This window comes from Motacilla alba, chromosome 2, assembly GCF_015832195.1.
Source record: "Motacilla alba alba isolate MOTALB_02 chromosome 2, Motacilla_alba_V1.0_pri, whole genome shotgun sequence".
In the NCBI taxonomy this organism is placed as follows: domain Eukaryota; kingdom Metazoa; phylum Chordata; class Aves; order Passeriformes; family Motacillidae; genus Motacilla; species Motacilla alba.
In genome coordinates this window covers 125041132-125113220 of record NC_052017.1, presented here as the reverse complement: position 1 = coordinate 125113220, position 72089 = coordinate 125041132, and the positions used below count along the sequence as shown (strand labels likewise).

The 72089-nt window shown below is 39.7% G+C and overlaps 1 protein-coding gene across 1 annotated transcript; it reads right to left on the bottom strand.

The window, feature by feature from the left end:
• Nucleotides 1-37021: 37021 nt before the first annotated feature.
• On the bottom strand, nucleotides 37022-54202 carry LOC119697223 (carbonic anhydrase 2). The gene is made up of 7 exons (XM_038127703.1): nucleotides 53958-54202; nucleotides 53256-53453; nucleotides 43752-43870; nucleotides 42190-42282; nucleotides 41354-41416; nucleotides 40181-40336; nucleotides 37022-37880 (listed from the first exon to the last, which is right to left on the bottom strand). The coding sequence occupies exons 1-7, from the start codon at nucleotides 53989-53991 to the stop codon at nucleotides 37761-37763; spliced, it is 783 nt and encodes a 260-aa protein (XP_037983631.1). The 5' UTR covers nucleotides 53992-54202; the 3' UTR covers nucleotides 37022-37760.
• Nucleotides 54203-72089: the final 17887 nt, after the last annotated feature.

Sequence of the window (72089 nt, the reverse complement as noted above, 5' to 3'; positions counted from 1 at the left end):
CAAAAAGCTTTCAAAATAGGATCTACACAGCTGCAAGTCCTCTTCCAGCAGATAGCAGCTAAATTGCTCATGCTGTATCACTGTCAAAAAAGCCCCAAAAATGGAAGTGTAATGCTATGTCAAGTAGAAATCTGATTCAGCCCCCGAACAAGAAAAGAAGCCAAAACAGTGGTGGCTTTTTGAGTAGTAGCTGTGCAAAATATGATTCAGGTAGTGAATGCTTTAACCACTAGTTTACATAACACAATTTGTACAACTTCGCAGCAGCTGAGGAAGCAACTCTCAGCCTTACCTTAAGCACACACACTGACAAATTTGCACGTATTGCTGACATGCATTTATACATGCCTGTATACCTGTATATATGTACATACATGTGTCTGTTCATACATGAGGTACACGTGTAGAAATACATATAAAGAAATACAGTCTGAGAGTAGATTCTTGTGATGTTAAGCTTTGTAGAATATCTGGAAATGGCAAGCTGAATTCCTTCTTTTGCACCAAATAATTCCCTTTTACCACATTCCTGGAAAATCAAATTTTCTGAAATTTTAGAGTCTCATAAATACACATCATAGTCTTCTGGCAGGTTAAAAATTAACCTTAGCAGGAATTGTCTACTCACAGCACAAGCCAAATGTGGGAATGCCTCTTGATGTTAGAACATGTAGACCTCTAGCCTGTGAATAATGTCCTGCATGTGAGTGAGTTTAATTACATCACTCTCCCTGTTAAAAATGTGCAATTTGGCTGTATGGTGAACTCATTTCAGTTTCCCATCACTGACTGTGCTTTGGGCATTTTTGCATTGTAAACAGTATGCATCCTAAGCCTCATTAATTTTGTTATTAGCCCTGCTGCTTTTATGGATTTAAAACTCCTGAGTGGGAGTGAAAAGACAGTTTTTGAGGAGGCTGTGCAACTCTCCCCCATTTTACAGCTAGAAGTGTGTCTGATCCGCAAGGAAGCCTGCTGCCTTTCTTTTGACATGGTCTGTGGAGCACGATAGGCATTCAAAACTCTTAAAAATTAAAATTATCTTTAGGAGTCCTTTGGTCTCTGATATCTTGCCTGCTCTTTTTCTGGGAATAGAGAATGGGATCTCCAGGAAAATATTTCTACCAAGGTTTTACAAATAATGTCTGATTTGTTGCATTTTCCCCTGCACTTACATTTTGAACCACCGGGCTTTTTTATTTTTACTTGCATATCTTCAGTTTGCTTACAGAACTTTTGCTGCATATTCACAACTTCGTGTTCTACATTTTTAAAAAAAATCAAATTGTGATTAATGTTTTCTAGTGGCAGCCTGCAATGAAGTATAGAGTAACAAACTACAGCATATACAGCACTCAGGCCCCCAGTACACATTTAGATTATGCTACTTTCAAGCTAATGCTCTGAAATATGAATGTGCCATCATAACAGTATCTTTTTGCTGGAATGGCCAAGAAACAAAACTCACTTCTGAACTGCAGGCACACAGAAATGTCACACGAGATCCTGAGCTACCTCAGTCCACCCAGTACAGGTGCTCAGCCTGCAACTCCCTGCTGAGAAAACCTTTCTCTTGCTTTCTGCCAACATTTTGCATGCACAGTCTGTTTCCAGTTTAACAGACGAACTAATACTACACTCAGCCAGTATTCAGTGGGGAAAAAACCCTCTCTTTCAGCTCAGTCCAAGAACAGATGACCTTTGATGGTCTGTACAAAATGAGTTTCTATTTTGATTTATCCATAGCCACTGGGCTGTTTCCCTGCTTGGTGGAACACCACTGTGCAGGACGGGAATGCTTTCTTTTAATATATTGGTATCTGTACCTCAAAGTGCATCTGTCAGCAACCCTGGTGGACTCTCCCCTAGTTTCACAAACCCTATGAGTCTCATGAGTTTTCTGCAAAAGGCTAAGCAAAGATGAGGTGGAGCAGAAAGGGAGAGGCTGTCAAAGTTTAAGGAACAGTAGGTGTGATCTCTGCAAAGTTTAGCAGAAACTTCCATGAAGTTTGCACAAAGCTGATAGTGCTCCCACAGCAAGAGCTCATCACTAGGTATGGCTGATGACTTCAGAACAGCTGCAGTGGAGGAAATTAAAGGAAGAGTTTCCTTTCATCTGGATCCAAGAATCTGTGATTATTGCTTGTCTTTGCACTGGGGGAAAAAAAAAAAGAAAAAGAAAAAGGAAGATACTAAACACTTGCATATTAGTGAAATTCTGGAGTATTGCAGAATCAGGAAGAAAATTAAAATATTCAGCTGAGTAACACACGATTTATCATCAGCAACAATGAAATAGATGGTGAATTTCCAGATGGTTATAAAGTATGTGCCATAAAGTATATGCCATAAACTAATTACCTAGCATAGAGAGCAGATGCTGTTTCCTTTTTTCCCAAGACAGCTTTTGAGATCAGGAAGAGCCCAGAAGGAACTGCAGGCTATGAGACTTGTCCCAGCATGGGATGGGGAAGGTACCTGGGTGTTTGGATGAGCTTTCAGTAGCACCAGTTCAAGGGTTCATAGTATTAGTTCAAGCTAAGAATTCTCTAAAGCTAATCAGCTGAAGCCCTCAGGGAACAGTCTTCAGTGAAGCAGCTTGCTGAGAGTTCATCAGAAAACACAGATCTGGCTGCTGGTAAGGTGTTGCTATGACTGGATCCTGTTTTCTGGATCCTTCTACTGTGACCAGTACACCAGTACACAGTTCAGAGTATCATTAAGAGAGAAAAGGCTTTTATTTGTTGCTTACTAAAGTCCAGTAATAAAGTTAAGATGAAATTTGTTCATAGGGTTTCCACAAAAATGCAACCAATTATTACTGAATTGAGTCAGATTATTGGATGGAACAAATACAGACTGGAACAACAATGAAAGAAACCACTTTCCTGGGAAATAGTCTCTGTTGTGATCATGCATGTCATCATGAGAAAGGTTTTGCTGCAGTACTGACAAGCAAAGAGAAGTTTTCATAAAGCTGTAATAATAAACCTGTTATTGTCAGATTGCTAAAGTTGCCTATGAAACTATTCTTTTATAGTGATGAAACTGTTAATCACTCAGTGATGAAATACTTGAGACATTAGTTTCAGTTGAATATGAGTTGTTTCTGAGCCTCTTTCCAGTCCTCAGTGTTCCTAGGGTTCAGTGAGCTGTGCACATTATTTGCACTCTCATTTTAATGTAGCCCAACCCATTAAAACTCTGGCATTGCATTTATTCAGTCAGCAAGTCCTGACTCCTTGCAGAGTGTATCACACGTAGGACTTCAATGCCATAGCTAACCATCTGCACAGCTGTAAGTAGGTAATGTACAAATGTCTTGGTAGAGACCACTAACCTGTTCTACGAGTATGTATGTGTATGTTTCTTCTCCTGGGCTGCCAGTGACTCTTGCCCCTCCACAGCTAAGTCAGCAAGAACATCTCAAAGATATAGAATTAACCCCTAATACTTACCAGGGCAGATGAAAATCAGCTTTGATATAGCTTGTTTTGATTTGAGACTTTATCTTGTAGTGATGCAATATTATCTCCTAGTATTTTTAGCCTGGTTTCCTAGAAAGCATCTATAACTACTAGAACAAGGCTAGAATTCTTTTTGCATTAGAAGCATGTAGGGTTCATGCAAACAGGATTGTTATCACTACAAAACTTTGAGGCACCTCCCAGTGACTTGGATGTGCCTTCCAACACATAGCCAGAGGAAATTAGGCTTTTTAAGTTGCTGGTTTTTTGTACTCAGGGCCTTTCTCTTAATCTTCAAAGGCCTTAATTAATTCAATCTCAACTTCATAAAGAACACCTCTCCCCTGTCTCTGTTACTCTTTGTAACAGTTCTATTCTCTAGGAATGCCAAACTCACTGACCTTAAGCATAAAACATGTGAAAGCAGAAAACAAAATTTTCTCAGCTACCTCCTCACATCTCTTCAGTAGAGGGAAATCAAAATGCCCACAAGCCTGTACACTCTGAGATTAAAATGTCAATTACATTTTTGCAGCTGTTTATATATGTAACCACAAGGGGAAAAAAGAGTGATAAATACATACAGGAAATGTTTGAGGGGAGGTAGGCAATAGATAGTGTTGGCAGAGAAAGGGAGGACTGGAGGAAAAGGGCTACAGCTGCTTCAAAAGGCAAGCATTAGTCCCACATGTGCTTCTGAGTGCTCCCTTGACCAGTATGAGAACCCAGCATGAGAAATGAACTGAACTCCCCAGCTTCTTGCAGTTGTGAGATTGATTCAAAGTGCTGGCAGAGAGGATGAAGACTGTAATATAAGCAAGAAAAATAAAACTACAGCTTTTTATGAGGTTGTATGAAAAATGGCTGTTTTACAAAACACTTTTTTTCTAAAGGGAGTTGAGTGGTTATTTCTTGTGCCTTCAAGCTCTTTCTACCATTTAAAATAGCTAAAAATAGAGCCTAATAATAATAGAGCCTGAAGTTGATACCTATAGGTGTCCAATTTAGACACGGCACAAACTGAGAAACCAGATAAGTATTTGCATGTGTGGAGTTTCAATGTTATAGATATTTGTATGTGTCTCCTCACCCTGTGTTTATACATATTGTAAATGCAAGATTCTTCAATTTGTAGGAAATTAAATGAAATTAAATGACGTGCAAAGTTAATGTTTAAAAAAAACTGAGCAAAAGAATGTAATGAGATATGCTGGACACCTACACTTCATTTGCATTATGCATGAGTTGCTATCATACCATCTCTGCCATAAGAGTACTATATGTACAGTTAATAAAACAAACCAAAATTACTTGTATAGTGTAAGTTTTTACAGATTTATTAGAGGCATGGTAGCATGGATAATGCTGTAAATTCTTCTATTTTTTTTTCCTTCTGTCTTCTTACAACTTGAATATTTTTGACTTGTGTCTGCCTGTAAAGCAATCACTTTTGTCTGGTAGGTGTGCTAGTACATCTCTTCTGTCATCAGATAACATGCTAATGCTACTCTGTTATCCATTTGAAATGTGAAACCAAGGGAAGACTGGTGAAAAAGATCCTACTTACAGGGGAACAAGTACACTGAAAGCTTGCTAGCTAAAATAAGACCTAATGTTCAGAAAAACCAGCAAAGTCACACAAATAGCTTAGTTTACAACTGAGGAAGACTCATTCCCCTTCCACAGTGCTGCATGTATCTCATGACAATGCTGAGCGATATCCTGGCCTGTATCAGGAACAGTGTGGCCAGCAGGAGCAGGGAGGTCATTTTTCCCCTGTACTCAGCACTAGTGAGGCCACACCTTGAGTGCTGTGTCCAGTTCTGGGCCCCTCAGTTTGGAAGGACATTGAGATGCTTGAGAGCATCCAGAGAAGAGTGACAAGGCTGGTGAGGGGCTTGGAACACAAGCCCTGTGAGGAACGTCTGAGGGAGTAGGGGTAATTTAGCCTGAAGAAAAGGAGACTCAGAGGCGACCTTATCACTCTCTACAATTTCCTGGAAGGTGATTGTAATCTGGTGGGGGTTGGTTTTTTCTCCAGGCAGCAACTGACAGAACAAGAGGACACAGTCGTAAGTTATGCCAAGGGAAATTTATGTTGGATGCTAGGAAATATTTTTTATGGAAAGGATGATAAAGTTCTGGAATGGTCTGCCCAGGCAGGTGGCGGAGTCGCCATTCCTGGATGTGTTTAAAAAAAGACTGGATGTGGCACTTGGTGCCATGGTTTAGTTGAGGTCTTCGGGCATGGGCTGGACTCGATGATCTCAAAGGTCTCTCCAACCTAGTGATTCTGTGATTTTGTGATGTCCAAGGCACACTCACCTGCTGCTTTTTGCCTCCTAAATGTCATCTTTACTTCACTGCCTCCAGTTATTTCTGCACTCTATGGACTCTGCTTTAAAGTACAGTGGGCGAGTAAAGTTCCTTTTCCAAGGGAATCAACAGTCAGTTCAAGTGCCATCCAGCCTCATATGAGAAGCATGAGTTATAGAAGCAGAGGCCACAGCAAGGACCTCTTCCCACAGGGGATGTCAGCCAAGACCACACCGCACCAGGAAAGGTTTGCATTGCTCCCCAGCCACAGCATGGGTAGCAGGTCCCTCGTTTCCCCTGCTCCTGCAAGTGATGTGTTCTTGCTTTTCAAACAAGGTTTTCAAGAGACATTAAACTAATATCCAGCTCTCCAGCTGAGATAATTAAAATGTGTCTTTCTATACCCCCCACCCCCCACCAAAAATCTGAGTACAGACTGACTGTTCTCTTCTTTGTACTTCCACTAGGTTTCATATATTTTCAAGCAGCCTTTTTGAAAAACCTATATGCAAGCACTTGCTTTCCTCACTACAAGGCATGCCAGGCCTTCTGCTTTAGATAGGGCAGGCTGATTTTTTTTTCATTCTTCAGTCTGAGAAGGAGGCAGCAGCTTTGCTTTAACCCTCAAATCAAGACAATTTAATTTCGTTTCTAAACACAGAGCAGAGCAAAGTAACTTATACAGAAATTGAGCTGGTTTTGTATTAAATTTGGTGCTTTCATCAGAAAAATTAACAAGTACGGCTTTGAACAAAGGCGAGACCATTGCACGATGGTATACCCAGAATGTTTTTAAGGTGAGAGCGGCATAATGCAATGCTTCAGAAAATCAATACCTATATTTATACAGTTCTAAAAGTATCCTGTTTACTTTTGCAGTGATAACACAATTTTGTCTGGAAAATAAACCTGATACTGAACATTAAAGTTTAATGGATAAGCCAACCCAGATTTTTCCCCTGCTTTGTCCTTTACTGTTTTTCAAGTAGTTAAAAGGCATCAGACCGTATAGCTTAAAATGCACCTATTTTGTTTTATGTGACAAAGTAAAGCATTTCATCTGAGAGCTAAATCTGAAAACTGCAGTGAATGTATTTAAGACAGAACAAAAAAGAAAGGATATGTGTAAAAAAGATTGGGTGAAACCTTAACTCCACTGAATCTTACAGCAAAATCCCTATTGACTTCATAAAGCCAAGATTTTACCTTTCAATCATAGCATGAACACAGCTTATGCTGCACAACTTTTAGAGGACAAGAGATTAAAAGCTCAATATTCAAGATAGAGTCAAGTTTAGATTCAGTTGAACTCTGAGCTGACATCCAGCACATGGTTTATTCAGCAGAGGAAAATTATAGACATGCAAGAATTTTAAGTGTGGTGTGAAGAACAGTAAAATGTAGCCTCTTTTTAAATCAAAATGCCAGTCTTTAATTTGGTGTACAAAAAAAACTTCTCTATAATTTTCACAGGCTATAATTGTTTAAGGGTGACCTTCTAGTCTGGTCAGCTGTAATCTTCTGAAAGACTTGCCATGCCATAAGGATAGCAACAATGGGAATGGGAGAAAAGTGATAGAAAGGGCAAAATAGTGTGCATGTTCAAGCAAAAAGCAGTAAGGAAGACCAGAGTTAATTTTGGACAATCCTAGAGTTTTCTTCCATAATGCTAAAATTCTTAACGTTACAGTTTTCAATATGACAGAAATAACAGAAAAAATAGGTGTCTTACATGCCTTCTACAAAACAGATTATAGAAGAAAGTAAATTCTTTTGATGAAAAGTGGCCTGGACATATTATGGAGCTTAAAGGGTAAGGAAGGATGCAAATTCTTAAGAGCAGCAACTTTACAGTTCTAGCTGATATAAATGACAAAGGTCTGCTGACTTCAGTATAGTAGTCTGCAGTCTTGAATAAGTAACTGTCTTCTGAGGGAGATCTGATGGCATCTGGAATAGCAGCCCCTTCTCCTCTGCAGAACACTGACTTTTTTAGTATTCTGGTAATGAAAAGGAGAAAGCTGTCTAGATACTGATGAACATGATGTAGAAGATTGCTTTCTTAAATTAATAATGGCTTCCCACTGAAAAGAAGTTTTGTGCAGAAATGAGGCTTTGGTTAAGGTTTTTTTTTATTTATACCCTTTATTTCATGGCACAATTTCTACTACTTACACCTCTCCAAGAGAACACTGCGATTTAAAATAAGACATTTAAAAATGATTCTGTGAGAGAAGATGATACTTTTCTATAGATAAATCACAAAAAGTAGTGAAAGTTGGTATATTTGGAACTCAGTAGAATAGAAATAATTCTGTGGTTTCAGCTCCCAGTAAGTGCAAAATCACAGGCCAGTGAGGGCATGTTCACTGAGGCCTGATCCTCGTGACTTAATAATACACCTATTAACTGCAAGCACATAACAACTTTCAGTGCAATCGCAGTTAAAATCAAACCTGCACCTCGCTGCTTGGTGTACAAGAGCCTGAGGCAAACCAGATCATCAGCACAGCTTTTGAAATGTTCTTGGAGGAGCCTTCGAAGTGAGCAGCGGTGGGGAGCAGAGGAGCCTGAATGTCAGACAAGGTCTTGGAGCAGGAAGGAAGATGCTGGCTGGATTCCAGCACAAAGGGAAAAAAAAAAATCATGCCACTTAGCCACTTACCTGAGAGCAAGGGACTGGGGCAGGGAGTAGGAATTAGATGGACTTGTACATAATGCAGGAGCAAGAAACAGCAAAGAGATTTCTTCAGAGTGTTGGAATTAACCTTCAGGTTTAATGTGCCTGGGTTTTGAAATCACCCTGAACTTGATGTGTTTAAATAAAATGTTGCCCTAAAAAAATGTAGTTCTGACAAAAGAAATAGTATTTTCCCTATCTTTTCTGTAAAATTGACAGCACTATTTTAAAGCACTTATTAAATACCAGTAAAAGCAAGTGAAAATCTATACTGGGTACAGATGGGTATCTGTGAGTATGAATGCTTGTGGTGTTGGGTACTTAACAGATGCCAACAGAAAACTACGCCGAGGGGAAGTTCAGATCTAATTCTGTGAGGGTGGTGAGCATTTCATAGGATGTTTCCAAGACTGACTTTTGAAGCAATTTCCAGGAGTCGACTCTTCTGTTCCTTTCTATTTTTCTTAAACGCAATGGGCTAGCCTTCTCTTTCAACACTCTAATTATCATTAGCCTCAGAAATCACTTTGCAATTCATGAAAGTCTGAATTCCTTATGTTGACTAAGCAAACCCTTAATAAAAACAAACACTTATTGCAAACTCATTCCATGGTAATTAATAGCCTAATTATATTTGTTTAATATCTGACATGCATCTGAAACAGGCAAGGTTCTGTTCTCAGTGTTCTCTTCCTATTGCTCAAACTTGCATGTTAGAAACTCAACAGTCAGCACGTATATACAGTAAATCAAAAGCAATCTGCAGTAACTATTTTACAGCCTTCTGTCTGAAGCACCCAAAAGCAATAGATATGTTCTTTCTTTAGATTTTGGACAGATAGAAAGCTCACTAGGTTTCTCAGAGCATTTACATTTCAGAAGATCAAAACGTTAAAGCAGAAGAGGAGGAGTATCTTCCTGCTAGAACACAGTTCAGAGAGTTTGCCTGCAGCAGCAGCAAAATATTCAGTAGGTGTTTTCATGAATGGTCATGAAAAGGGAGGGACAATTATCCTACAGTTTCCCCTGAGTAACTGAATAATCCTCCAAGGATGCCATGTCTCAGTAATCCTGCAGTGCATGAGTCAGCATCAGTGCGTGGGAGAGTTGTTTTCTTTTTTACAGCTCACGGTAGAATTAGAATATTTGGAAATTTGTAACATTTTCAGATTTACAAATGTAAACTTCTGTAGGATTTTTTTAAAGTTTTCCATCACTACTGATGGACCCTTTTGCAGTAGTTAGAGGCTTAAAAGGATATACATACTGTAAATATGAACATGACATTATAACTTCTGCTGTGCATTGGGAATGGAAAGGGGAAATGTAATTTACTGCATCCATTCTGTACTGGAGGGCAGAAAAAATGAATTTGTAGACTGCAATGCAGTCTACTTAGCTTCTACAGCTTTCCTCACGCATATGGTGTAAACACAGTCCCTGAAAGCACTCCCAGGTTAAAGAGCAAAGTAGCATGGATGGAACTGACCTTCCAACTCCTTGTCTTTTCTCTGGTGCTCTAGGCATGCACAGAGTCATGAATCATTGTGCCTAAGGGACCCAATAGGGTGTTTTACCCACAGCAATGCTGTCCTAAGTTTGCATGTGAAGAAAATGGAACATAAAATAGCTATCTAAACTATCCTCCATACACCAGCTAATCTGTGGCAGATCTGGACCTTAAATTTTGACCTTCTGAATCCTCATCCTCTGCTTATCAACCAAGGCAGTTTCCATCTAACCTGTCCTCTGGTGCATGGTATTTGCTAACTGCTCATCTGTACCAGAGGAACTACAGGAAATGCTCCAGGAACCATGACAAAGTAATACATTTGTTGTCTGATTATTTATCCTGATGACTAGTTACAATTTCAGGAGGATATGTATCTTCAGCTCCTTAAGTTTGCATCCTCAGCCATATTTCATTAGTGTGTAATGGCATTTCTGCATTAAGACATTCTGTCCATCACTGAATTATGCATGCTGTCAGCAGCTCTTCTGATAGCTATACACAGATATGGGCTGACTTACAATGGAAAGATGCCTCTGTATATATAGTTAGGGATGACTTTATTACTTCTATGCACTGACAAAGAAAGGACTTTCAGAAGGAAGCTGATTTTTTTTCTGGAAAATGTAATTATATGAAATTGGAATGAGTGCTGTGAAAAGCCATGAGAAATTATCTAGAAAGCTATTCCACTCTCTGTCTATCACTTCACCTCTGGTCTATCTTTTATAGGACTCCAACATGTGAACCACTTAAGACTTACAAATAGTATATCCTCACATTAAGCAGATTAGCTCACACTCTTCCCAGCTCTTCAAAAATTTATTTTAATGGATCTTGCAAAACTTTCTTCTCTGTAAAAGCAGTATTTTAGATTTTGAAGACATGTTGATCCACGTGTTTGTGTCAGATCAAGAATTCTATGAAGCAATAGCTGGCAAAGCTTGAGGTTTTGTTGGTGTCAGAGCCAAATAAGAGTTATACGTACTTTTTCCTTATGAGGCCTATAGAACCTTTCCTGCATTCTGTGCTGTTTGCCTCTGTCATGATTTGAAATATACCAAAGGAATACACCATACTCAGGCCAAGTATTAAATGAAAACCATATACTATACCAGTGTCACTGAGAATGACAGCTTGGAAAGAAACTAAATCTGTAAATTTCTAAATATGTTTATGCTGTTGAGGCAGCAGCATGGCAGTGCATCTCCTGCATGGTTAAGGTTTTTGACTATAATTTTTGAAAATTGGATTCTGGTGAAAATGAAAAATGTCCTATGGGAATAATATTCTTAACAGCAATAGTAAAGATTCTATAGGCAATTCTAAGCTTTCATCCTTAAACCTTCCCCCTAACTTTCTCCTTGCCACCTTTGGTTTTTCAAAGCAGCAATGGAATTCTAAGATAATATACTGAAAACAAGTGAAAGGCAGATTTCTTACTGAGAAGGGAATGCAGTAAATATTACTATATTTCAAATTTTCCCCATTTGTTGATCAGAACTGAAAGAAATGCAGGCTATCAAAAACATCCCATGGGCACAAACTGAGACTTCTACAAGCTATATTCTCTCTTTGGGCTAGAGCAATCTGACTGAGGCTAGACATGAGTCAAGTGCTCAGCATATCAGCAGCATATCAGCTGCTGAACTAGGTCAGATCATTAGGTACTGATCCCAGGAGTTTCACTGAAGATAATGTTGTTTACTAGAATTTCTTAAAGCTCAGTGTTCTGTGTGTGGAATATCATGTTTAATGATACTCAGGGTTCATAACATTTTTACTCGCGTGGGTAATCCTTTATCTTTTCTTTAGCAGTTGAGGAATCAGGAAGTTGCATAAAGGTAAAACATTATTGCAATATAAATCATAATATATAATGGGCTTCCATAAAACATTTAATCTATCAGCCATTGCATGTGGCTGCTGTCATGTAGTCCATAGGTTCTACAACACAACAACACAACTCAGTATCTTTTCACTGGATTTGTTCCCTCATTCCAGAACACTTAACTTTTCCTGCTTTGAGCCTGAGATCAAAACATAATCCATTTCATATTTTGGGTTTCAGTCTGGCATCCATGCTTGCATTTCTACCTCCCTGTTTGCCCATGTATCACACATGTTGCCATCCAGACAAAGATATAAATGATCACCTGGGTAGAGACAAATGTCTTTCTGGCACAATCACTGAATTCAAGTTTGTGGACTAGATTTAATATTTCTTTCTCCCTTCTTCTGCTGAGATCCGCTTGGAGCAGGAGTGGTAAAAGCAGTGCAGGCCAGTCAGGGAACAACATGCAAAGTTCTAATTCTCCTTAACAGAACAGTTAATAAACCTTTCACTTTTTCCCTTTCACTTTTTCCTTTAAGTGATCTGTTCATTAACATCCTGGACCGTGTTTATTACAAGCTTGGTTTGGTTTGGTTTTTTTTCTTGATTAATTTTAGTCTGTGAAGGTAACGAGCGGGTACCACCCAGGTCCATGTGTTATACCAGGAGCCACAGAGGACAGACCATTTTTCACACAACAGCAAGATATTTTTTGGGCCTTCCTAAGCTTTATTTTCAATTCTGTTTTTTCGTTTCTGTAACAACATGACTATATTGTGATGAGGAATGCCACAGGGGTATATCAAGAAGACTTTTATTAAATCATAGTGATGTATATGCACAAAACAAAATTCTGCCAGAAGGTAAATCCCATTTTTAAAGCCTACAGTACATTATTAGACTTGCACTACACATGAGCTAGGGAAAATCTACCAAACCATGTTAAAAGATCTTGCAGAACAAAATTGCAAAACATTCCTTCTACTTTCAGGAAGAAATTTTAATGGTTGACTTTTAACTGAATAATGTGTTTGATTTTAAAATACATCACATTCATTAGTTAGCAGTAAGGGGGCCTCATGAACCCTAGAGCCTGGCTCTTAACAATAAGTAAAAAATAACAATAGGATTTCTGTGTACTATACTTTTAATTGCCATGGGCTCCTCCTATTTCTAGATAGCCATTATTTATTGAGTTGAGAAGTAAATGATTATGAAGACACAAAAACACATGGGGGGTTTTCATAAGATTTTAATTTTGTTCTCTCTCTTTCTCTTTGTTTCTGCCAGAAAATACAGGTAATTCAGGTAATTTTCATTCTTCATTATCTAGCTTTTCTAGATTAACAGAGAGACTCTTCTAACTTCATAACTAAAAAAAAAAAAAAGCCCCAAACCAAAACACTTTTTCATAAGAATAGAATCTTATTTTATTATTTTAATTCTGGGATCCATTTTCCCTATTCTGCTGTGTTTTTTATAATAGTAGCCTGCAAATGAGAAAAACGGGACACTAAAGAAGATGCAACAAGTTCTATAAAACATTGATATTGAAGTGTTGGAGCTACAGATTCACTCCGACTGAAACCACAGTGGATATATATTCATAGTGACTGATTCTGTACCACTGCAGATTCTGGATGAAGAAATGGGTTCTTCCTGAAATCTGAAATCTCTGAGTTAGTGAAGGTCTAAATTTATTTTTCTTTAAGAATTTTTCATTTGTGAAGATGGCTAATGATCTCCTCTGGCACTATTCCTTCTTAAGCTTACTCAAAGTAGGAGGACAGAATCTGATGCCTCTGGTATTAATTAATAAACTTCCCTCATAAATAAATAAGTTGGAAGAATCTGAGTATTCATTCAGACTTAAATAAAAGTTTTGCAACAATAACAGTTATCCCTTGAGTTTTATAACATTTTATGCTTCTCCAGCATAGTGGGAACTTACATTCTTAAGAGAAGAGCAGGTCTGTTCTAGAAAGAAAAATAAGCACATGGACATCCCTGCATATTTACAGTAGTTTCTACTTTTCCTTAGACTACAAAGTTAAATAATTAACACTTTTATTTGCAAGTTAATCAATGAAATTATACCAGTACCCAGATGTTACTCAGAGAAAGGCAAAATTTTAGTTACAAGATACCACAAAAGAAAAAAAATAGTATGCATGCAGACTAAGAACAAGTAAAAAAAATCTCACAGTGAATCCAAGTAGGCAAATTTTACTCTGGCTTGCATTCACACAGGAGCTGACAAAGATGTGGGAGGTAATTATTCCTTCTACTTGATCCCAGTAAGATGAAAAACATTTTTCTCCCTTCCATTGCTATAAAATGTTATTGTAAAGAAGATGATGATAAGTAATTCTTCAGTGCCAATGGGATAAGAACAAACATAAATTAGCCTAAATTATACCAAAATTATCTCACTGGGTATAAGAGAAAACTTCTTTTTGGCTGTTAAAGCACTGAAATTGTGCTCCTATGGAAGTTCTAAAGTATCCTTCACCAGAGGTTTTTAGGATAGGTTAGACAAAAAGCTCTCAGAATGATCTTAATATAGACCATTGACCAGCTTCGTTCCAAAGAACTGGAGCACATGGTTTTCCAAGGTTCTGTATTTCTACTCTTCTATGCATCTGGTTGAGTTTACCACCAGCTGGATCTCTTCTTGTTGCACTTCCCATTGCATAAATTTCTTTATTGCTGTACAACCTTCATGTTTGTAATACTGTGAGTCTATAGAGATTCAGTGAACTTCCTGTTATTTGAGTAACTTCTCACTGTTCCATTTCTGGGGACAAATTTTCAGAGTCCCTCTCTAATTGCATGCAAGTCTGAAAAGTTAAAGCCAAAGTAAGCTGCAACCAAGACCCCTAATGTCCAGTGAAACTTCTGACTCTTCCCTGTCTTCTGGCTGCACTCCTATTGACAAAACAAGCAGCTTTCTGCTGCCAGATATCCCATCTCTTCCTTTGGCAGCAGGATCAAAAAAAAAAGCTGTGCTATTTTCAGAATTTCTCTTGTAATACATCATGACACAGTATGAAACTGCTAGTTAAACTCCTCAAGTCATGTGGCAAAGGTTCTTGGAAGCATCAGAGTTTCTTTAGATGTTTCTGGGCTGCAGTGGCTCCTTCTGCTACTGTTTGCCCCGGTCAGAGGGGTGCCAGGCTGCCTCCTACCAGGCTGCCTCACACAGCAAGGAAGGGACAGCCCCACACATCTGCCTGATCTCACAACATGTGCCTTACTCTGGAGGTGCAAGCATTGACAGCTGAGAGCAATCTGTGGTAGTCCCAGGGAGAGGGGACACCAGGGATGCTCTCCCTTGCATACAATCCCTGGCATGTCACTGCAATGCTGAGCATAAGGAAGCTTAATGACTCAGGACCCTCTGTTTGAAAAGCACAATAGAAATTAACTGGGACTTCGGCTTTAGCTAGTTAAGCATTCAAAATGCAACATTTTGCTTTGACTTATTTTAGAGTTGTCCAAGTCCACAGTCACTTATGTTCTCATTAACAAAATCTCTAAAGTTTTAGTTTTAAGTATGTTGGAAATGCCTCAGTTTTATCAATATCCCATTCTAAGGAGTCAGATGATGCACAGCTCACTCAGCTTTGCAGGGATGTTCTTTTTATCTCTCTTGCTCAACTCAGAAATAGTTTAGACCACATCTTTTAGAAAAGGGACTGCACAAAATATAGAGGCTGCTGACCTAATGACTTGTAATGATATAAGCATTCACAGAAGGGGGAACAAGGCCCCCAGTAAATTTTCTAAGAGAGTACCTGATAGTAGACCAGAGAGGAATTCTCTCAACTTCCACTTTCCAGGGAATAATTAAATATTTATTAGGTCAGAGAAAGGAAAGAAGAGTAATATGAGAACACTAAGGGGCTGAGCCATAGGCTTCTTGTGGAAGAGAGTACTTCTTTTCAAATATTTAAATTTTGAATTGGAAGAGAGTGCAGAAAGTGAGATTCTTCTCTTCTCCCAGATGAAAATCATAAGAAAATAGTGAGCTGTAGTGACATGTTCACTCATGTCTTTTTTTCTAGGGTACAGTGAATATTTAATGCATCTTCAAGGATGGATATAACTTCCACAACAGTGACTGAAAAGAATCTTTTCTGCCTGAGTACCATTGGTAAAGTAAGTTGGGTGTGGAAAACATAGATTCAACCTCCTACAGCACAGGAATGAATATATTCTAGTCGTACTTTTTTGCATAAATACCCAGCCAAGTCCACCATTGGAATAGAGCCACTGTTTAGGCCCTACTTGGTGAGAAGGTCTGGCAGAATGGACTCACATCCAGGTGAAATCTGGTGGTTTGAAACCAATGCCAGAGCAGGGGACTCCACAAAGGCTAGAGATGCGATCTAAATCTCATCAGTTTCTGTTGGCTAACATGTGCCACCTGTCCAGCTTGCTGAATTGGGGGATATTTTATGTCTAAAGCCTACATTTTTCCATGTATTGCACATGAGGCAATGCATGGAGTTATCTAGCAACCCAGGGCTGAGGTATCCTGACAACTGGGTATTTTAATAGTGAGTAAAAACTTCCCTGTAAACCTAGTTCTGGATTTTGCATTTTCAGTCTGCACTGCAAATGGCTATATTTCAGGAAGACAGAATAATCATTGTTATTTCATACTGTTGCTAAGAAGTCAAGTTCTGGACATCTTCCAAAGGTGAGTGTTAGCTCAGTGGGCCAGCTGCCAAGAAAACTCTGCTTCTTGCACATCCAGGTTTTACTCTTGTGATTAATGGTGTTGCTGTTCCAATGGGTGGAGCTGCCACAAGAGATTATGGCCAGACTTTCACTGCCCTTCAGGTACCATGAATCCAGGGGGCTTGCAATCTTCAATGGGAGCTGCTATTTAAAATCCAGTAAAATAGAAGTTAGGCACCAATGAAGTTCCAGGTGAGCCCTCTCAGTGAATGTTATATGCAACTGAATGGTTAACCATTCAGGGTGGTGACTTCAGGGTTATATATAGAAGACTTTTCTCAACAGTTGCAAAATGGTGTGGCCACAAATGGACCACAGGTCCACACTGGAGGTGACTGTCTGCAATCATGCACATGAAATGAACTCTTTCCTCACTGTGAGTCTTTGAGTACTTAGACAAATAGCTAGGCAATTTCACTGTTTATCCAGCTTTTCAGAGGAGAGAAACTGGTCATTGCAAAAACTAAAAAAAGAAAAAGGATTTTAAAAATTTCTTTTTAAAAAGACTCTTTAGAAAATGAGCTTGAGCAAAACATTTCACCTCTTCATAACAGTGAGTGATTCAGTTCCATATAAAGATATTGTATCAAAGAGAAGAATATTATCTTTAACAGCTCCTCTACCATGCCATAGCTGACTCCTCTCCTGAGTTCGAGAAACAGTCGGCATCAGCAGGGTGAATCATCCGTGCTGCACACAGCCCTGCTTGGCAAACTGCAAACAGCCATCCCCTGGGACTCTGCTCCAGTTTGCACGTTTATCCCCACTGGAGGCCCTAGCTAAAATAAGGAACACCACATCTGCAATGTGCATTTATGCTGCTTCCTGACAAAATAAGTGTAGACGGATATGAAACAATCTTTGTGAGGTAGAAGGCAGGATGTTTGGGGAATGGGGATATCTGAAGAATCCTTAAAACTTTCTGAAGTTTGGTAAAGAGCATGGGGTAAAACTGTGGTCAATAGAGGAGTTTATTTGGAAATTTGTTGGAGTCTTTGCAGGAAACACAAAAGGGTTTATATATTTGCAGTCAAAGGTTATATTAAAGTTGAACCTACTCTAGCAATGTTTATTTCTCACTTCTAATTTGGGCAGTTTACTCAGTTCTCATGTATGTCAAATGAGAAAGTTTATCCACACTTCATTTTTTATTATTCAGTTGTTTGCACAGTCACTAACTTTTCATTGTTTCTTTCTTAAGAATATAGAATTTATCCCATGACTAGAAGCTGACGTTGTAGGAGTTTTATAGTATATAGTATGCCAGCAACTGACTGAGGTAACTGTAGTGGAAAATATGTTTTCTAAGAGGTTATGGGGCAGTGTGCAGCTAAATCTGGCAAAGAAGTGAACGCTTTCATTTTCCATTGATGTCAGCTCTCAGGACATCATCTTGTAAATGGGAAGCTGACTGAAGAAGTATTGCAGTCTGACAGTGAGTGGGTAGATTTAAAATAGATTAAGAATTAGTGACATAAGGAAACACATGGCCTGAAAGGATGATGTTTTTAATGCATCTTGGTGCTTTGCTGCATATTCAGAGCTACTCTAAGAGTGTTTTTTGCAACATTTATAGCAAAAGTGCTCTGTTTTATCAATCCTACAACCCAGAATTATTTTAATTGTGCTGTTAGGCAGGTAATTTTGAGGGGCTTTTTCCCTTTAAAAGTCCTAACAAATGGATAATCAAGGCAAGCCCATCTCTAATCACTCTTCCTTCCGGTACTATCTGAGATTATCAGCCTTTCTGTACCTAAAGGCTGTGTGGTGATAGGAAAGGGGGGATGACTTCTAAATCCACCCAAAGAGGGTGGGTTTAGATTAGATATTAGGAAGAAATTCCTTACTGCGGAGTGATGAGGCACTGGATCAGGGTGCCCAGAGAAGGTGTGGGAGCCCCCTCCCTGGAAATGTTCAACACCAGGTTGGATCGGGTCTTGATTAACCGGGTCTAGAGGAAGCTGCCTGTGACAGGAGGGTTACAACTGGATGATTTTAAGATCTCTTCCAACCCAAACTATGCTATGATTCCCTGATCTAGAGAGATGGAATGATATGAATTCTGTTGTTTCCAAGGGTGTCTTACTCTATTCTCTTCCTCACATGTTGCTTTCTATACCTCCTATAACTGAAGACACTGCACTTTGAACTGACAGCTTTATCTAAAATCACATTATATTTTTGCTGTTATGTGGAATCAGTTCATTCACTAAGCAAAATACACCTGGAAATGCTCTGAATGTCCTTGATTCCCTCAAATGGGCATTTGATTCCCTAGTTCAGTGATCATTACTTGTAATAGCATCAAGGGAAATACACAAGAAGACGAAAAGTGTTAATGATGGCTCACAAGAGGAGGCTTCCAGCAGCAGTTTGATCAAAAGGATCCAAGTCAGTTCCTGTTTAAGATCAGGAATAAATTGTGAAGCTCTTTTTAGCTATTCCATCTTGTGACTCACTGTGCAAAGCAGTGTTGCTTCTAAGATATCTTTCTGTTTCACCCAGCAAAAGAACTAGATCAGGAAGTAAAGAGCAGCAGGATGCAGGGAATTAACAGCTATGTAAAATCTCACTGTTTATGAAAATTTTTTAAATAATAAACTGAAGCACTTAAAAGACAAAGTTTTCACTTATGTCAATTTAATTTTTAAGACACTTCTGATTTTCCTTAATTTCTTGTCCAAATGAAATTCACTGCAGAAAATAAAGCCATTTTTCAGTTTGTTGTAGGTTGACAAAAATGTGCTTACTTATTCATTGCTTTGCCTTAGTGCTCCTTTTCTTTCATTCTGTAGAGAGCTCAGACATTTCATTCCCCAAAGGAAGGATTCCAGATCAGCTGGGATGAGATGTTCTCATGGAAATATTCAAATATGCAATTATTATCTGATATGTCCTCACATGTTCTTAAAGCTCACTAAGTCATATGATACTCTGTTCTCCTGTGGAAAAGCCAGCCTACAGTCTTCCCTTTCCCTGTTTTGTAGGAGAGTCTAAAAAGTGGTCTGGGTATAGTTTTAGCTCAGCTGGTTAGAGCAGAACAGTAACACCAGGGTTGTGGGTTTGACCCCGCTATGGGCCATTCACTTAATGGTTGGACTCAATGATCCTTGTGGATCCCTTCCAACACAGAATATTCCGTGAAATCTGTGTGGGTGAGGTGGATGGCTCTACCCAGCAGAGCAGAGGGGTACATTGTTGCTGTTTCTGAAAGCACCATGACTTTCTGTAAGCAGAGACTTTAGGTTTTTTCATCAATGCTGATGACTTTTTAAACCACCTCCTAGGGGCATGGGAGCAGGAAATTCCCAAATGTCAGAAATCAAGCAGGACAGGCAGAACAGGAGTCTTCTCTTGAAAATAAGGCAAAAAAGAAAGGTGTATCCCAGTGGATATGGGAAGAATACAGACAGGTTGCTTGTCATTGTAGGCAGAAAATTCATGTGGCTGGAGCGCAGCTGGAGATAAAGCTGGTCAGAAATGTGGGGGACAATAAAATTATTTTTTCAAATATATAAATGGAAAAAGGCAGTATTAAAACAACATCAGCTTATTACAGGGTGAGAATGGTCACCTCAAAAACAGGAACACAGACAAAGGAGAGGTGCTTAACTCATTTTTTATCTCTGCCTTCAACATAGACAACAGACCAAGAGGGTCTCGGTGCCTGACCTGGAGGACCATGACTTCAAAAATGACCAACTCCCTGTCAATCCTGAAGCTGTTGCTCCAGCTGGATCCCTACAAATCCATGGGGCCTGATGGCATTTATCTGAGAATCCTCAAAGAGCTGGCTGATGTCATTACAAAACTGCTCTTGATGATTTTGAGTGGTCTTGGTTATCCAAGACGTCCCAGATATCTGGAAGCTGACTAACCCTGCCCAAGTTTTCAAGAAGGGCAAGAAGGAGGACCCTGGACACTCCAGGCCCATCAGTCCCCCTTCAGTCCCTGGTAAAGTTATGGAGAAGATTATTCTGGGAGGTATTGAAATAAATTTGAAAGATAATGCAGTCACTGGCCACAACCAGCATAGCTTCATGAGAGGACAATTCTGCTTGTCAAACATTTTTCGTTTTATGACAAGGTAACCCATCTGGTTGATGAAGGGAAGTCAGTTGATGTGATCTTTCTAGATTTCAGTACAGTTTTTGATACTGTCATAAAACTCTTCTGGACAAAATATCCAGCTCACGACTGGATAAACACATCCTGTGATGGGTGAATAACTGGCTCGCAGGTCACCCTCAAAGGGTTACAGGGAATGAGGTGACATCAGACTGGGGACCTGTCACGAGACAGTTACCATCTTAGGCCCTGTGCTCTTCAACACCTTCATTAATAACCTGGATGCAGGACTGGAAGGGACACTGAGCAAGTTTACAGATACAAAACTGGGAGGAGCTGTTGACTCCCTCAAAGGAAGGGAGGCCCTGCAGAGAGATCCATAAATCAGAGGGCTGGGCAATCACCAGCCATATGAAGGTAAACAAGGGAAAAGTGCCAGATTCTGCACAGGGATGGGGCAACCCTGGATGTACAGACAGCGTGGGGAATGAGATGCTGGAAAGCAGTGCAGGGGAGAGGGACCTGGGGGTCCTGGTCAATGGAAAGTTGAACATGAGTCAGCAGTGCCCAGGTAGCCAGGAGGGGCAACACTGTCCTCAGAGCATCAGGCGCAGCAACTGGTCAGGACCATGAAAGGAACAAGTTTTCAGAATCCCTGAAACCTTTGTCTTTTTGTGAGAGCAGGAGGGAGAAGAGGCTTCTGGAGGTCAGCTGCATCTGTATGTGTGCATCCCTCTTCTCTACTGTGAAAAGCATGCACCAAGAGCTTCCTAGTCCCAAAAATGCAAGGATTGAACAACTTTCAGACCCCTTTACCTGCAAAATAAGGAAAAATTCAGCCTCTTGTGTGTTACTAACAGGAATCCCTCATGTCATTCTTCCCCAAATTTCAAACCTTAAGAATATTCTGTCAGTGTAATTGCTTTCTTTATGTCTTTGTGCTGTAAAAGTGAAAAGAAAATGGCCAAGACAGAAAGTCTGGGCTTGTCTTTCTGTATTCCTCAAGAAGGGAAGCCAGACTTGCAACCATGCTTTACCAATGAGGTATTGTATTCTTTGTTCCATTTTACTGCTTTAAAAAGTGGCCACTGAGTCTATATATTTTTTTTTTCAAAATACATAATTCAAAGTCAAGACCATATAAACTAAAGTTACATTAAGATTTAGGTGGCCTAATCTAAACATGAGTTCTAGAAATATTCCATGTTTTAGTCTCTGATTTGAGTCTTCTGGTTTGTACAATAGATAACACAAAATGCAACTGGTCACATTGATTACCACTAGACTCTTAAACCCAAGAGGATTTCTGCCACAGGGCTGACAACCAAGAAATTTCCAAAAGAAAACTTTTCTAAGCAAATGTTATACAGATATCTCATGAAGGACTATCAATCCAGAAGGATAATCCCATGTTGTCAACAAACTTTGAGTGAGAAGTTATTATCCAGACTGCACAGAGAACATATTAGCTAGGAAAACTAATTTTGATGGGTTTGCACTAGTTCCTGACAGATGCATGATAACAGAACTCTTTATAAACCCTCTTACTAACTGCTTCATGAAGCTAGTTATAGTATTCCAGTATATATTTATCTTATTTCACATGACCTGTCTTCTAAGATTTTTTTAAGACGGGGAAAAAAACCCAAAGAACTCAGAGAAATGTATTTGAAAAGTAGTTTCTAATCTTGCCTCTTAAGTGCACATCTAAATTCTACTGAATACAGACAGGTATGAGCAGAGTATCTTTTTGTTTGTTTGTAAAATGCCCATGGAGATATGCACAATGAATGTAACACGAAAGCAAGGCCACAGTGGTGTTATTCTGCAGAAAGAATTGACTTGGAGTTTTAAGTGGCTATCAGGGAAAAATCTGATTTAAAGTGCTCGTAAAAGTCTCTTTTACAATTGAAATATTTTTCAGTTTCTACTGAAGAAGAAATAATATATCTCCAGCAATGCTTGTCAAAAAGTTGTTACTATGAAGCTGCACAGGCCTAGAAGCAAATAAAAATCTCTGTGGCTTGGCTTACAGAGCCAAGCAAGGCAAAAGAATGTACAATGCACACTTTTCCCCTCTGCATTCCCCTCTGCCTGTGCCTCTCTGAAGTGACAGCCCAAAGTGAAAGAGGCTTCTTAGGAGTCAAGTTTAAAAGGAGGAAGAATACTGTTGACCCTTGACTGCAACATCCCCCATTACCCCATGGCCAACCTGAAGTGGCTATACACTGGTAGGAGCTGGCCTGGGAAAAAAACTCACCTCAGATGGCTCAGTAATACTGGGATTTGGTAACCTCTTCTCTGTAATCATGTCCATAATGTACATGATGCTCCCAGAGGTGAGTACAGTGGCTCAGGGGTTACAGATTTGAAAGAGGCCATGCAAGTGATTGAGAAGGGACCTGGTACTGGGGCAGTGGCTCAGCAGGGAAGAGTGAAGACAGGTCTGCACTGAGAGTCTGGAGAGTGAATGTCCCCCAGTGGATATTCTTACTCTACACCTGATGCTCTTCCTGTCGGAAAGTCCGCCAACTTCCAATGGGTTAGGCATGACGTACAGATTGGTTTACTACTCTGCCTCAAAGGTGAACCTTCTGGTCATCAAAAACATGTTTTTAGTAAAGTGTACGATCAGATAGAGTGGGGAGGTTCATCTGTGTTATGTGCCTTGAGGTTGTTCACACAATGGGAGAGCACTTAAAGCAGATAGTCCATGAACATGAGAATTCATCTTCTCCATTAATTCCCAGTGACCTATCTCTGTATTAGAGGTGTTCCTCAATGAAACTGATTATCAAAGTGGATTTTTTGAAAAAAATAAAATTTATTTGGTCTTTTTCTGAAACATAAACCCGTTTTGGTTTGGAAATCCCTATTGATTGCTTATCCTAAACACATGTGCCTCTCTCAGGGATACTGGTCCCCTTCCCCGTATCAGACTGTGAACTTTCTTTAACCCAGCCCTTCCTATTCACTAAAACGTGTCTTTGACCTGAGCTGTAAAGCAGTTGACCTTCCCACCTCCAGCTCCCTCATTCATATGCGCTTCTTCCAAGATATCTACATGACACAGGCCATCTTTATGGGCGAACAGAAAGAGCAGTCAGACTTAAGTACCGAATAACAATGCCTATGTTTTACAAGCCCTCAATGTCTGAAAAGTATCATTATAGCTTGTGTAATATATGACATTGCAGAGCACCTCTGACTCTCCAAATGAGGAGGCTTACAGGGAACTGGGACAGCCATTCTAATCTCTGGATAGGTGAAAACTTTGGAGTGAAGATGTGCAGAATTGTGACAAATATTCCTCTTAAACAAGCTAACTTAAACAAGCAGAAGGTAGGCAAAGCATCTTCTGCACTTGCATTCTGAAAACTTTGTCCCTTGGTACAATAAAAAAGCCCAAGAGATTATAATTACTTTTAGTTTCCTCACAGTGTCTTTAGATGGAGAGGTAGGGACACAAACCTGTCTTCTGAACAGGAGAAACATCTTGCAGTTTTATGTCTTGACAAGCTTAATGGACCTCTAATACTCCCTGCTGCTTTTGGAAAGAATTTTGGAAAGGGATTTATTTCTTCACCGTCATATAACCTTTGGACAAACGCTTACTACTTCTAAAAAAAAAATCTCAAAACATCTGTTTTGTGAGTGAAATACACTCGCTTGGCACAGATATAAATAGCAGCAAATATACAATAGAGAGGAGACACTACTTAAATACATTTTATTTTGAGCAATAAAATTTTTTTTTGCTATCAGCCACCATAAAATATGTATGTTTCATATATCTTACATAGGAAAAACTATGACATGAAATAGGCAAGCAAATAGCATTAGTTCTTCTTTTGGCATCTGATATTTGGTGCCACCATATGTCGATCCTACATGCTGAGATTTGTTTCCTTCATCTAATATTGCCATTTTTCCCCACAGCTGGTTTGGTAGATGAGAGATCTTAATGCAGTGGCTGCTCACATTTGTCCTGCCAGGCGTTGCTTGCTGCAATGGAACCATTATACATCTCATTAAATAGTCAAGGTCAAACCAGCAGCTAAGATCTCTTGTATGTGGTTCTCTGTGGGTGGCTAAATAAATGAAGATTTCAATAAATATTTGATGTCTTCTGAGAGATGAGAAGTAGCTTTCTTTGTTCTTACAGAAGATCCTTGGCTAGTACTAATTTTTAAGGGAACAGCCAGCCTTTAATATATGTTGAAAGGCAATTTTCTTGGATCCTGCAGCTAAAATATTGGCAGACCTTCATGTAAGGATAATGTCTTTGCTCATATGATTTACAGTGCCTGATGCATGAATTCAGCTGGCATGGCTGAGCATCAGTTCCTGTTAGAGCTTGTATCTAAGTATCAGAGATATCCTGTTGGAGCTTGAATTTGAATAGCTGTGAAGAGCGGCAGGTCTCTTTCCAATTAAAATCCTTCAAAGACATGTTCATGGTCACGACAATCCTTTTCTGTCCTGTAGGGTCCCTAGAGGACCGACCAATCAGTTATTTGTGAAATCCCTTGAGGGAATTCTCAGATAGCAGAGACATGGGAAACTCATCTCTTTGCAGCATGTGATACATTCTTCTCTGAGTAGAAGCCACTGTGGCCATGCCTCAGGAGTGATTCTGTCTGGAGTCCTGTCATATATTAAGGTTTCTTGTTGTTGTATTTCCCAGAAGTGAATTGTTAATTGTTGGGTGACAAAAACCTGGAGCTATTTGGAACTGTCTGCATGTAGGTGTTGAACCAACCATGGGTCAAGGAAGTGAACTGTCAGTAACAGTGGCCTGGATTTCTTTCATAGGGTGTTCCTCCATTCTTCCCAAAATGCTTTGTCAGGTCTCACAGAGTCTTGCTGATCTCAGAAGTCAGCACATTTTGACCATGCCAAAGCATGGCCTTGGTCCAGGATCTGGATCAGAGATCAGTTTAGCTTATATTGTGAGATCAGTCATGCAACAAAGCTGTCAGACACCTGCTTCTGTTCTGCCTGATAGCCAATGGAAAGCTGTGGCTCTTACTGTGCATGTGAGAGGCTCAGGTGGAATAAGTCTGGGAAGTAAATAACCTCTCTGTCACCCTTCCCAACCCTCAGAGACAATGGCTGTAGAAAATCTGTTCACTGGAAGATTAGCTCAGGATAGCTGTCTTTAGGATGCAAATGTTCTGCATTTCAAAACAGGACAAAAGACCTTAAATTTGATTGTGAGGCTGAACTTTGTAGAGGCTGCCTGAAGAAGACAATGGGCTTCCTGAGAACAATAAAAAGAATTAAAACTTGGGACTGGGACCCCAAAAGCATAACTCATGACCTAATACATATGACAAAATTTCAAAATATCTGAGTCAAATTTATATGAATGCCCATTACATCAGGATTCTGAAAAAAAATGTCATGAGCAACACGAGAAAAACTTGTACTTATTTAATGCCCCTTCTCTTTGTTCAAGCTGAAATCTGTAGGGCTGTTCACTTCTTTCCCTGATTATTACATTTCTAGAAGTAAAACAGTAGAATTTTGTACTGATTTACATAAGATTTACAATTATATGGTGAGCAACTGTAGACAGGATGGGCATGTACATCTTCTTTTATGTGCTAAGTCAAAGAAGAAAAGTTGCATTGACAGTATCACTAAATGTAGGTATGCAGTAAGTGTCAGTTTTGGTAAAAGAATAGAATACTATGAGTGTTATTCACTTGAAAATTGCAATAGCAGTTGTGTTTCATTCTGAAGCTGAATAAAATCCCTGTCATTAAAACACCACAGATTTCTCTCCCTCCTGTTACTAGTGGAAGTTTTTCACTCCAACAAACCATGGAGTCAGTGTCTCAGTCCCCACTCTGGCATATCCCATATTAGCTTCTGAAAATATTATGTGTCTATACCTCCATCTGGCAAAACCCGAATGAAATATTAGCACAATCAAACAAATAGGTACTTCCAGAATGTTATGGATAAATGTATCCCAGTGCATTCACAGTAATCTATCAACTGATACTTTTGTTTATAACCAGGCCAAAAGAGCTCCAAGTGTTTCATATTCATTCATTTTGCTCAAAGTCTGACAGTCTTCTTTGTTTGAAGCACCCAGAGAACATATTTTTTTCTTGTTCTTAGAACAGGTGAAAGCCTTATGATCGTTACTGAGCTGATCACCTGGACTGGTAAAATGTCCCACACACTTAGCCCCTATTTAATGGCTTCCGTTTTGGAATTTTACTTGCAAAAATATTAACAGAGAAAAAGAGAAACTTATAAATTAAGTTTCATTTACTACTACATTTTGCTACTGTGAGTAAAGCTGCTGTACCTTAAGATTATCAGGTCTCATCCTCATGGTTGTGGTTTCTAGAGTTACTATTTCAAAAAATCATTTTCACCAGTGTTGCATATGAAAGATAAATAGAAAATAATACAGGCAAATTCAGGCTGGTTGACTTTATATTACTTGGTTGGGAACTGATTTTGGGATTTTGGGTTATTTCTGTAGCAAAATGAAGCAAATCCTTGGTGATATACCTGAGATTTTTTTTAAAGATTTCTGCAGTAATACATTCCGGAAAATTGCCACTAGACTCCAAGTCCCAGAGATTGAGTGAATTGAAGTTGTTTCACTGCCTCCCTCGTGTGTAGGTTGGAAGAAAAGCTGTCTGCAAAAAGGAGGCTGAATCACAAGTAGTACCAGGCAGCCTGCAACAGACCTTTAAAAACGAGACGTCTTGTACCATTTGCCAAAGAGTGGGGAAAGTGTGAAGATGACTGAGATGATTCAAAGCCCTTTTAAAAGCCCTCACATGCCTCATCATGTTCAGTTTCACAGAGAGTAATTTACTCCCACCACAATATTTTGCTACATTTAGATGAAAACCTGGAAACTGGTGTTAAGTTAGAGTAGTACTAGTGGAAGGTACTAGACTTCATCTCAGAGAGCTTCATCCTCTGCAGGGTCTGAATGGGATTCTGGGGGGAAAGGGTGGTGTAAGGCATTGATTTTACGTTCATTGCAAGAAAGGAGGAGCTAAACCTCTCTCCCTGTTCATGCAGGATGAGGATATGAGCCTATTTACCCTAATGAATTCCTGATTGGAATCTCAGGCCTCATCCCAGCTCAGGCCACCATAGACCTGAAATAATGTTGAATGCTATTATAGATATTGGTCTACAGTGATAATAAAGAGACTGCAAGACAGTAAGATGGGTAAGATGGGGGGGGGGGGGGGGCGGGGAAAGCATTTTATTGTCTATTTGGGTATCAAATAATATTTTTTTCTCACCTTAGTCTTTATATATTTTTGTTGGATTTAAGTTAGTAAATTTCAGCACAGGCTACAAGATTCCACTGCTCTTGACCAAACTCCAGGGCAGCAGTTACTCCAGCTCGTGCATTTTCTAAAAGATAAGACCAAGAACCACAGAAAAAAGATGATGCTTTCAATACTGAATTACCAATTTTGTTATCAGCTCAACACAGTTGGCAATGTACTGCTATGTGGTTTTAGAAGAGATTTTCTACTTGAGCCTATGGTTACCTCTTAAAAAATTGATAGCACACTAACTTCATTTGTATCTTCATTTTTGATTTTGGGTATAAATACCTTCAAGTAGTCGGAAACTGCTGAAAAGTTAGTGCCCTGATAGTGTTTTATCTTGATGGCCAAGAAAAATAATCTTGGTGGAGAAAAAATCCAGTCAGTTACTATGAGAAAGTAACGCTCTTACTGACATCTTTTTTTCTCTAATTTGCTCCTCTGTGTATGGTTTGCTGTATTTAAGAGCTTTCATGGTATAGCTGACATATTTAGACATTACTATTTGTCTCTTTCTAATGTGTGCTGCTTTTTTCTTGATTTCTGGGTGGTGATGATGAAACCATGGCCTAGCCCATAATAAATCCAGGTGAGGAATATTAAACTAAAAAAAAAACCACAAAAAACACATAAGATGCATATTATGCCTTTAAAATTTATAAATGCCAAGCTTTCTTCAACATGTTTTTAAAGATGAACATATAAAATACTTTTGGCATAAGAAACTGATTGACACTGTAACAGAGTCCCAATCAGAACAAGCCATTCCATTTGAATAGATAAAATATGAATGACTGAGTTTTCATTGGGTGTCACAAATCTGTTGAACAAAGCTTCAGTTTTATCCAAATAGAGGGATAGAGAACATGACATGTGACTTTTCATTTCTGTGAAATGAAACAAAGAGCACATAAACAGTGACAGAAGACTTGCCAGTGCACAGTTACAGCTGCCGGTGTCCATAGTGTGCAGCACTTATCAGAGGCTGTGGTCGCTTCAGTTTCAGAGTCTATCTTGCTATAAGTAATTACAAAGTCAACCATCATCTTCTTGCACAGCACCTGATTTTTTGCCTGCCCTGGTCACCCTAGGACAGTGCCACAACAAAAGAAGTGATTCCTGTGCTTACACCATCTGGGTGATGTTTGTCTCGGTTATTTTGTTATCAGTGAACTTTCCACAGATATTCTCTATCCAGAACAACTAAGAACAAAATGTCAGGTAAATATACTCCTACCTGTCATCCCCTTGGGAAACAGGTTTGAACTACCTCCAGAATAGTTGTTTTCCCCTTTTTTTTCCTGATGCTGTGGTTGTAGGGGAAGATTTAACTAAGTTGTCTTAGTCAAGCCTCACAGATGACCAGAAAAAACAGATGGAAAAAGCACAGCAAAAAATATTGTCAGACACTGTTGACAGCACAGCCTTTATCAGAACACCAGAAGGAGTCAGAGTAGCCACAGAGCCACAGCCATTAAACGGATTTGAAGGTGTATGAATTGCCAGGACCACATTTTAAAGCTCAAACTCACAGAAGGCCACTAATGGCTCTCTGTGAAGAAACTGTGTGGCACTGATTTAGTTTATGGCCATGAGAAAAAGCCTTGCTTTTGTGTTTAAAAAACCCCTGCAGAACTGGGGGAAGGGCTAAATAAAGGACCTTTGATTGAGACATGGGAACAGAGGTAGACAGGCTCTAATTTGGTCGTAGCATTTTTATCTGTAGAAATTCCATTACTACAAAATCTCATGGTATGCCAGTTTTTGCTGTTAAATCTATTTTTATTAACATGGAAAATGAAATAATTTCAAGGCTCTGGAGTAATCTGCTCAGTGTTTCACATACACGTTCAATATTCTCAGTTTTGCTGAAAGAAAAATAGTATGCGCTTATCTGGAATGTTTTCTTGCCTAGCTCCGTCCTGCAGTGATTAATTATTGTTGCATTTCAGTCCCTTAGAACAGAGGATTTATAACAGAAATACTGCAGAGTGGCCCACTTTTTTCAGCTCTGCACATCCAGACAGAGCTTGTTGCAGCAGGTTTTGCACACATCTTGAAATGCCTTGCAAGAGCTGAAGCTCTGGAGGATATTTTCAACCTTATAAGTCTGCGGAAATCTTGCATCACAGTCTTCACGAGGCTGGTGGTATGTACAGCAGCCTGCAGGAGGAAAGCTCTGTGGTGCAAAGCTGTTTGAGCACAGGCTGCATGGCTGGTGGTGCCACTGTCTAACCCAGATTCCCTTGACTGCTTCAAAGGGCTGAGAGCTCTCATTCTCTCAAGCACATCTCTATTGCTCTTCCAATCAGTGTCTCATTTCTTACCGCTGGGAAGTAAAAATAGTCTTGTTAGTTAATGTATGAACCTTGGGCTTTTTTCTGATTGTACAGAGGATGACTTTGTAGATCACTTTTATTTCTGTGTTTGCTTTTATTTTATCCATTGTAAAATGCAGGTAATGGTTCAAAATGCTTTGCTTTTAGCCACACCGCTGTCTAAAGCTCTAAAGAAATTTCTGTCTAATTTCTAAAGAAATTCAGTTGAACACAAAACCAGAAAACCACAGGAGAAACCTAATCTGCTAACCACAAGAAAAGAACCAGTGGCCATAACTCAGCCACTCGGTAGGTTATCACTATATTACTTTGGTAGCAACTTTTTTCTTGTCAGCGTGACTCGTGTTTCACAGTGTCCTGGTTATCCCAGGCTCTGCATTCTCAAGACATGGAGCATAAAATGGGAATCTACACTCAGAGCATGTGGTAGTATAGACCACTGTGCTGTGGTCCTAGCTAGGGAAGGAGGTAAGTGATGGAGGCTGAGGGAGTTGAGAAAGTGAGGGTTATATGACACCTGAAGTAAGGTGCAGGGAGGCAATCATCAGTGATACCTACTGAATGAATTCTACACATAAAGTTCAGTGACTGAAGAACCAAGGCATTCAGAAAGGCCTGAAAAGTGTAGTGACTGTCTCCTGAACACAACACCTGCCTGCTGGAACCCAGGCATGCATAGCTTTAGATGTGCCTCAGCAAGTTTTCCCTGCTGAAGCAAAAGGAGCATGCTGAAGGGTTTTTAGACTTCAGGAAGGACCGATACCTTGATGGTGTCAATGCAGGTTGTGCTTATCAATAGAGTTTTCCCTTTGTGACATTTTGCAATGTTGCCAACATTCACAAATCATTTATTTTTGAAAAACAATACATGTAGTAATAACCTCCTAAAAGTAAATTATCATTCTTCCCTATCTTAAATAAAAGATTATTAGGATTAAAAAGAATGATGTCCTAATCTTTTTATATTTGATCAGTTTTCTTTGTTCTCATTTACCTTTATGTTTTCATCACTCAGACCAATATAGGTCAAAATCCTCTTACTGATCTCTGTGAATACACATAATAATTCTGGGGCTCCATGGAGGCATAAATATGCCTACACTGCCTGCAGAAATACCAGGTTCAGTCAGTTTTCCTTTTTCTTTCATTATTTTCTAGCTTCTGCTCCTGCTTTCATGGTAGCATAAGTTTTGACAAAATGCTAGGTCTTAGCTGGCAGAATAAACAGACAACAAATTATGAAACTGGATGGAAGAAGTGCAAAAACTGTTTTAAAAAACCCATAATTAGCTAGGTCACAAGATAGGCATAGAGCTTGTACCTAATTCTGTCAACACCCTGCTACCATAAAGCTAGGCTCTTAAAGTTATTCCTGAATCATTCATTAAATGCAGATTAGACTTGCTGTCTTACCTAATCAAGCTTGCAGGCACTGAATTTCCTAGGAGTCTGGTGTCATTAGCTCTGCAGTCACCAGGAATGCAATGGCTAGGAGTGATGGCTGCCTGTATCAGACCTACTTTCTTTTCTCCCTATCCCTCTTGGGCAATTAGTTTCATTTGAGCCCTCAAAACAGCTTATAATAAAGCTTTTTTTTCAACCCTAGTGGGAATGTCTAGTTTCTTTAAGCAACAATAAGCAGATCTGTGGTGTCTGAAATACACATTATGTTTTACTGGAGCAGACTTATGACCTAATTTTCCCTATTATGGATAGTGAACACTTCAAAAGATACAGTTTTGATCAAAGTGCAAAGGGTTGAAATCAAAGATAAAGTGACAACTTCCTAAGTACAAACACTTGATTGGCTTGATGAGGAATATTTGTTTTGGGTGATAATTGCTATATTGCTTTTCTATTTCATATCCACTCTAAGAAAAATGGTCTCTGAATGACAAAAATAAACAGTTTTTCGAAGGTTTACATTACTGAGAACATAACATGAGGAAGGAGGGCAGACTTTTCCTTCTCATGAATTGGGATTGACATTTATCATGCAGTCAGATATATTGCAGTTGTTAGATACAAGGCTTAAGGTCTAAAAAAACATTATTCATATACTTTACTATTATCATATAACTTTATTAAACACAGTGTGGTGATTGATGACAAACCAGGTCAATTGCTCTGACATTATTCCTCCAAATGAAAGTAATCTCAATGCTCCACAAATTTAGATTTTTTTTCCTGTTTGCTATTTTTCTTTCTGAAAGGCCAAGATACTTTCACAGTCCCCTCTCCTTAACCTAGATGGCTGCTCAGTTGCAATAATCCTCTGAGATATAGTAACAGATTTTCATATGGGAATGATCTGACACTTCCATTTACCTGGAGACTGCACAAGGATTAGATAACTAGATGGGAATAGAATTTTACTCAACAGAAATTAGGAGCTGGATCCTACAAGTCACCTATGAGCATGCTCAGGTTTCTTCACATGAACAGTCCCAACAGCCTAGATCACACCCATTCCTCCATCCTATCCCCTTTCCACTATTCCTCAGGATACATCCCTAAACTGAAACTGAAAGGAACAGGACACCTGACCTTTCAAGTATGCAGCCTCCTACCTCTACTACTCATGGAAGGAGAATGGCCCTTCCTGTGCAATGTGTGTGGGAAACCAATTAAACTTTGATTAATGGATAGAATTACTCATGTAAGTGATTAGTCACATCAGAGTTTTCATGATCAGGCCTTAACTTCTGGTGTTTCTTCCCCCATACACTTGATGATGTGATGAGTTCTTCTCCAGAGAGAGAGAACCTTAGGAAACGCAGAGCAGAAGGTGACATTTAAGAACTCACAGCAGGGGAATTTTACTCATTCTGGGACAAGTGCATTTTGTGTGTGTAGGCATTATCATTAAATGAATACTTGTTTATATCTCTAAAAATAATTAAAAATGCTTTTATTTGAAAATGCAGTCTGGGTATGACTTCTATTACTAGTCAGAAAGTATTTAAGAGGGCCTGATGCACTTCTACAGAGAGTAGGAGGAAATTATGTTTACCACCCTCTTTTAAGCTGATCTGCAAAATGCTGTCCTTTTAAATGTCTCCCTGGAACAGATTTAGAGTGAGGATGGTATATTTTCAAGCCTTATTTTTCTCTTTTGTTCCAGCCAAATGCTGTTTTTGTTTTCTTCTCTACTTCTACCTTCCTCCTTGAAGTGTGATTATTAACCACTAAAACAACTGAAACACGTGCTCAGTGCAAGTCTCTAGAAGAATTTAGATATTGATTTTGATTCAAGGAATATATTATTCAAGACTGTCATTTGAGAATAAAACAATTAGCTTATTTATAGTAACTTCTGATATAACTTTTTATACTGCTAATAAAGTGGTGAAGAGATGCACCATCCAAATTACAGTATCCTGCATCACCTGATGTGTCAGCCTATTCAATATGCTCATGTTCTTTTTCCTGAATCAAGCTCAAGTCAGCTGATTGAAGAGGAATTTAAGCAAAGGAAAGAGGAAGCTCTTCCCTGACCTTCGAGTCATTCCAACCAAGTATTTTGCTCCTACACAGTTTCCCAACCCAGGATCATTGGATATTCTTCCTCCTTTGCTTTGGAAAGGGTTCTCCATTTCCCTGCTTAGGTGCACCGGACTCCTGAAGGCCCAGGTGTGGAGCAGAAAAGGAGAGAATATCCTGTGAGTCATTACACCAGCCTGCTTTTTCCTCTGTAAGGTAGGGTGTCACAACATGAGCAAAGAGGATCCTTCAATGGTCAAGGGCTCCAGTTTTTACACTGATAAACCCTGCAGGTTCACTGGAGTGAGGGTCCTTACACTTTGGGCTTTCCAAGACAGAAGGAGGTCAATACTTTGCAGTGAATTTTCCAGGTCTTTGACCACTGATTATTATTACAAGCCTCATTAGACCCTATTCCTTGGGAAAACAGTGTAGTTAATATGCACCTGTTAGTTGTTTATTGCACACGGTATCAATGCATTTCTTGCTCTTTCAGAGTGTGAGTTCACACTGTGAAAAAAATAGCAGTGACTGCCTCTAAACATACATAGAATACCTCACAACGTTCAAGATTATTAAGACAAGGCTTTATGTATTGCCTTTTTCCAAATGACCCTAGGGTATGTTTTTACTGTTTAATACACTGGAGTGCACTGACATCCTCACTGGACAAAACTGACTAATCAGGGATTAGGAGTAGCGCAGCTACTCCATGTTAGCACTGAGCCTCCTGGGCATCTAGGTCCATCAGCTCAGGCAACAAAGCTCTGCTGCTTTGAGCTCTGAACAAAGTGAGCATTCTGGAGAGCTCCTTGTTAGGGTGAATGTCAGAATCACTGCACTGTAACCCACAATGGGCTAGGGATGTACCCAAGCCAAATGGCTTTGCTATGTGGCTTGCATAAAAAACAAGAGTGAAATGTGGTCTAAAATTAGTTAGGGATCCCTGAAAAGTTTTGTGCATCTGCCTTTAGGATGTTGGTGGCTGGGAAGCCTCATGGCCTGAGTGAACCATTGATTGCATCAAGGCAGCACAGCTGTTTACCATCATACAGAAAGAGGAAGTGCACAGCAGTGAAATGTGCAGTTCCCAAATAGACTTAAAATATACCAAACACTCAGTGTAAGCAACTGTCACCAAGTCCTACAGTCACTTATGGGGTGCTGTGGTTTGGAAGAGGAAGTGGTAGATGTTAGAAGGTCCATGGGAGTTTTTCAATAAAGCTACTGCTTGTACTTTCATCTCTCCTTGTTTCTATGGTACTAGATTTGACACAGCTGTTGCTTGCACGGCTTTCCTTTGGAGAGTCAGAAAATCCTAAAGTTGTCATTTAGTGAGTGATACTCTTCTATAAACTATCTGGACTTCTATAAATATTGCTGACTGCAGGCAGGGCATCATTAATCTTATCTTCCAGGGAACATCTCTAATCACAGTTCTACCCGCCCATGTCAATCTAGGACACATCCAAGTCTTAGAAATAGCAGTGGAAAAATCATAAAATGTTCTAACACATGGAGTTGGCAGACAAGTGCCAGACAAGATCACAAACTGTGCAAAATGAACAGTTTGCAAGTGAATGTGTTTCCCTCTTCCCCCCATCCAAGTGCTGGCTGAGTATCCTATGATGATTTCAAATTAATGCACTAGCCCTTTTTTTTTTTCCTTCTGCGTGAATTTCCCTTTAATCAGAGCTGCTTACTCGACAGTAACACAATTACATGTGCTGGAACATCTCTGGCTCCATGACCAAAGTGGTCTCTTAATTTACATTTTGAATTCAGCAACAGTTTTCCAGTTAAAACAGGATGATGTTAGAATGGGTGCTAAGTCTGCTGTGTGACAAGGGCAAGACCTAATTAAAAAACTCTTTATATAAGCAATTAGTAAATAAGATCAGAAAGAAGAGCTGGATGTTTCTGTTGACAATTATCTAAATTGAACTCACAACTCAGGAAACAAATCATGAATGCCAAGGAAATTGTTTTCTTTACTTCCGGGTTGGACTTAATACCCGTCTCCCTTGGAAAATGTTATCTATCCATTGCGCTAGAACCAAACTGCAAAATGTGAATTTGTGGTAAGTTCATTTATCATTTTGTTCCAGAGAGGGCTGGAAAGGGTTTATTTTTTTGTAAGGATTTTGAGGTGTGGTTCTGTAATTTGGCTTACTTCCAGAAAAAGAAAAAAGACCAGTGCTGCCTGGTAGAGCACACAGGTAAGACATAATACAGGCTCTTCCTGTACCCAATATGTGACCTAGGAACACCAGCTTGCACTGTCTGGCTGAATACAGAAGTACTTCATCCTCAGCAAAGGCAAACATATAGCACTGGCAACATTCCAGGTAAACAGACTCACACAAAAAAATGATAAATATATGGCTGATGTTGATTGTCTTCGCTGTTAGCTATTATTTATGGAGTAACCTTGAAGTGTGATGGAATATAAGATATGAAACTCTTTGTTGCAGCAGTGGCTAGAACCTCAAGGGCATTTCCAGGCTTTTACCCCAGCCATTAGTTCACATTCTCTGTCATGTAGCAGCCTGGATAATTTTTCAGCTGTTCATGGACAGATGAGATTACCACTCCTCAAGCAGTCTTACTGCCTTGTATTCAGGTTATCATAGTTGTCAAGGTATGGGCTTAGAGTTTTAAAACCCACATTTTGGTTTTGGGTTTGTTTTGGTTTTTTGGGGTTTTTTTTGGGGTTTTTTTTGTGGGGGTAGGGCGGTGGGCATTTTACATGTGGAAGCTTTTCAAAGGTTGAGATTTGACACTTTTTTCTGAAGCTCTTTATATGCATTTCAAGATATCGTCATTTCCACCACGCACATTTCAAGATCCAGGTGCTTCAGAACATAGCCTGCCCAACTGATACCTTATAAATTATAAAGTGATTCCTGATGGGGTAGCAAACTCATAATAAATTAATTTGAAAACTAGCACCAAAATCTAGCGAGCCTATTCTTCAGTAGAATTTTGTTCAAAAGTTTTGTGAGGGCATCTTTCATTATACATTCAAATTTGATGATAACTTGTAGTGATTGCTCAAAATTAACACTTTCTTCTGCTATCAGAGAGACAATACCTACTCAGAGAAAATTTCTTAACATATCCATACAGTCTTGCATTCATGTTCAGTGTCACTGAAGCCAATTCCCAATGTATGTGTTTAGTAATAATGTTTAATATGCAACCATGTGATTAGTGACTCCTTATTGAAATTAAAATAACAGCAGGGAAGCAAAAATAGAAGTATAGATTTATTAGAGAAGTTATCTAAAATACAATATTATTTTCCTTTTTTAAATTAGAACATATATTATTTCAATGAAAAGATATTTTGTATTATTTCTATGGTAATAACAACTTTTAAAGATAACATTTAATTTAGAATATTTTTAATTAAAAAAACCCAACACTACCATTAAGACGTAACTAAGGCTGTTGACAGCATGGGTAAAAAATGCAAAATAGTCTCAAAAATATTTACATGTCAGTTTCTTAAAATCTAAGAAGTCTAATTCTAAATATTCCTTTTGCTTAACTTTCTCAAAATACCTTTTTTCTCTAAATTATAACTAGATTCTGTATTCCTGTGCTTCTTACAAAGCTTCAAGTTATCGTTAGTTACGTGTACTATCACACCAGTAGATGAGGTTTCTTAAAATGGCTTATTTTGCTACCACCATATCCTCTCCCAAGTGGCCAACTTACTGTTATACCAAAGTGTCAGTCGCAGTAATAGTCACCAAAATGCACACAGCCACCCACCCCCTGCCTCCCCCAACCCCACACCTTAAGAACCCTTCCCCATTGGGCCAAGAGCATTTCACATTTCAATAGCTGGCGTTTCAGACGCAGAGCAAAAGAAAGAATGGATCTGGGAGACAAGATGTTGCCTGGGCACACACGGCAAAGTTTGATTTGGGCTTAGCAAAAGGGGCTCCTCACAAACACAGCAATTCCTAACACTCTCAGCACTGAGGTTACTGGAAGGAGGCTCTGACTTCTCTGCTCTTCAAAGGCTGACATGGGCGCCAGTTGTCCACCATATGGCACACGGGCTCATTCTCAGCATTGAAGCAAAGGCCACGGAGTTTGCACATCTGTGGGAAAAGGCACAAATATCCTCAAATGCATTCTCTCATTTCAGCAAGATGTTTTCAAACTACATATCTTGAGCCTGAACCAGAGCTCCAGCTCAAAGTTTTGCTAGTCTAGAGATGGCATCAGCACCCCTGGGTCTTCATTTCATCCACACCATTTCCAGCTTTAACATAGCCTCTCCTGTCCACAAAATATCCAGGCAAGAACAACTGTGAAATCACAAAAAACAAGGACATAGACGAACAAGGAAACAGACACACATTTTCTGAACTCCACAAGCAAAGAGCTGTTTGTCCTTGATCCAGATATGAACTGAAATCCTTTCAGAGTCCTCTGCAAGTTGTACAGTTTTTGTTAGTTTTTTAAGTCTATTTGAAAAAATAACAATTAAAAATGGCTTTACCCTTGGGTCACAATAAAGCTGTTGAATTAATTCAAGCTATCCTGATTTTCAAATGCCATGAGAGGGGAAAACTGTTTCATATCAACAGGAGCATACTGTATAGTTATGGTACTTGTTCCTAATTCACAACTGGTGTTTGCACAATCTGATGTAACAAAAGCACCTTTATGTCTAAATAGGAATCTCCAAAACTCCCAAAAAGATTGTGCCAAAATAATAACCCACCCAAAATATAATCTCACACAGATGGGTAGAAGTGCTGATGAATGTATTTAGGTGTGACACAGGATTTCCTGCAAGTCAGGTTCTAGACCAGGTTTTTCCAAATTCAAGGAAAAATGGCCTCAGCAGTGACCTGTGTTCACTGGTCTTCACCCTTCAGGACCAACCAGAACAAAGTTCGGAGCTCAACCTCTGCCAGGAAGTGCTGTGTGACAACAAGTGATAGCAGGCTTGCTGTACCCTACTGCTATATTCAGCTTCTTTTCAGCTTTGGAAAACCTAACCATCTTAAACCTTGAATCAATACTCTCATATATGGTTTCTTGTTTTGATCAGTATGGGAATGAAAAAGCTAACTGCCACACAGTGTGGAAATATTGGAAGAGGGAAATATGGAAATGAAGGGAAGTGTAAGGGAAAAATAAGTGGTAACTTTTACCACTTGGAAGGTGGTTGGAGTAGGTATAGTAGAAAAAAATCCACTATTTTGGTGTGTGTGCTCCTGCCTTATAATAAAACCATATTTGCAGACTTTGGACTATCAACAGTAATAGAAATAGTTTGGAGTAGTGTCAACTTTAATGCTCACTTGCAGTTTACTAATGACAATCAATCACTGCTATAGTTATTACTTCCAATAGATCTTCCTCATCACATATTCTATCTTTTATTATGTTAACTTCTAAAGCAGCTTAGTTGCATTTTCTTTCATATCCGAAACCCCCTAGAATTAGGTGCAGTCTGTTAGCATGTCTACCATCAATAAAAGATACTTAAGAATTTGAAGGTTAAACTAAAGCCCTTCAGGGCTAGTTTGTATTTATAGGCTCTAGATTCTATTTATATCTCTCAAGCACACAGATCTGAACCCAAAAATGGAATCTTGCCTGTACGTAATTTCATTAATGGATGGCACAGAAAGCTGGGGCCAAGAGTGATTTAATCTGCACAAACTTCTTTCTACTAGGAAGACTAGCCTTCTCAGGCTGGTCAACAGAGTATTTTCTTAGGCAGCAGACTTCTGGAATCTGCAAATTTTGCCTCTTCCGAACAATAGGAGCTTTGTTGGAATCATCACAAAGCTGCGTAGGACTTCCCAGTCTGTCCTGTGACAAACAGAACTTGCAAAAAGAGCTCAGTGTCCTGGAAATGCTGGAAAATCAACGGACCAACTACAGCTCTACAGCGTGAGACTGTGGATGCAGCTCCCCAGATGCTTTGTAAATCTGGCCTTTTCTGTGCAAGCAGACCCAGAGAGGTAATTGCATGTACAGAAAACCTGCTGATGCTCACAATACACGCTGGACTAACTCTGCATGTGCAAATGGTCCTTTCATGCATGCCTCAATTTTCCAGATTTTTACCACATGACAGCTCTAATCATGTATCTGGAAAATATCTGATTTTTTTTTAACTTCCCCCATCATCTTCCCTGGAGTGCTCAAATGGAAGACAGCCTTACATTCTACAGCAAACTACATCCACAAGCAGAAGCAGAGTCCTGTCAGAAGAGGATTACCGCTTCAGATAGATATTTTTGATATGTGATGCTAGCTAATATACTGCACAGCTCTGCACTAACACTGCCACTTCATAGATCACCTGGTGTGCTGAACTGAAGCCATCGGTGCAACTCCAGTACACATCTACTGGCACCATCCATTGGAAACCTACCTGCTCAGGGCTCACAGTGATGGGCTCCTTCAGAACGTGCCAGATCACACATTCAAGCAGTGGTGGAGTTGTCAGTGAGCCAGGGTATGTCCAGTAGTCTCTGCATGCAGGAAGGAGTCCAGTGGGGTCAAAATTTGTGAAGGAAGCCTGCTTTCCCTACAATAAAGTAAGCAGATGGGATGATGTCAGGGAAAGAACACATACACACACTAGGACTGCAGCAGTGAAGTCTCCTAGGAAAGCTCCATGTTGGAAGGAAGGCAGAAATGGAATTTGGCAGCAAGTGTTGCATGCCAACTATAGTACCTTTTGGATTAAATACTTTCAGCAATATATTTCTTACAAGATTTTCAAGATATTGCTTCTCATATCAAATGCTGCATTTATGTTCCTTAGGCTCAGAGATAAGATTTAACCTCGCATGAAAAACAATGAGATTTCAGATGCCACATACACTGATTGCATGGGAAACACAGAACCTGTGAGACCCGTTGGAGAGTCCATTGCAGTAAGCAGCAATATCCATTTGCCACAAAGGGTGTCTGATGAGAAAGATGACAGCATAGTCTCCTTTTTTACCTTTCTTGTCCACATTTCTCATTGGCCTTTACCCACTATGGAGGTGCCTAATTACTCACTAAGTACTTTAAGTTTCTCATTACTTAGCACACTAAAATCACAGACACACTGCACACAATATTTAATATACAGGAAGACTTTTTCCCCTAAATTATATATCCTGATCAAACTGTTTATCTGAACTCTCTCTAGAAATAGCCAAGGGAAGCATGCCCTCTTGGAAAAAGGAAATTTAACCCACAGATGCACAGAGGGGAAATGCCTTTTCCATCTGTTACAATAGACTAGAAAGGGCACCTAGGAATGCAGTTTAGATTAGGAAGATGAATCCTATCCTATAGGTTTAAATACAGTTAAAAGACAGAGAAATGTCATCACAAAGATAGGAAATAATCACTGTTGCTACCATGCTCTCTACCTCAACTTCATTTCAATCTGTTTTGCTTTTAGAATTATAGGAGCACCTGTGCTGATGGCAGGAAGTTTGTTTTACTTTCATATATGCAGAAAGCTGGGAAGAAATAAAAAACTCTACTTTCCAAAGAAGATAACTTGTTGTGATGGGTGTCCATCAACAGAGACAGCAAGTATTACCTTGGTTTGAATGGAGCTCAGAGCATCCACAACCTTCTGCATCTCAGGCTTGGCATTTCCCACCTGAAACACAAACCATAAGAAAATAAAAATCACCATGCATTCTCATGACACCTTTCATTTTCTGTTACAGTTCTCAAGAAAAGTTTTTTTTCCAGATGCATTTCATTACATAATAGGAGTTTTACTGTGTAAGTGACTTAAACAGGCTCTGTAAAATCATGCCAGTTGACAGTGAGCACAAACGGGTCAGCCAAGGACATTGGACACAATGAAGCTATTTTCATTTACAGTGTGTGGATTTATTTTTGGACCTAAGCTGTTCTTCTTTTATGGAAGTCACTCTCCTAATAAAATAGTCACCCTCAGTGAGGCCAGGATGGAATACTACGTACTGCTGGAGCAGACACCTCCTCCAGCTAGCTGTCAAGACAATTCAACTAACACAAAACACTCTGACATTTAACAATGACAGGAAAAGGAAAATAGGTGTTATTTAAGCTGGTCACACTGCAGATTCACACACACAACTTGGTCAGTTACGCACATCACCTCTCACTGGTAAGACTTAAGGTAGCATCACTGTCTTGATGAAGGCAAGAATGCTGCTACAGGGCTGCCACAGTGATGGATGGCATTCATACTCCATGGCCAGTGTACAATTTTTAAAGATAAAGGAAGGTAAGAATTTGGAGCACCACCTAGTTTGCTATGGATTTGGGCAGTACAGTACAATGCTACCCTATTCTCTATTTTCTTATTTTCTTCTCTTAGGCTCTCCCCACAACACAATGAATTTGCTGGACAAATAATTAAAAAGAAAAAGTTCAACAAACCTTCATGAAGATGCCCACCACAGCTAAACCATCAGGATGCTTCACAGCTTCAGCAAATTTACCATATTTTACATTCCAGTGAACAATATGGAGCTAGGAGCAAGAAAACAAAGAAGCACTGTGATGATGATATCCCATCCAGAATACTTCACAAATGAAGATGCAGGGAAGTAATTTATTAAGAGCAAGAGGGTGTTTTACTGCTGAGGTTTGAAAGCTTTTGTGTACAGTTAAGAATTTGTTGAATTATTTATCTATGTTAAAGTTTCATTTATTCAAAGAGATTTCTGTAATGTGTTTTGTTTTGCTCCTCACTCCAGTCCCTGGTGAGTTTTAAAGGCAAGCTGTGGCTGTATCATTCTGCTTTTCATGTGGTGAAACTCCTGTTATCTTCAGCATAAGTTTTTCCCACATACAGCCCACAGGATTTCAATGTAGTATTTTAATGCTACATATCCTAGAGTTCTTACCACACTGACATATATTGCCAGTATCAGAAGAAGCAGAGAAAACACATTAACTACAGATTTGACTCACAATTTGGAAGGTTTTTTTTTTAAAAAAAACAGTCCTGCCCTTTACTGGAAAGGCTTGGAAAAGAATATGAAATTAATCTCCCGGTCATGTTAGCTAGGATGTTACTTTCTTTTTAATTTCCAAGTTATTTCTAATTTAAGTTCATCAGGCTGTTTCCCCACATCTGGAAGTCAAGTTGAACAAGTAATTATGGTACTGTGAAAGACAGAAGGCAATTGAAAGTTTCTCAAATAAGACAAAAGCTACTTCCCTCAGGAAAAAGCAGCAGAGCCAATGAATTTATGGGGCAATTTCTTTTATCTGTCAATTCAAATCACAGGTATGTTCCACAAATGTGTATTTATTCATATATTTTAGAAGTCAGTCACAGAAACCAGAGGTAGATTTCTAAACAGGGGATGAGGAAAGGTGGGATGCAAGGAACTAAAGTCACTCAGTTTCTGTATCAGAAACTGGTTGTTGCAGGTCCTTGACCTCAGAAAGCACTAGCACAGCACAGGTTAATCTGGAGTCTTAAGTGGTCTGAGGGACATCCAGAATCTCAAGGGTATCACAGAGTGCCAGACAGTAAGACTGCATTTCACTGTCTGCCCTCTTTATAACTCCCTTTGATCCTTTACTACCAAAATATGAAAATATCTGCCCCAAAATTATTCTGCTGCTTTTATAAATACCTCTGATGTTACAAACTGAAGCTAGGAAAAGTAAGGTACATGCATAGATGTGCTGCAATTCTCTTTTTTCATAATTTCCAAGAGTCACTGAGAAAGCAGGGGAAAATAACTGGTATTATTAATGTGGGGTTATCTGTTTCTCTTTGACATGAAGTAGCTGACAAAAATTACAAGTCTAATGTCCTCCTTTTGCACGGACTATGTTCTAAGGTGGCATCATACCAAAATTGTCTACAGTAACCTTCTCCTATGAAGATATGTAGTGAAACTGCTACTGTGGTGGAACACTTAAAAAAACGACCCTCATTATACAAAGACTGCAAAGACTGGAGAAGGTAAAGCATGTCCTACCTCTGCATCATACTTCACACCATCCACAGTGTGCTCAGATCCCTGGCCATCACAGGATCCCCAATGAATGTGAAACTGCACCAGCCTGTAGACTCCATCCAGCGCTCCTCCTTGCACCACTGCAAAGAAAAAAACTTTTATTAGCGACTCACATCGTTTTTGTTACCAAGTCTCCCTTCAAACTGTAACAGCTATCTCAAGTCTTTTACATGATTTTTACAGTTCATTGCATGCTGCCATGCTACTCCAGATCATCCTCAATGGTATATTACTGCAATACACCAAAACTGATAATAAATGCATAAAAACATAAGTGACTTTACAGTGAGCATCTCATTGGCAATTTAACAGGCATGCTAGTATTACAAGTGATGAGGGAAGATGTAACTTTTCTGTCACCAAATAAATTAAAAAAGCCCTTTGTAAGAGGCCCACATAGAATCATCCTAAGGAAGTACATTTGAAGATAGAATCATCTTCCATATACTAATGTAGTCTGTCCTTTCATTTTAGACACTTCATCCATTTAGGCCTTAATCCTGCAAATCCTGTGGCAGATTGGATTGAGTAAAATGTTTTTGGTTCCAATTTAAACCTGAACACCTGTTAGCCATGGGTTAGCCTTCCTGCAGCAAGGTAAAGCGCTTGGCACAAGACAAGACAGCGCAGGGATGGGAATTCAAATCTCTTGTCCTTCCCATTGGGGTAAAAATGGCAATGGCTACACAGATGGACTTTTTGGAAATGAGTTGTTTATTTATGCTCTCCATTATCTGGCATTATTTGGGCTATGGGACTGCTCTGAGTGAAGTTCCCAGCCACACTTTGAATTATACAAGAGCAAGCTCCCTTATTCTGCTTGTTAGTCCTACCCTTCTATTCCAGCTGTGACCAATGCCCATTATGATATGCAGGATCAAGCCCTACCATTGCAAAATGCTGAGGGCACAGACAATGTCTCCCGCAGTGCAGCATAAAGCACAGAATAATAGCAAATAGTTCTAGTAAATAGAGCTATTTATCGAAGTTATTTCACACCAGTTTGTGGTTTGGTTGGGGATTTTTCCTTTTTTTCCCCCCAAGCATCTCAAATCCAAATTAAAAATATAATCTTTAAGTTGTTAATATTTAAAAATTTAAAAACAGAAGTTAATTTGAAGTGTCAGATAATTTAAGAGACCAATTTCTCTCAATAAATATATACAATAAAGTGACAGAAGAGTGCAGACATCAGATATTACATATAAGTGTGCTCTGTGTATGTGCCACAAAATGATTCTGTGGAGTAAAAATGCTTTCCTCTCAGACTGCAATTAGTCTAGACAGTAGCACAATACGTGCATGTGTGAAAACATGTATCAAATGTTTATTGGAAAAGGTGGCTGCAGGTTTGAAAAAGTCCCATTATATACAAGCATGGACAACACCAGCCACGGATATAAACAATAAGGTGAGAAAGATTTCACTAGAAATTTGCAATACATGAAAAATAAGTAAAATTTCTAAAAAATGTGTTAGTTGCCACGAGCGTTCCCTATGCATGCAAAATTTGGGTTCAGTGGACAAATCTAGCATTTGCCTAGGGCTCCTTTGGTAAATATTTTTAGAAGTCTCCCAACACGTATCCTTATTTGAAAAACATGAATAGATGTTCCACTGCAACCTGTGTAATTTCCAGTACGGTAGCCACAGACCAGGACTTGCCCTACCTATTTCCAAGCTACGCGATCCCAAGAAGAATGTCTAATTAAAGTAATCAAATAGGAACTTATCTTATTCTACTTTTACATTTCTGCACATGCTAGTTGCCAAGCAGCATTACTGTTTCAAGCACCGGACTACAAATCTGAGTACTTTTTTTCAGAACAGCAGCTGTAGAAGGGCATTAGTTCCTTTTGGAAATGAAGCAACTGGTTGCTGTGTCTTTACAGATACAAAATCATTTAATGTATACAATCTAATGTTTCCTTTTACAATGATGCCATGGAGTTACAATGTTTCAGTTCCTTTGGCTCACAGTCTCGCTGGTTGTTGCAGGTCCTTGACCTCAGAAAGCACTAGCACAGCACAGGTTAATCTGCCATTATTAATCAATGGAAAGCATGCTGAAAAGCAGAACCATGCAATGTTCTTGAGTTCATTTGCAGTGTTATTTCTCCACACAAAGTTTGCTGTAGTCTCAAAACCCCAAAAGATGCAGAAAAATCTCTTTGCAGTTTTTGCTTACTTTTCTCATTCTGTGGTTCTCAAATCCAGCACTAGCTTATTTTGACTCACAGCAGAGCATTCAAAGAAAGTAATAATTAGATTAGTGTGAATGAATACAAATCCAGCAAGCTTAATTACAGAATGGCCCTCGTTCTAGCCTATGTTAAGCAGTTATTTTAATTTTAATACTTCTCAGTCTTTCCAATAAAGTAAAACTAAACTTAAAAGGCAAAGTAGGAATGATAGAACTGCATTTTTCTTCAGAACAAGCTTGTTAAACCATAAATAAATGCTACCAGCTTTTGCAATATGGAAGTTGACAGAGAATGAGAGCATTGACACCAGTAACTTTCCTGTCTTTGTTCCATCTGACATCGAGGCCATGTTGAAAAGAGGTCCAACCTTTCCATCCCTTTTTAAAAAAAAAAATGGGGAAGTTCTTATCCGTGTTGGAGCATTTCATCACTAGCTCCCTTACTTTTGAAATCAATATTAGTGAATACCTATGTAGCTGTGATCCTTTCTGCTTTACAGCACATCTTCAGATGCAACACTGTCTGAAGACAGCACAAGATGAGCTGAAAAAAACATTCTTTTCTCACAGATTCCATTTACTCAAGACAGTTTATATCATAACCTGGTCATATGCTATAGCCCAAGAGGTGACAGTTTGACAGTGCCCTTTCTTCTTTTCCACTCTTAGACAATTATTAGACAAATCTGGAGCTACTTCCCTTAGATTAAGAAATGGTAATTTTTTTCCATTACCATTTTATCTTCTACCCTTTACTGGAAAAGTTATACTAGTAACATTCAGTAATTATATTTCACTGTTAAATGATCTCATAACATGGTCTAAATTAGGTGAACACAATTATTAGCAGTACTAATTCAGGAAGTCAAATAAGCACACAAACTCTTCCATTTATGTGACTTACACCAATTGTGGCATACAGAAGGTGAAGTTGATTTGACCCCATTACACATTCTTGGGATGTCAGAAAACATACAGAAATCAAAGGATGTTTTGCTGCATCTGGTACGGCTGTTTACTGAGGCTACACACCTTCACTGTTCTATTTAAAGGCAGGTTGGTGAACAGTTACCCTTCCAACGTAGAACAGAACAGCCTTGTAAAAAAAACACTGTGGACCACTTCATACCTTTTTTCAGGAAGTGGCAGCATCCACATCTAAATTTTTGCAGGAATACTGTGGGAATTCCTGTTATTTAGTTAACTCCTATGGAATGTTCTCTATACGCAAAGCAGAAGACTAATACATCTCCTAAAGCCAATAAGCATGTCAAAGGATTAATCAAAATGGAGGAACTACAAGACTCTTTAATAAGTTAGACTGAATTCCTTCCTGTCATACAAATTAGTGTGACAAGAAAAAATACTACTGTAAAGTTTGTCAATCTGAGAAAAATGCAGAATGAGAAAATGTTCCACAAATGAGAATCACTGACTACAAAGCTCCTTCCAGTAGCTGAAATAATGGGTCCACTAGAGTACAGTAGAGGTCTAAAAGCTCCAGACTTGGAGAATTAATTCTAATTGAGATTCTACCAAACAAAAACCCAGCAGCAAAGTATTTCAAGCATCTACCTTTGAGAACAGCCCTCTTACACACACACTGCTTTAGCACAAAGAAAACCATGATTTTGTATCAGCCTACAGTAGATGTGATGTCTAAATAATATTCTAGGCATATGTTTATGTAAACATATGCATAGTACATACATTAGTGCTAATATCTGGTAAGCTTTTGTGTGTACACAGACATCTGTACAGTGGAAAACAGGATGAAGAGACAAAGCAGATGAAGCATTACTTGAGGCAAGGAAAAAGACCTACTTGAGCACCATGTACTATTAATGACATGAAAAAGGCTCTTATGAGGATGCTCAGGAATTAGCCTTGTGTTCTTATGCAAGGATGGGTTTCCTATCTGACAGACTAGAGTTCAGTTAGGGTGAGCTGTCACTTCTGTGAAACGTGGAGTACAGAGAGTCACATTTTGTGAGATGTTTCCTTCTTTATGTTATCTCTTTCAGACATTCCTCCCAGGACATTGTATCATGACAAGCAACAAGAGCAAGACAGCACTGAAGCATCTGACTGTAGGGCTCATATTTGCAGAAAACATCTGTAATGGGTTTCACTAAGAGAAAAAAAATTAGTATATCATAAGGAAAAAAAACCAAAAAAACCCTACTTCTGACCTTGCTAGAAACTTAAGCCTGATAAGGCTACAAGGATGTTCCACAGAGATAGACCAGAATCAAACAGCTGCCAAAACACAGCAAGTCCTGAAGACGTGTGTATCTGCAGCAGGTCAGTGGTTCCAATTCACCTCAGCTGAACTACTTCATCCAGACTGGGCAGCAGCCAGGAAGACTCTGATCTGCTTCAGGATACAAAGTCATTTAGGTTCTTAACATTCCTCCAACTCCCTGGGACCAGCAGAGCTTATTTCTCATGTAGTCTCTGAAACAGAGATTCTCTGAGAATCATAAAGATGCTGTACTGAGTCTCTGACCAGCCTTCCACCCTCGCATTTCACATTATATAGGCTTACAACAGCTTTGAGAACCAAGCTGGAAGAATTAAAATTCTCTTGAAAGTATCAACTGATTTAATTTCTAATAGTAATACTTAAATACTAATGCAGTGGCTGCTCACTGTACTGAAAATTGTGTACTGGACAGTGTTCATACTACGCTCAGATCAAATGAAGGACTAGCAAACTCAAGGTGTAAGCATTGCCTCTAAGTATGCAGCAGTCCCTCATGCCTGTAAGTAAATAAACAAATTATCAGCTGAGAAGAGTGGTAATCGTGACATCTGGCACACAGCTTCATTAGAGCTTAAAAATAAACTTTTCCAAGTGGCCCCAGCTGATAACAGCTGACTAGTTTCTCCTGGTTTTGCATTAAAAGCGCCTCTAGAGGAGGGATTAGCAAAAGGGAAGGAAGGAAGTTTCCATGATTGTTAAATTCACAATCCAAGTCAAATTTCTGCTAAGCAATTGCATGTTCACAATAAAAAACAAAAAACCCAAACAAAAAAAACCCCACCAACAAACCAACCCCACCCCAGTGTAAACGAAGAAGGACACTTCTCTGTAAAGAAAAGAAGACCTGAAACATGCAGGACTAATCTCATGCCCTCTCATCTTCCTTTCCAGTTCCTGGAAATAGTGGAACTATTCAAGTTACTTGTTTATACAGACTTTGCAGTTTCTGGTGATCCCAATTCACAGGAAAAATGACTTAAAGATCACACGGCCTTGAAACCTCTGACTTTTTAGCCAAGCCATGCTAACATTAATTATGACATAAGCAGGTGTCTGAATACAGTCCCCTAAATCTATAATCAGTCAGTTCTCTGATTTCTGATTCCAAAGGATCAACACATTCATCGCTTAAGCAATGTGGACCTTCAATGCATGACCCTAAACTGATGACATGCAATATTATTCTGGCATGGTTAATATTGTATCTTTAGATCTGGGAAGCCTAAAAATAGACCAGTAGCAGTGACTTTGATTAAGAGTTGTGCCTTAAAGAAAGCAGACCTACACGTTTCTTCTTCCACTTACCAGCTGAAATGGAAATGCAGAAGAGCAACAATGGCACTATTTTCAAAGAAACTCCCTGCCAACTGAACAGTGCTAATGCACTGGCTCTTCAATAACCAACTGTGACAAAATAGATTAGTTTATTTACAGTGAGTCATAATTCAAGACAGCAGAAGTGTATGCATTAATATTTACAATTATAGAAAGAATCAGGTAATATATTGGATTACAACTACTGAAAGTCTCTCAAGGGGAGCTAGCATCAAGGTGAATTCAGTATTTTAATTTTCAAGGTCTTCTCATAATTTTTAAGTTCTACTATGACTTAATATTAGCAAAAATGTCAGATTTAGTTGGGACACTGACTTGAATTACAATACTCTAACTCAGCAGCAAGGAGAAGGAAAAAATTAAGAGACTTAGCCACAAGCATAAACTACCAGCACATTTTGTCAAGTCTAGAGTTTGACACCATATCTGCAATTCACTTCTGTCAGGTTCTACAGCTAAAATATGATAATTTAACATTCTTGTTATAGAATAAATTCATGGCTGATCAACTATAGAATAAATTCATGGCTGATTGGCTTCTTTCATAAGCTCATCAAACACTTGATCAGAAAATACACAATACAGAGTTATGTTGTGAACATCTCACTTGAATTTCAGAACTTCGATAAATTATTTTTAAATCTTTAAATCTCTCGATAAAGACTTTCTGGAAAACACACTTTATGCATGTTACAAAATCTTTCAGGCTCTTGAAGGTTTTTTGAGCAGAGTCATGTCCTGTGGTTTTATGGCTCTGAGAGGTCGCTATTTACTTCTGTCTTTTAAAGTGAGGGAAGTGATACACAAGTCCTTACAGAAGACTGGAATATGCAACGTTTGATATGATAAAAGAAGTGCCCTTAATGAGACTCCTTTGCTGTAAAGTTCTTGTATTTTAGTAACACATCTATTTTAAGAATTATCATCATCACTTGCTTCACTCATACAGGTAGGGTCTGGTTCCATCACGAGAGCGGATGAACCTGAATTCAAAGTTTTATTCCTAGTCACACTTTTATCATAATGACTTCTTGCTGTCAAAATGAAGAAGAAATTTTTGAAATTAAAGAATTTTAAAGATGAATGCCTACAAATATTTTACGTTCCACTACTATCAAAAGACAACGGACATGAAAATTAAGAAAGCAACTGCAAGAACTGAAGGCAAAGACTGACTAAGTAACAACTGAATGGGGAAGTTCAGAGTTCAGTTTCTACATACAAACACAAGAAAGCAATCCAAAAGGCTCCTAGCATACAAAATAGAAAATACCTATTTTTATTATGCTATTTCTACCTGCTTGGGGATTTTTAATTGCAATGGTATAATTTTATTGTTTTATATTATATTTATTATATTTTAATTGCATTTTGTGTATTCAGAAGAGCAGAAGTAATCAATCAGACACTAAGACCTAGAACTGCTGTTCAGTTCGCTTCAGTGTCGTTAGTCATGAGACTGACGGTTCTTAATGAAATGGATCCATTTTGCGTGCAGTTACTCATCTTGAAGATTATTCACAAACAATGATCCTATTACTTCATTTTGCGCCTACTACTACAGATAATTCATTACCACATATGGGACAACTCATAGAAACAAGCAATACAGCCTGTGGGAAGTATTTACAGGATATTATTCCATTGTCTTCTGTAAAACATACCAGCACATCACATAACCTCACATAGCTTCTCCCTGTGTTTGTTGTGTGATGTCTAAGCAAGAAATGGGTATGCACATTTGAGTCTCAAATTCAGAATGAAGCAGATACAAGTCAAAGAGAGCTCTATTTTGTGTAAGGAAAGTAGGTTACCTAGTTAACCGCATACAAATGAAGCCATTAAGTGTGCTGCCAGGTAGATTCCATGCACTGTAAATTTCAATAGGAAGTCTAGTAGTGGATGATCCACCCTACCCAGCTTCACAGAAATCTGTTTAGTGGTTTTTGTTTCTAAAGAATAATAATTTTTTGCTTCACTAATAGAGATACTGAGAATATTTCTACTTGCATCTCCTATCCTCCCACTCTGAAAGCTGTGTCACTGCATATTTGTCAAAGGATCTCTGTCACAGATGTTCTGGTTCTGCACTGTCTTCTCATAAAAGAGCATTTTTCCTGCAGACGGTTCTTTAAATTACTTTATGTTCTTGCCATTTTTTCCTCACAACCTAATTTTCACAGTTCTTTCCAGACTTAGGTGAACACCAAGTAAACACAATAGTTTTTTACACTGTGGAGACCTGAACCTGATTCCTTTGGGCTCAGTGAGAGCAGGATAGCAGCAAGACTAGACTTGCACATATGTGGTAAGAAAATCTTTTTGTACTCTGGATCATTTACCTTATTCTCCATGACACTGTTAGATTGAGCACAATGCAGGTCCTTAAGCTTTCTAGTGTTTCAAAAAAAATAAATAGAAGTCAGAATACCTTTTTCCTCTCCCTTTTAAAACTGTACAAATATCAACATTGACCCTTTTTGTAAATTATATATGGACCTATGTGTATTTATACAACTGTTAACACTTATTTCTGACCACTTAATATTGTCCAGCATAAAAACTATAGTTAAATACAAAGTCAAATTCTTAGAGCACTGCTGAATGTCTGTTATACTGCTGTATTACTTTAGTTACAAAAACCTCGTATTTTTAGTAGGCACAGATCATTTGGTTTCAGCACCATTCCCTAAATGACATGCCCAACAAAACACTTGGGAAAAATAGGACACTTGCTCAAGCAAGTTAAATCAGGCAGTGTACAGAGAAGGCAGTGACTTACAACTGGATTGGTTTTGTTGTCCAAATTAAAAATAAAGGCACATTCATTGTGGCAGGGTGATGACTTCTGCAAATGCAGCCATATGAAAAACTACAATCAAAGACAAAATACAGAACCCTTGTTGCAAGGACAGCTTGGATTCAGCCTGCCCATCAGAAAGGCTGTTCCTTTCAGTAAGGATTACTAAGGTTTTGCAGGATTCCGTGCTTAATTTCATCACAGAGCACAATGAACAGCAAGGCACTGTGGACCAGACTGCCTGCTAGCAAACTTTGTAGGAATGCATCAGACACTTTATCTAGAAAGCCCAGCATCAAGAAACGCCAGGGATAATGCTTTTTTGAATTACAAAAGAACAAAGAAGTATTTTCTAATCATTCCTCTGTTTCTGTATTGACCTGGGACCATACTGGCTTCAGAAATATGAAATAATATTTTGATAACCAAAGAAACTATTTCCACTTCAAGTTGTTAACTGTAATCCTTTTGCTATTCTAAGGCCATTTTTTCCCTACAATGTATTTGCCTCTTCTTTTAACCATTTGATCAGCAGCTTATGATAACCTATGCCTAAAATTATTCTTGTTAAATACTTTTAATTCTCTTCTTTCCACAGCCAAACCCTTATCCAGATCCTTCTGACTTATACAAAAATAAACCAATTCACCTCACTGAAGTTTAGCTGCCAAGACAGTCTTAGTTTTCTTCTAAGGGGATCTCAGTTTCCTGTTTGCTGAATCCTCACCTTACAGAAGTCAGAATATTTTGGTATATTTTCATCCTTAAAAAAAAAAACCCTTATGGATTTAGTATACATTTTAGTAAGTTTTAGTAGCAATTTCTGCCATTCCCCTCCCGCACATGAAGGTGAGGTCTCACCTGACTTGTCAGAAGAATCATCAAACTCCACGTTGAAGGAATGCCCGTTGTTGACGATGTTTCTGGCCGTGCTGGCATCATAACTGAAGCTAAGAGGCTTCAGAGAGGAGTCGTACTTGGCGGACTTGCGGCAGATGTCAATGGGGGACTGCCGCTCTCCATTGGCGATGGGAAAGTGCTCATGCCAGTGAGCGGGTCCTGTAAGACAGCGGAAAGCAACTCAGTGGGAAAAGACACAAAGTTCGGGGGATATAAGCGATAAACCTCCCTCTGGAAATCGGGATGTTCGAACACCAGCATCAGCCTTTAGCTGCGTACCACTTGTGTGGGCTGGGGATAGCGGCAGCAGGGGCGAGCGGAGATCCCACCTGGGCACCGAGGCACCCGGCAGCCGCACAGCCTCGGCGGCTGAGGCGGGGATTGTACCGGGAGTCCTCGGGGACACCCCGTTCTGTGCAGTAGCGCCCGCGTTCCCTTCCCGAAGTAAAGGAATGTCAGTAGGGAAGCAGGAGATGCTCCGGCACAGCGTGCGGAGCGCCGGACACGCTGCCCGGGCGCAGGTGCATTTCAAGGTTACGAGAAAAAAGCGCCACCGAGCTCACTGCCGCTCCAGGCAAGGGCTCCGCGGGGCAGCAGCGGGCACGTCGCGGGCGCGGCTCCCGGGGACCTGCCGGCAGGTGTCCTGCACCGCCGGGCACTCACCGTCGTGGCTGCCGTATCCCCAGTGGTGGGACATGGTGCGCGGCCCTGCTCTGCCCGTGGAGGCTGTCACAGCACCGTGGCCCCAGAGCGCTCTCAGGGGCTTTTATAGGCTCCCGCCAACTCCATGCCCTTCTCTGCGGCCAGAGGAGGGGTGGGGAGTGCGGGCGAGGGCGGAGGGAGACTCCGCTGGGGGCGGAGAGAGCGGTCCCTTATAATCCGCCATCGGCCGCGGAGCTGTAGCGGGCCCGGCGAAGAGCGCCCCCAGCAGGCAGGCAGGCGGTGCGAGGCGGTTCGGCGCGGCCGCAGGCAGGGCAGGGGGGCCGGGGCTGCCGGGCCCCTCGGTCCCCTCCGCGCTCCCTCCGCCCCCCGCCCTCCTCCCGCGCATCGCGCACCTGCGGGCGCTGCGCTGCGCTGCGGGGCGCCGCGAGGCGCTGTGACCTTGGGAGGTGCCGGCGGCTGGGCCGAGCAGCGCGCCGGGAGCCGGTGCGGGGCGGGCGGCGGGTGCGAGAGTGCGGTGCGAGAGAGGAAGCGGGTGTGCGTCCGTGTGTCCCTCGGTCTGTGTGTGTGTCGGTGTGTACGTGCGGGTGCGCGGCGCGGCAGGGCGGTCGGGTGCTGCTCCCTGCCGGGAGCGAAGGGAAAAGAGGGAAGAGGGCAGCCCGGCAGGGCAGTTCGGCAGTGCCGGAGGGTCCTGCAGCCAGGGTTTGTCATAGGTTACAGGTTTTTTGCCAGGTTTTGAAGGCGGAGATCGGCGGAGTTACGGAGAGGAGCTGTGGTGGGGCTTCAGAAGATCTGGGACGTCACCGCTTATTGCTCCGTAGTGCGTTTTTCCTGGTCGCCTCCGGAGAAGCTGCAGGTCGAGCTGCGCTTACGTGTAATTCTTATCATTGAGGCATTACACACTTAACTGTGAGTGCGGCTCAGCTACGGCTCTCGAGGCTGGATTAGCGAGAACAAAACTGTGCAATACATATTTTAGATGTTTTCCTATTGCGCAACGCTCCGGTGTTCTGTGGCAGGGCAGGAGGGATCGGACCTTGGCAGCCTTTCCAGCAGCGGCTCCGTTCCGTGTAGTGCCGGCTTCCCTCCGCCCGGCGCTGCGGTGGGGCGGGCTGGCCCCGAGGGGCAGCTCCGGCACGAGTGCGCTTGCAGATGGTCCTGTTCGAAGGCTTTTCTGTGTCTTGTCTTTTTCTTCTCGGAGCAGTTTTCGGTATGGAAATGACATTGTAACTTAACCCCATTTTCTTATTAAGATAGTTTATTCAAATCTGGTTCTAGTATTGTTCTGTTGTGGTTTAACCACAGGGGGCTAGGTTCTGTTTTCAGTGAGGTCATTGTAAATCTAGAATAACAACACCAGAATGACTTCATCATTTACATGCATCATTGTAAAATCTGTGTCTTTTGTTTGTATTTGTAAGAGGAAGGAGAAAAGTCTATTTGTGTAATGGGTACTATTGGTAACAGCAAACGTAACCAGCTGGAAATTGCTTACAAAAATTACAGGCATTTCTCAGACCCATTCAAGTATAAGCAGAAAATATTTAAAGCTTATTAGTGATTAACACAGTGTGTGTCCTCACATTTGCATGTTTCAATATGGTTTAGCGACCACAAAATGGAAATGTGATGGCAAAACTGTATACACAGAAGTTATTTTCAAATGGCTGTGGCATATGATGTAGAACAACAAATGGAAATGCATGTTACACATTTATTAGTCATTCCTTGTTTGATCACTATAGATACTTTGCATCAATCACTTTCAAATCTGCCAGTCGTGCTATCCAGTATATCAACAGTCAGTAAAGGCAGAGATACACAAATCCATATAGGTAAGAACCCTTGAAGAACAAAGCAAAAAACATCCCTTCATGTTGTAAGAAGGAATAAGATTTTGGTACCTTTCAGAAGGTTCCCTTCCATTCAATTTTACTATTGAAAAAAATCCATTCAGCCTGATTCTTCTGTACTCTCACAAGTCAAGTTTCCACTGACGTCAACAGGAGTACCATATAAAGGACAAGTAACAGGATTAAATACGACACAATGTTTGGCATGGTAGGCTTCCTAAAAGATCTTAGGGCTCTTACCAGGGAAATTAAGTCACCAGTATCACCAAGGGACTGGGATTTTTAATTAATGGAATCTTCATTTTCTTATCAGTAGATAAATGTGGTGCATGCCAAGCACACAGACATAACATCCACAAATAGAAAGTCCAGTGCTCTTAAGATTAAATACCTATTTTCCTTGATCATTCAGCAGTACTTGCAGGCTTGAGCCCATGCCAAGGGACTAATGAGAGCCTGGCATTGACTTGGGCTTGTTGATTTCAGCTTATTTCTTTTCTGTCTTCCACCCGCATCAGACTCATAATCTGTGACTGTGGCTTTATGGCAGAATGCAGTGCCTCAGGCAAAGCCATAAGCTAGCCCCAAGAGGAAGGTGGATACTAGAAATGGTACAATCAATAACAGTGCACATGGGTGAAGCTGCAAGGCATGTTAGCAACAGCAAAAGAACACAATAGACATCAGCTCAGTGCCTGCAGCAGTTCAGGCTTCTCACAGAAATCCAAACTATGCTCCATGAGGCTGCTCCTCCCTGCCACAGTTGTGATGGATTCGGTGGAATGACGCACAGCAGCGAGGCCTGCTTGCATGTACAGAATGTGTAGGAGCAGTTCCCAAAGCACATGTTCACAAATCATAGGATTTGTGAAGCATAAATACAGAAGCATTATAAATACATTTCAAGCAATACAAATACAGGGAACAGATTAGATAATTACTGTAGCCATTTGATTACTCATGACTGACATTAACATTTTGGGTAGAAAAGATGCCAGTGCAATCTTGTCTCTCTTTTCTGTCACTACCGGTACCACATACTGTGAAGATTTTTAGAAACTAATAAAACCAGATGCTATTCTTCATCTCAATTTCTTAGAGTCAGATCACATCCAAATGTGGTAAACGAACTGGTGTTTCTAGATTTGATGGTACTTCTGAATGATATTAAATACAACAAAAGCAGCATCAATAGCTTCCGTAAGTGCAAACTCTTCACTCACTCAGCTATCTCCATGCTGTTTATGGTACTCATTCATGGGCAAAGGACAGTACAAAGCCTGTACATCACTTAGGCCCCACTTGAATTCTGTTTTGAAGTTTCACATGTCACAGAACAGTGGTTGACTATGTGCACAGGAAAGGCACATCCTGTTTGTGTATGCCTTATGAAATTTCCTGAAATATATTTTTATTGTGATTATTATTAATTGTGAAGCACAGAAAACGTCAGTACAGATGGAAAATGGCACAGATGCTTCCATTTCAAAGTATTTTTTTTTCCTTAGTAAATTACCAACTTCTAGCAGTACTCTGGCTGCAGGAGTGATGACATGCCACACAGGCTGTAACCTGATAGACATTTTCAGCAGAAGTGCATTCAATGACTGTGCTGTGAATCTACCTTTTAATTTTCATGGTAGATTTTCAACTCTGAAAATCTAGTTCCAGTCTTTTTTTAACATTAACAGTTGTGTTACTGTTCAGTGCTGAGCAAGATGCAGAAGAACCTTGCAGTGTTCTGATTCATTCTAGCAAATCTGTGAAAGTTAAATGCAATTATGAAAATAAAAGTAATTTTTGGTCTTCAGTCATGTTAGAGTCCTTTCTTGTATTACAAAAATGATGGTTTACTACTAATTTCTATTGAGAGACAAATGCAGGTACTAGCAAGGCAAGCTTTGTAGCATGTCAGTGCAGTGGAAAAAGCTTGACTGCCTCTCTTGCTGAGTTCTAACTAATGTTGATACAAGCCACTTCAATACATTTTGAAATATACATATACATTTTGAAATATACCACATTTAAGTAATTTCTACTGTAAAAATGAACAAGCTTGACTACATGAATAAACTTCAGTTTCCAGACAAAAGCTATTTGTCATGAATCAGTGAAATTACATCCACCTGATAAAGCCCTGTGCAGTGTAATATTATTGTCAATAATCACATATTAGTTAAGTCCTGGATCCTTCTCATACCAGGCTAATGTATTGGTTCACTTGCTGCCATGATGTTTTGAAATGTCTCCCAACCTGGCCTCTAGGTGTCTGGTCTTTACAGTTTCAGGTGCTATTTCCTTGCTCATGTAATAGTGTGCCTTCCTCCTCATATGAATGTCTCTGTGGTCATCATCCTGAATTCTCACTACATAACTTTCTGCAAATACACTCCATAATGTTTTGAAAACCTCTGCCTCCTGCAACTGGCATTGTGCCATGTGGTAAACTTAAATCAACTCCCACTGGAAGTCTATTACCAGGATGCACATGAGAGTATTGCAAGGCAATAGCGGCAGCAGCAGCTCGCCAGTCTGACACAGTACAACACTGCATATGCAAAGGATTTAAAACTGGTTTATAAAACAATCAAAGCCTTTAGCTTCCAGCTGGTCACAGGGAAGTCACACACTATTGCTCTGCCAAGAGGTGCCAGCACCATTTGGAAGATTGTGAGAAGATAATGTTAACTCTAGAGCTCCTACCCGCCAAGGTCAGCAAGCTATAGATTCTTCTTTTAAAAAGTTACTAGTATCCAAAAGTTTCATGCTTCTGATACCCTCAGTAACTTCTGGAAGCAAAAAGTTACATTTGGATGGAACATAAAATATTTTTATTGCACTGGTGCACTGACTGATGAAAATGACAGTCTTTCCTTTGCTGTAGTGAAAATAGTTGATGTACCGCATACTCATAGTTGGACTCACCAAATATTACAGCTTTAGAAACACTAAAAGTGCAGCGTGAGTGAGAAGGGAATTCCCAAAAGACAGAACAGAAAGTTCCAAAGTAAACTTCTGTAGCTCTCCAAAAACAAAAGAAAAGGTAGGAAATCAGTTTGTGAAATTGAACTAAAGAAGAGAGAAATGGAAACAAAAGGAGTGCCTAATTACATATGCTAAGAGATAGCTATGGGAAAAGAATTGAACCTTACCTCAAAGTACAGCTGAAACAAATAACAGAAAATAAATTTGTGAGAATTCAGTATTCACCTTGGTGTAAACGCCAAGGTGTATTACCATACAAATGTTCATATACATAAATAATTGTGTGTGTGTGTAATTCTGTTGGGTTCTCAGATGCGTTTATTAATGCCATCTATCCTGCTAAGTGTAGGTCAATTAAATCACCTGAACTTAAAAATCCCACTAAAATCAAACAGCCATATCACTTTCACCTTCATTGCAGGTAAAAAGGTAACATTTAGGAAGAAATGAGACTTGAACTTCTGTGACAACTTCCTAATTTCAAATTAAAACAAACAAAAAACACACAGCATACTGTGAGGTATTCTATTTTTGTTATTAGATACCATGCCATGCTCTGCTGTTTTTTGCTGAATGTATAAATAGAAGGCACTGAAAATAGTATTCAACCACTTACCCCTGTAATGGGCATTCTGAGATTTACTTTACTGCTTTTCAGGGTACAAGGGAATGGTGACAAGCTCCTCTTTTACCCTTTGAAAGAAGTTTTTACTCCAGCTACAGACAATGCAATGAAAATTCTCATGGGTTGGGAAAAGCAGTGCTAAGCACACAGAGGGACTGTGAGCTGTGTGCAGAGCAGTGGCCAAGGAGAGCTTCCACGGGAGCTCTCAGCTGCCCCCAGGATGGGAGTTAGATGGTGGCTGAACACCAATGACTGCACTGTGCAGAGCTTCCAAGTGTCGTGTCACGAGGGAATAAATACTGGTTGGTTTTTCTTTAGTTTCTCTTGCTAAAGTTTCACATCCAAATGAGCAGGAAATAGCAGAACAAACTTTCTTAATGACAAAAGACCTTCATCTAGCTTTGCCCAGAAGCCCTTCACTTGAATCTGTGTCTTTTGCCATCAATGGGTGTAAAGAAGAAGGATAGATAAAAACTCTAACCTTTGATCCAAGCCTACACTTGAGGCCTCTGGTTCTAATGAAATACTGCAAATTGAACTGGACAATCCTAGCAGCTGTGTGAATCTGTCACTGAATTGGAAGTAGTTTAAAGGCAGCAATGAAACCTGCCAACATTTGCAAATACTTAATAAATCAATGAAATAGTCACAAAATGCATATCTCTTTTTTGGTTCCTGGGAAAATAGTTGAGTCTTATTTTGACAAAATATCTGTTGGTATGTTTATATTTCCGTCTAGGAAATACAGTAAGATACTAAGAAATCTCTTTTGCTATACATTTCTATATCAAGCTGCCACTAAATGAAAAGTTCTGTATTCCCTATGAAATTCTGTCATAGGCTGAGATATTGGGCAAAGGACCTTCAGATTACCTGGGGTTAAGTATAATTCTGAATTGTAACAAGCTTGTGTCTCAGAACAAATGTTTCTTTCTCTACACGATTAACTGCTCACTCATTCTTTTCTACCTGGGTAAAAAATTAACATTATTGTCATTACTTGTGTCAGCATTAGATGCCTTACTCAGTGATAAGGAAACAACTTGTGACTTCAGAAAGAATGCTTTGGAACTTTTCCTATTATATGCATATACTGATTTTTAGATTTTAAAGGCTACAGAAACCAACAGGAAGTGCATACACTATTGTTGGCTGGTTTTGTTTACATTTCTTTTCATCCACTTTATCTTCCTTTCTCCTATTCCAGAGACATACTAGACATGCACACACATACACAAAGACATAATTTTTCAGATTTTTTGCATGATTCCAATGCTAGGCTTTTTTAAACTTAGTTTTAGGGAGGAGAGAACTGTACTGTATTCAACAGCGATGAACAGTAACTACTTCACTCATGAAAAATGAAACTCACCTGCTTTATTTTTTAGTTCCTTTTTTTTTTTTTTTTTGTAAGACACTTCAGTATCTAGCAATAGAAAATGTGGTATTGAAAAATCTGGCAGTAAAATATTGTTGATTTAAAAATAATTTCTATTCACAGAAATTGAAAGAGGAAAGCTCATTATGGGTACTATGTATGGTTAAGGCTTTGTATTTACTCAGCCAAGGTTTAAGCCCAAATTGGTGAGTTTAAACAGCTTAGTACAACAGCTGCTATCCATCTCACAAAGTTCAAATCAGTTCAACCTTTTCACTGGCATATGCAATCAAAGCAAACTGTAAAGCCAGCCTTGTAGGACTAGCTAAACTGTTTTCAGCACAGACTGAAAAAATAAAGAAAAGGTTTTTTCATGGCAGTTTTCTGAATGTTGACCTGTGGTGTTGCTGATATCTTTCTCACTCCTTGACACAAGGCATCAGGGTAACTATTTCAGATATGTTATCTTGCAAACAGTTTAAACTGGGGATAATACTTCATCTCCAACTAATGTCAGAGCTTGACCCCAGAATGTCCTCTGCAGATTAAAGCCTGAGGTGGTGTGAAAAGGAAAAGCAGTACAGAGCTGGATGAACCAGTTTTTAGTCAAAAAGTCATTGAAAACTGTGGCCTGTGGATAACATCACTGGTTATCCCAGCTATGTTTAAGGCTTTGTGTTGGAATGGATATTGTCTGCTCTCCACTCTATTCCTTTCTGTGAAAATCTTCTTTCCATCCAATCTTCTGTGCTTTTCCATCCTAGACTGGATTTCATGGAATATCTATTCTATTTGCTTAGGATGCAACAACCTTGAAAACAACTAGGCTAACTGAAAATATTAGTGTCACCCTGCAACACTCCCTACAAATTATTAAAACATATCAGTGACAGAACTTAGCTTTGTCACAGATTTTCTTTGGAAAAGATGGCTTTCGGTAAAGTGAAATTGGCTAGCTACTGCTATTAGAGGAAAATGGTAATTATCTTCAGAAAAAAAGCAGTGGGGTGACAGTATTTTCAAAATGCATAGACAATCTAGAAAAAACAACAATTAATGGCTTTTTATGTTTTTAGCATTTTAAGATGCTTACTTTGGGCATATGGGTTAGCACCCATTAAAAATTAAGATTAGTTTTAGAACCTAATCAGAATTGTAGACACTTCACAAAGTCATGGATTGTAAAATGCTTCTACAGAGTTCCTTTTGCTTTTCATATCTGTCCAAGCTGTATGTTTTTCTTTTTCAGAAGAAGTAGAAAATGAAGGAAAATTAAGAATCCAAATTCATGTCCACTTTACAGCTAGAGGAAGACCCTACTTGCAGGTGGAACGCAGGACTTGGTCTTCAACAAGAATAAATACAAAGTATATGCTTTGAATTATGATTGCTCTAAACAAATCAAAACTTAAAATTGCAATGTTACCTGAATACTTCTAATTTATCATATTCTGATGTATTGCATAGCTCACAAAATTTTTCAACTCAGAAAGCAAAGTTCAGTAATGTAACTACTATTTTCATATTTCTTCATTTTTCGCGGTGTTTCTCACATGCAACTCTGAAAATTTCTATTCAGTAAGCATTAGCATTAGTCACCCTTCTTAAGGATTCTGACTGGATTAGCATTTTCCCAGGACTGATACACCACACAAAACTGGTTTGATTATGCAGCTCATTGTAAAAAGCCTTTCAAAAGCTACAAATAACTGTACATTGTGTACCAAATTGTCTGCTATTACAGGTAACAACTGCAAATAATGATGAGCAGCTACCACCTCTTTTATATCAAAGCATTATGGAAATTATGTTGGCCTTTAATTGCTTTCTATATTGGACTGGCAGCAGGATATAATCTCTTTCCCACCACTTACTTTGAGCTGAATATTCTTTGAAGAATGGAACTCAAACTGAATTTAGACATAGAAATTAATTACATCTCATTGTCAAAGTTTAGAGGAGAAAGAGTTGCTTGCAAAAGCTGATTTTACCAAGAACATGATTTTGGTAGTCATGATTTTGTCTGTCTGCAATTCTTTGGGAAACAGGCTTGGCTGACCAGTTTTTTTACATGGGTTTGTCAGAATGCATAGCTGACATTTTTGAAGAAGTTTAATTTTAACATGCAAATTGTGGGTTACAAAAATGGTGAAAACCCCTAAATAATAAGTTCACAGAAGTGGAGACACTTAGCACAGTGATGTATTGACCCAGAAAAAGATTCATGATGGTGCTGTGTAAGCTGTTATAGCTCTTTCAGTGTCAGTGATGTGTTGCAGTTGCCAATGCTGGGGACAAATCCTGTAGAAAGGGATGCAGGCAGAAGAGTGGCAATGTGAGGACAAAGCTGTGTACAGCCAGCCTAGAATACAGAGTGCTGCAAATAAAATTAATAAAAAGGCAAACAGTGCTCTTCTGTGTTTGTCCAGATAACTTGCAATTGGGAATTTTAGACTACTAGGTAAACTTCTAAAAATTGCATGTTTTCCTGAAAGATATCACATCCTGTGTCTGCTGAATACTTTTTCCTTTTGCTGTGGTCTAAACCAAGCATTATTGCAATCAGTTACAGCTACCATCTGAAATTTCTATGCACAGAAGAGAAAATAATGAAACCTCCTTCTTGAATGCAAAGTAACACTGAAGGGCTACGGGCATAGCTGCTGTACTGAATAAAAATAGCTAGTGAGGTTGACTGTGCAAAGTCATAGAGATTGTGCTTTATTTGAAGAAATAGCTCAGATGGGGCTTGTCATTTGACACAGGGATGGTTTGACAGTATGAATTGGAAGCATTCAAACTGATTTGCCAGCAGTAATAAGGCCAGTCAGCTCCTGTTTGAAAAGGAAACAAGCACTTCTCAGACTTGTTATCTTGGTCAGACATATCTGCTGACAAACTGGATTAAAGGCCGTTTGTCACTGAATCCAGATCAAGTTGTATGACATGAAAGACTTCTGTGGTAGAGCATCAGTGTTAACAGTATTCATACACTGCCAGTTCTTATTTTAAGAAATTAAAAAGCAGTTTTCAGGCTAACAATAGAAATTTTTTATAGCATTTATCATCATAGAAAGACAGGAAAAGGAAGAAGTAAAACTTAAGACATTTCTATTGCTTCAATGAGTTTATTAAAACCTCTGATGCAATCAAAAACCCAGACTTTGAAGATTCCTGGAAAGTTTCTCCTGTCCCAGAGCAGTTCTTAATTCTGAAGTATCTCCATGATGGGATGCAAGGTAGAGTAACAATCAATCAAGCCTTTTCAAGCACTTTGTTTTTATAAGGAACATTAAAACAGGATGCATCTTGAAGCACATCCTGCTTGTCTTGCTCAGGCCATGAGGCATGATGATCTCTAACCCCCAAAATACATCCTCAGACTCAATTTAGATTGCAGAAGTTGGGGCTTTTCCATACACCTTTGCAGAGGGATTAATAGGAACCGTTCATGCTAATGATTTAGTTACTGAATATCTGAACAAATTGCTAAGCCTGTTTATCAGAAAGCTCTGGAAAAAAGTGTAACTTTTATTATATCCATCAACAAAACCAAGTTTTAAGTCATTAATCTGCTTAATTTAGAAGCACCTTGTCATTACAGACACACAAATGATCTCCTAGAAAAGGAAAGAACCATCATTTCTGATGAATTTTCACAGTGACTATATGTTCTGTCAACACAGAACCAAGCTCTCTGCTAGAGTCAAGCTGTACCAAGCTCTTGTACCTACCTTTCTGCCAGACTACCACAAAACCTAGCTATTTAACAGAAGATGACTTCTCACAACCAACATAGGCTAATTTATAAGGTGATGTAACAAGCTGATCTGTGATGAAGTCTTGCAGCACCCTGACTGCATCATCATCAAGACGTTATTGATAATAGTTCCACCATGATGGGCAGAACTCACAACACAGTTTGAGGTGTGAAGGACTAAGCAGCTCTAGACAGGGAAGCAAAGAGCATGAAAAGAAGACGTGTAGCTGATAAGAGCAAGAGCCAGGAACTGGTGAGCCACAACCCAAAGCTTCATTTGACTGGTCATGAGACAAGTACCAGATCTGCTGAGAAGCTGAGGAAAAGAAGTTCACACATGACAGCAGCTTCTCACTGTGAGCAGAGCCAGGCTGTGCTTGCTGAGTGTACACCAAGTGCTGGTGTGACTAGCTGGATCCATGAGCTTGTTCCAGCTCATTTCTTCCCACAGCTAGGGGCTACTCATGAGATCCTACACTAGCACAGAACCTCTGTCAGTCAAATGGCATACTCCTCTAGGGTGGGAGCTGTGCCTGAATATGTGACAAGTTACAGGGAACTTACATGCCAAATTACAGCCATCTCTATCCCAAAAGACAGTTGACTGCGTGTGGCTAACATCAATTCATATCAATTATTTGATGCACAGAATAATGGAGACTGGGATAAGAAAAAAGCCCCTCTGGGCAGGAATAGCTTTATTTTGGAGTGGAGTACACACAAGGCAAAGGACTGATCAATAGTGTTGGCAGAAACAACAGCTACAAACGGAAGGGCTCTGAACAGCGCTCCAAGTTGTGCAATACAGGGTGTTTATTGCATATAGGCTGGCACAGTCAGCTCTACACTCCCTGACCTTGTTAACTCCCCTCTCTGCCTCATGACTGTTCTTTACAAGTGAGGTACAACAACAGTCTGACATTTTCCCACAATACGGGTTCTGGGGAAAAGGTTACACAGGATTCACCTGTAGCAGGACTATTCCACACCCAAGAAGTTGCTACAAAACTGAAAGTCACTCTAGACAGCAACTACATGGAATTTCACTAGCAGATTATTTTTTTTTCAATTATATAATTTGTCCAGTTACAGTAACATTCCAGAGGCAGCCTCAGACACACACCAATAATCAACTGTCTTTAGAAGAATCTGTAATTGTTCCTAGCAAAAAAATTGCAATAGAGCCAAGTTCAAAATCCATGGATTTTTAATATGACTATTATATAATGAAAACTCCGTCTAAACTTTATTAAGGGCAAAAACATACTGTGACATTTCAAAATTTAAACAGTCTTATAAAAAAGGTTTTAAGATACCTCTTTAAATAGTTTAATCAGAATAAACGTAAATTTAAATGAGACTTCATTCAACATTTTTTTGGACTTTCTGCTTGATGACATTTTTATGCATTAGCTGTATAGTTTTTGCCAATAAACTCCTTTAACTTACAAACAAACTGAATCTTCTCTGAAAAATAACACTTATCTCCTTTCCAGGTAAACAACAACCAACATCACTCTTAAATCCCTCCCACTTCTCTTGTCTGAGTTTACCTTACAAAAGAATAAGTGCGGATAGCTCAGAATTATGTATATGGGAAAAATCATATCTTGATCTTTGTTAAAATTCTAAGCACTGAATGATGACTGACTTGAAAAGTAGATTTTATTCAATGGCTTCAGTGTAGGCCTTTCATATAAATTTGCACCCTCTAGCTTGGCAGTATTGGTAAAAATGACCCTAACTTATCTGCCAGCCTTAGAGTTGGTCAGAACGGGGACAGAACTCAGGAAAGGAATTTATGTTATCAAATTCTATTGTCTCAACCTGCTCTACAGCCTGCATATTAATATATCCATGATAGCATCAAACCTCCTTAAATGCTATGCTGTATTTATCCATCATTATATACCAGGGAGAGTCTATATAATAGAAGCAGCACATGACTGCAATGACCTAATTAAAAAGGAATTATTTTCCCTTGAGAAGATAGGTAAGAGATGACAGGGTATCCTTTAGTGTTAATAAAACACGAAATAAACTTGACTGCATGGGATTGGCTTTGAAACAAACTAAATATTTTGTTTGATTACAAGGTATTTAATGGCTTGTGGATGTGGTAGTGATCTGAGACATCTATTTTATGCTAATATTTGTAGAGGAGATGAACCTGTTTTTCTAGCTTAAGTGTTCTTAACATTAAAGTCAGGCTGATTAAAGGTAATAGTATAGACACACAATGTAACATTATTTACCTTTTCTCCTAACTGGCTCCCACTTTAGTTTACAGGATTCATGAACTGTATGCTGGTATTATTAGTATGTAATTTTTTAAAATTAGTATTATTCTTTAGTCCAAGTTTCTTCTCTTTGTAAGTTATGGTTATTTCAGTAAACATTATTTTCCTCCCTATACATCCACATTTCTTTTGAAGCATCTCAGTCTCTGTCTTGGTCCACTCTTGAGTCAATCTTTCTGATGCACTTCATCTTAATTCTACTATCCAGAAGGGCCAGTTTTGGAGCTGACATTTTCCCTTCCCCAAATTCTCCACTATAATGTTATCTCTGTCCTTTAAGAATGCCTCTCTTTCCTTTCTCACTCTGAGTCTACTTCTGTGGCTAATTCATGGAAATCATCCAGGCATTTTCCCTCTCTTTCTCTGCAAATATTCAGCGATTCATCTTGCTCTGTTTTTCATTGTGATTTGATGGATTTCTGACAATATCACTTCATGCCATTATTTTTCCAGCATCTTAGCTTGTCTTTTGATCTTTCTGACTGCTTCCTGAAGAGCTCTGCTCAAACTAAATGTGCCATTTCTACCTCTTCTGTCCCTTACATCTTCCATAGTGCACATGCAGTATTTGACTCTTCTGGAGGACATCTAAACTCTTCCAATAAAAGACTTGTCTATGTCACAAGCCCTTGTACTGTTAATGACATCTATACTCCAGCCCCACGACCAAGATTTCAACTCCTTTACATGTCTACAATGATAGCAGCCTGAGCTAGCAGACTTATCCTTATGGGATAGGTAAGATCTGAATGATAAAAATAATCTTATGAGAATATAAGTGAGTTAGAAAACTAAATCTTACCTTCTTTTTCTCCCATAATCTCTAAGGTAAAGTGTAGTAGAGAGAGAAGGAACCAGGACTAGGCAGACTATTCACATTTCTGTGTCTTCCAGTGCTTCTACAAACTGACTATTCATTTCCCCCAGCACTCCCATTTTCTGAAAACTGTATAGACATATGACACTGCTGACAATCTTTATTTTTTTCTCAAAATACTTTCATCATTAATATTAATTCTTGTCCTCTCAAATCAAGTCCCTGAAACTCCTTGATGGTGGAAGCATTCTAGATTTCTCACAGGCTAATGGATGGCCCTGGAAGGGTGACATTTGCAGAAGTTCCAGGTATCATTGTGTCATGGTCTTGCAATATCAGGTGCAGCTGGGTATCTACAGGTTGCTATATCAATGACCTTAGCAGATCAACCTGCAGCAAGGTGAGGCTAAGGATGTCACTCAAAAGTGCATCTCTTACACACATCATGAGCCCTTTTGACAGCTTTTCAGTATGGCCCTATCCAAAGCATGGAGCCTGCCTTAAACTCCCTCATAATCGGTCTCTGGAAAATCTGATTTTGAGAAGAGGATGTTTCTGAACAGCAGCATCCAATCACGTGAGATCATTATACATCTAGCCAGGAACAATTTATGCTCCAAAATAGACATCGTACAATTTTTGGAGGGCAGGACTTGAGATGATCTGGGAGAGGAAGAACCACAAGACTGTGAAAGTTCCCTAAAGTATAGAGTTAATAGATTCAACTTCCCTGCTTTCACAAGATGTGTCTATATTTCTGTACAAAAAATTTTGATGCCAAAGAGATAACAGCATAGTTAATGGCTATTGTCATGAAAGTTACTGCTCACCAAATGGAACACTTAGTTTAATTATGATGAAAAGACATCTAAGTACCTTTCCATGCTGCTTTTCCTTTCTTAACACCGCTGATGCCCCTCTAATATACATACTTTCCTACCAGAAAGAGAAAAAAAATCAGCAGCCAAGCCCTTCCTGCATTACGCTACCACTGCATTATAACACCACTGTTGCAATTTTACATCAATAAGCCCTGTGTAGGTGAAGGCAATAATTTTCTAAAACTGATGAGAGACAGTGGATGCAGAAAACCTCAGACCATGCTAAGTCTGTTTAGTATTTCAGTTTTCATTCCTACAGTTATCAGGGATCACAATCTTGTGTTGCATGGATAATGTCTGGGAAGACAAGATAAATAGAAGCAAGACAGAGTTGATAAGTGGTTCCAAATTCATAATTCACCATGGCTGAAATGCTCCCTGTGACCCACTCTTTTGAAATTCAGGTGCTACAGTCTGCAGGTTTCACTCCTTGGGTTTTTTGTTTATTTTCTTTTTTTCTTTTCTTTTTTTTTTTTTTCCTTTTTTTCAAGTTCAAGTACAATAACTTTTCAGCCCTAAACCCACTCCAGGCCATACAGACATTATAGCATAGTGCAAAGGGCAGGATTTGGACGCCCCTGGGGTTGCTGGGGAACCAGAAATTCCAGGCATTTGGGAAAGGGAGATATAAACAGCAAAACAATAAGCTCATGTGCTCAAGCCCCTGCAGCATGGTACAAGGTGTGCTAAACATTTTATCAGGGGGGAGAAGGGGGGTAAGAAGGGCTCTGCAGAAAAGCAACAAATTATTGCTATTATATAACTGCTATTAGGCAGGCTGCCTGCAAGCCTTTGTTGAACCTCAGTTTCACGGACTTAGGGTTAATTATTTCACTATGTCCTGCTGTACTTGTCTTATTTTGCTGGCCGCTTTTCCTCTATTTATCTTTTGTTTTCTTCCAAACTTCTAAGCTTACAAGGAAATAAATATCAATACTTGAGCATAAAAGTTTCGTGAAAATCCAAGGAAACATCAATGCCTTGGAATATAAACCTAGTTTTATTAACACAAGATCTGTAAGAGAATTCAACACAAATTGATGCTAGCAGAAGAAAAACCCACAACAATATGCAGATACAAAGCAAAAGTATTTTCTCCATAATATGCCAATGACAGTGCGAAAAATGGAAATACATACCTAGTCACAGTTACAGCAGCTCCACTTTTTAGGCCTCCTACGTAACTTGGGAACTAAGCAACATATAGATAAAATAATGCATCAGATTGCCTCTGTCAACACAAACATATATGGGTTCAAATTCAGTCACTCACAGACTTCACCTTGACTTTAACAAGTATTAATTATCTTGGGTGCACTTTCAAAAACTGTTGGTGTACAGAGCAGATCAGACCAGATAATCCAAGCATAACATAGCACACTTTCTATTTTGATAAACAAAGAAAGGAGAAACAGTAATAATAAACTCGCTGTGGCACAAAATCACAGATTTAAGGGAGGTAGGGAAGACATTGTACAGGGTAAAAAGTCATGCAAGAAATCATGCTAAATAATTGTCATTAAATGCAACAGGTCTAGAAAAAACTAAACTCTTGAGTTCTATGGGCAATGTTAATGTTTACTTCTGATGACAGTGAAAAATAGTGGCTTGGCCAGTGCCAGGTACATCCTAGCTCTCTCTGGTTTTCTTCCTGCCCACCCTGAGGGACCTGGAAAATGCAAGTAGGTTGGAATGTTTCTTCTGTGACTGCGCTGAGATCCCATGAAGAAAACTTCTGTAATCACCTGCCACTGCTGCTGGGGTCTTCCAGGGAGCAACTGGACAGAAGCACTTCCTACAGCTTTACTAGGTCAGATAAATTTTAAACCAATCTGTATTGTGGCAAAGGGATGTTGACTCAGAATTATTCCCAAAGTTAGAGAAAATATGACTTGTCTAATAGAAAGAATTCCTTCATTGTTTGGGGGTTCATCTTTATTCCCTTTTTATTTCCTCAGATAAAAGGACTTTAATATGTGTGACAGATAAAACTGTCTCTCATTTACTCACTGAAACACAGCAGAGACCAAGCCATACCAGATCTGGTAGCCTGGCCCTGCTGGACCTTGAGCAGGGGTTTCAGAATCACAAGTCCATGACTTTTTGGTCCTTCAACCTGTAGGAGAAAAGCCTTGCAAGCTCTTCTGTTGATTCAGGCTTTGCATTTTAAAGCCTGCCATCTAACACCAGTGAGTCTTTCTTCTGCTTCTGACAAGGCTTACAAGGTTTGTTTCTGTTTGCATCATGGAAATTTAACTACATGAATACAGTGTGCCTAGTACAGGGCATACCAAGGAGAGGGCATCTGAAGGGCTACAGGAAAATGGCATTATAGGGCTGACCCAAGAAGACCCCAAAAACATCAGAGCTGAAAACCACAGCATATCCAGAAGGCACAATCTCAGCTGGATTTGTCCGTGTCTGCCTGCATTATTACTGTCATTCAGACATGCATATAAATGCGGTTTATGTTCTGTCTCTATTGCACCAAGCCTTGTGACTGCATGGAGCTGTATCAGTGACGACACCTCCATAGTGATGAGAAGTTCCTCTGAAAGGTGAAGGCAAAGCTCTACCTTTGTGTTATTAAATCCAACGAGTATGTGAGGGGGAGGAAAGCTTATACCACACACAAACACATTGCCTGAACACGTCCCCTCGAATTCCTTCCGCAGGGAGTTCAAATCCGCATTAATCTGCTCCCGGCTTGCAGCTCACAACCTGATTATATCTCCCCGTGCCCCACATCTCAGCCCACACGCTTTGCTGTGCCATAGGGTATGCTCAGCCCAGTACGACATGGGCTACCCAGGCTGCTCCCCAAATCCCAGGCTGCTCCCAAATTCCAGGCTGTTCCCCAAATCCCAGGCTGCTCCCAAATTCCAGGCTGTTCCCCAAATCCCAGGCTGCTCCCAAATCCCAGGCTGGGCCGGTAGGAGAGGGCAGAGCCTGCTCCTCGGCAGAGGCCGGGTTTACATCTGGTTCAGCGCCACAGTTCACACCGGGCAGCCCGGGACGTGCAGACAGAGCGGGACACGAGCTGACAGTGCCTCACCCTGCCCATCCCCGCATTCGCTTCTCCTATGATGAACGACACTGTCGCAGCCTGCGGCCGGTGCTATTCCCCGGCGGGCTGGCACTGCCGCTCCCGGCGACTCCTCCGAGCAGACTGCCCGTGAGCACAGCGGAATGTGGCGCCAGCCAGAGCGGACCGCCGCAGCGGGCAGCCAGCCCAGCCCAGCCCGGCCCAGCCCGGCCCGGCCCGGCCCAGCCGATCCCGGCCCAGAGCGGAGCTGCCGCAGCCCGGGCCGCTGCTACCGCTCGGCGGGCGGAGCGCGGCGGGGCCCGGCGGGCCGCGGGCGGGGCCCGGCGGCGCGGGCTCGTCCCGCCCGGGGGCCTGCCGAGGTGCATGGCAGCATCGGTACAAACAGGACGAGACGCGAATCGTCCCCCTTTTTTATCTCGTTCTGTGGAAAGCGCGGGCTGCCCAGCGCCAATTCGTGCGTGACTGTGCTGTGAGCTCAGTCTGTGGCAAG

Excerpts from the sequence above, each read along its gene's own strand:
- LOC119697223 (XM_038127703.1), bottom strand. The coding sequence starts at position 53,991 with ATGTCCCACCACTGGGGATACGGCAGCCACGACG. Across the intron at positions 43,871-53,255 it reads TGATTCTTCTGACAAGTCAG|TGGTGCAAGGAGGAGCGCTG; the intron begins GTGAGACCTCAC and ends TTTTCTTTGCAG. Across the intron at positions 37,881-40,180 it reads TCACTGTGAGCCCTGAGCAG|ATGTGCAAACTCCGTGGCCT; the intron begins GTAGGTTTCCAA and ends CTTTTCCCACAG.